A 71,298-nucleotide genomic window follows, 5' to 3' on the forward strand; every position below is an offset into this window, starting at 1 on the left:
AATATGTGGAAAACGAGCATTAAAATAGCATGAAATGTAGAAATCGAGGGCGAGCATCTTTGCGAAGGAAAATGAACGAGCCACAATCAACAATGATCAATAAATGTGGTCTATTGGCAATAAGGCACATCTATGGTTTTTTCAGGTGCTCTTCTTGTACCTTTCTGCAATTTTTTTCTCTTTTAGAAGATGTAGCACATGTATTGATCTTGTGATTCTTCATTGAATTTGTTCATTTTGTTAAGCAGAAGCTCATACTCTGCCCCGCTCGAAACACCTCCTGCCTACGGTTACGCTAGGATCTAACTTCAGAGGATCTCAGACTCTTTGCATGCCATGTGATGAGGCACTGCGGTGTTTTTTCAGCGACCGGCTGTGACCCAGAGGTAGGCTGCAGCAGCTCCATCAGATGACAGAAAACAAAAGTAAGAGAGGATGGTGTGAACGAAGAGAAGAGATGAGTAATAGCGTAGAGTAATACAGTTGTGCGATCAAGCAAATCACAGGAAATGCACCTCCACAGAGGGAGATGGTGCGTCGCAGAAAGATTAAAATTATCCCAGAGGAATCCTCCTCCAAAGCTACTGGCTGTATTAGCATGTTGCCAAAGCCTCTCCAAGTCCCCACAATGTATGTTAGGCTGAATAAAATGTAGAACAGTAGGTTAGCAGCCATGAAGTGGTAAATATTGTGAGCTTGAGATCCCAGGTTAGATCTCTTTAACAGCCAAGGTGTCCATCTCTGTGAAAGGCTTCATTCACACTGCAGGATTTCATGTTCATTTCCAAATTGCAGCTCCTATCTGATTTTTTTTGGATGACTGTTCATATCTGTTGTAGGATGCAAGTCATGTCTGTTACTAATCTGAACTGACTTGTGAAACAGAAATGCAGAGTAACATCGACAAAAGATGTCACATTGGTCTTTGCACCTACACTTCTGCCAATTGATTCAACACATTTTGGTTACACTATGTGCCTTTGAGTTTTGACTCAATTGAGGCGTCTCCCCAAATCAAGTCGACTTCTTTGCTTTCTTTCCATTGTTGTGTCCCGTTGTCCTCCATGCTAAGGTGCTAACATTATGGCAGTTGTCTCAGGTGAATGACGTAAAATGTACTTCTGACTTGAGTATTCAAATGCAAGGTTTCATTCCTCAGGATCTGATTTTGTACCACATATCCCTATGTGGTCCAGATGGGAATTGAAAGACTACGACTCCGTGCAGCTTTTCACTGTTTACACTGATTAGAAAACATCACATCTGTGTCACATGTGAGGGAAAAATCTGAATTGGGACACTTCGCTGACCCTGAGCTCTGACCCTTCTTTTACATGAATGTGGCATATAAGACGCACCTAATCATAAAGCTTGCAAAATGACTTGCATGCTAATAAACCTTTATCTTTTATCTGCAATACCGTGCTTCACACTGAGGTTGGAAAATATTGTGTGAGATGCTGTGGGCTAAGTGTGGGTGCAGTGTCAGTACAGGATAACTGTAGTGTAGGTAGGTCTGATCAGTATCATTGGTTTGGCAATGCTACGTTGTAGAATTTGTAGGGTGTCATGACCCTAACTCAACCTAGTTTAATAGTATAAAGGATAGTTGCGTCAGATTCTATAGCTATGTTTCCATCCAATGGTCAAGTTAGTTTCTATGCAAACTTTTGAAAAGTTTCAAAAAATAAAATGTAAAGTAGATGAGTTTCCATCAGCTGGGTTGAAATGAATGAATCAGGTAAAAACACCTTCAGAAAAATGGAAACAGCCTTTCAAGGATTGATTAGTGCTGGACAGTTGTTCTTAGTGTCAACTAATGTTGCTCATATTTCATGCTTTCATCTGAAGATGAACTGTAATATTTGAATGCACCAACTAATCACACAACCATGATGGAGACTCATACATGGGCAAAACAACCAAATCTACATCACTATTAATTTGACATAATGTGTTTCCTTCGCTACTTATAGCATAAATTATTTGACAAAAAAAAAAAAAATAGCTTCAAGCGAGCATACCTTTTTTTTTTTTTAGATTTTGAGGAAATTTCACAGAATTTTCCTATTTCTATTTAGCTTTTCTAATTCAGCACATCATATATTGATATAAAAAAAAACTCTTCTTATGCAAATCTTATGCACTGACACAGTAAATGCATATAAACAACATAATAAATTCAAAATACATATGCATATTCTGAATACTATCCATGCTGCGAAATGAATGAGCTTCTCTCTTTGTAAATGAAGACTCGGAAGATCACCATTTAGATCAACTTCAGTGTTTAATTATTCACAACCCAAAAACAAAAAAAAGAAAGAAAAAAAGGCTCTTTAACAATCTACAGTCATCATTATCATCATATAATTCATCACCATCAGAAGAACAGATAAATCCATCTTTATGTTATTTCCCTCTGGATAATATTAATGCTAGATACTATATTAGAACATCTCCCTTGTGCTTCTTCTAAAACACTGTAATACTACTAATATTACCGTCTTGACTTCCCGTTTCTGCGATAGGGAAAGTCAAGTCCTCAATGGCTTGCAACCAGGGTGAAGTTCAATTCACTCTCAATTCAATATGTAAATAGAAACAGCAATTTGCTAAATGACAGAGTATTCATCTGCATTTTTGGGATATGACAAGCTCCTCATGCTCAAAAAGTATTTAAATATTTTAATTTGAAGAAAAATCCCCTTGTTGGATTGACTGAGGGGGAATTGAAACCAGCCCTGCTAGCAGCACTGTTGTATGTGTGTGTGTGTGTGTGTGTGTGTGTGTGTGTGTGTTTGGGGGACAGAAGGCAAGGTTCCCATAATGAATCGATATGCAGTTAATGCAATAGTAAAGCAAACTATCTCAGCACCGTAACCATTGATCGAGGGCATGAAGGGCAGCAAAGGGATGTTAACCGATCATTCTGACAATTCTGGTTTCCCTTATGACTCTTTTTCCATCCTCGGCCTTTAAGGTTTCATGCACATATAGTCCTCTGAGTCTGAATCAAGTCCTGATAAATGTTCACTGAAAGGGCAAACAGAAAATACACACCATTTACATAAGGACTAGTTGAAAAAAGGTGGATACTTGTTAATGAAGAAAACCAATGGAACAAAGATGTTCTTAGTGCAAAGACGCTTCACTTGAACCAAAAGTGACCTTACTGCGTGTTCGCAAATTTGCATCGTTGACTAGTGTGGTTAAAGAACAACTCTGTTACTTCAGTGCAGTGCATTTTGCAGTGGATGTATTGTAAATGGAACCATCTTGTGTTTTCTTGTTGGTTCTTGACAGCATTGCACCTTTACAATATAGTAGTTTACTTTGGTTTTGAGTTTTCAGAGATGGAGATTTTTTTCTGACTTGCACAAGCAGCAGCATTTTTTTAAGCAAATGTTTGAATGAACCATTAAAGCCATTATACACAAGCAAAAATTTGAGGCAAAGGAGATGGCCAAAATTTCCAAGCAATATGTTTTGTTTTCCCCCAAACAATTTGTTATACACACTGATTTTATCCCATTTACAAATTCCCATCCAATCTGAGGGCAATACTGCCCATCAAAATTGCATCAAAATGTTGCCCATGTATCACAGCCTTTAATGCTATAACATTTTAGGGAAAACCAGACCAGGCCAGCAGTTTGGAGCATCTGGTGTGTTTTCTCGCTGCTTAAAGTAGTAATCCACAACATTTTCCAATAAACAAATATATTAGCTACATTTGCTGTTCTAAACAGCCGGTGTCTGGTAGCTCTTTCCTGGGAAAAATCCTCTGGTGTTAAATTGGAACTAAACTGGAAAAAGACGTCACAGTACTGGCTGCACCGTTTGACTGACAGGTGATCTCTGGGAAGTGCAGTGCAAAAACACCACGGCAATGAGCGCTTAGCACCAAAGATGGAGACAAAGTTTAAAAAAAGAAAAGAGGAATTCGAGAATTACCACTTTAACCAAACCAGCAAAGAGAACTGAAATTGCAACAACGCTGGCCTGCTTGGATTTCAGGAAGTCACAGTAACAGTTAGAGCAGAGCATGAGCTGTCATGAGATCACTGATCGGCCGCTGGTCTGCATAGAGTTAGCACATACTGCAGAGACGCTCCGCTGCAGGGCTACTGAGTAATAAACCAGTTGTTACAGGTAGGTGTCTTAGCAATAATGCAGGATTTAACTAGAGTCAATTCTAACTCACTTCAACCAATTCAGTAGGTACCAAATGTATTATTAAATAGGTATATTTAAAAAGACAAATAAAAAATCATAATTAAGAAACAAATAATTCAAAATTAAAATTTTGAGCGCAAGATTTTATGACATATAATTGTATTGTGGAATTCACTCCTCATTAAAACTTGTGTAAAACTTCCCTTCCCTCCAACCACACAACCCTAATGGCTACAGCACGTACTTCATTTAAATCCTTCCCTTTCATCTCACTGCAATTTTGTAACTGCAATTGAATGACTGAAGATTGAGCATTCATTCAAAATTAGTTTTCAAATTATTTGATTTTGATGCAGAATATATTTTTCTTCAATGAAACAGAAAGGAAGTAACCTCAGTCTGAGTTACTTTCTATGATTCCCTTGTTTGAAAAAAATAAAAATCGCCGTTAATAGTAGTACAGTATTTTTGAGGCCGTGATCAATTTAGATTCAATTCAATCATTTCAAGACATATCAGGTCTTACTGATTAAACGGATACCATGACACTTTGTCACACTTTGTTTTTTTGCCACAATGCAGAGAAAAGTGTTTGGACATAGGCGCTTCAGTTAACTGATAAACTGCTTGTTAGCTTTACTAGCATTCAATGAGAATTGCCAACAATACTAGCAAACCATTTTAAAGTAGCTGAGGGTAAAATATACAAAGTGGCAAAGAAATATAACATGATTGATGAAATTCAAAATGTCAAGGTAACCGTTTACAGTGATATTTCACTTTGGTGGGGCACTTTAACAGTCGGCCTCCAACATTAGCTACCCTGGAGATTCCGTCAGCAACAACATTCAGGCTTATTTCCCCAGCTCTCAATATCTATAACTGCAAACAGGCAAAATTGCTTCTTGAAAAATATGAACTGGGACACAGAATCAAATAATAGTATCTGACTCCAATTTTCTTTGTAAATGTTGGAAATGTAGGGATGGGACAATATATCGAAATTGAATATATCGCGATACAAAAATGTGACAATACGTATCGTGGGTCAGAAAAATGAATGGTGATATTAGCTCCATTATATTCTGCTGTAGTAATCACAAATGAGACGCTTGACCATCACAGTTTCACAAGCTCTCCATCCAAATTATATTTGCACTTTGTAATGCCATTTTTAAATTGTTGTTTAAATTCTTGCAAGCCATTACCATTGCTAAAAAAAAATTTGTCTCAGAAATAAACATAATTCTGCACAGTCTGACTTTGTTGTCACTGAATTTTTATTTATTACATCATATCGTGATTGTATTGAATTGTGAACCCCATATCGCGTATCGAATCGTATCGAGAGAGAAACATATCGTCCCATCCCTATAGAAATGTGATCTTTATACTATGGTTTCAAAATGAAAACAGTGCTGACTACTACAGGACCCCAGAGTGGCCAATTTAGCTGGTTGACCATTTAAGAACTTCTATAGACATACTGTATGTGCAGAATAAAATGAAAATGTATTACCAAAGTGTAATATCATTTTAAAGAGATGGTATCCTCTACCAAAACATTCAATAATTGAGAATGAATGGTCCTCGATCAATTATCTACGCTGCAATTTCAATCACATTGTTTGAATTGATTCGATTGACACAAACTGATCGCCAACCTTTATATTTTCACTCTTCAACTATACAAGCCACATGTATTCTCAATGATAGTGTGAACTTATAGAAATAAAACTATTTTCATCTGGTAATCATTGTCAAGCATCAGTTCATGTTCAACGAGCAAATGTGGAGAGAGAGAAAGAGTGACGGAGGAAGAGGGGGAGGCAGAGTTTGAGGAAATAAGAGAGGAAGTGATGGGGTTTAGGGGAAAGGTAGAGTCAGAGAGAGGCAGGACAGAGGAGTGTTGGTGGGGAGAAAACAAAGAAGCCAAGGAAAAAAAAAACAAGAAGCAAAACCAATGCTTGGTTCCGTTTTGATTCAAATCGGTCTTTGAAAAATAGACAGAGACTCCAACGGGTATCATTGTCTCAAGTCAGGATGTTACTATGTGACTACAGCACTCCTATCTCTCTCATTCTCCACTGGTCAATCTCCATTTCAAGGTCTTCATCTCTCAGTGCATTCTCCAGACTTAGGTTTCCTCAGAAAATCTACTTGGCAAGGCTGAGAATGCCTTTGCGACAGCATTTAGACTTTTTAAAAAAAAATGTGAATAGGACTATCTGGTTAAATAAAATAAGGACAATGTGACACTACAGCTCTCCACAGAAACCAATCCTTCTGAAATTGTTTTAGGCAGGTTCAAAGCGGCAACTCCTCTATGGGTGCGTAGAGGAGTGTTTCCTCTTTTAGTTTGGTTTGTTTGAGCAGTGAGGACAATGCAATTTAAACTCGGGTGACACCAAATAACCCCATCAAGATGCCTGAAAATACAAATCTCAGTCCTCTAACAAGAGAACTGAGGTGCGGTTTGTTAGGAGTCAGAACGTAATCCAAACCATCAACAGGAAACAACCCTAAAACACAAGGGTTTATGGGTATAAGGAGACGGATGTTGACATCTGATAGCTAGCAGTTCCTCATGCTTAGAAAGTCTAGCATAACAAAATGAAGTCTGGACTGATGCTCATATTCAGCTATTTCTTCATGTTTTCTTAACTGGTATGAACAGCAGAGAAGGGAAAATACAGAAAAGAGTGCAGACAAGTCCATCATGCATAGTTTAAGTTACAGGGACTGGAATCAGATTTGTTTTGACTCGGGATGACAGGTTACCAAAACTCTGTCCAATAAAGGAGCTGCTTCTGAGTCCGTGTGACTTTTGTTTACAAGTCCTACTTCACTTGTCATTGGGCAGTGTGAACCTAACCAAACCAAATACAAAGATGCAACAAAGTACACTTTACCAACATGGTTCAGACCAAAGAAAACAAAGTCTGTGATCGCACCCTAAGAAATAGTAATATTGCACCCGAAGAGTTGTGGCCCACCCTGACTATCCAACGGTAGAGAAAACAATACTTTAGACTATGGTTTCATTAACTATAGCCAGGACAAATTAGTGGGTCATGGCATTTCCTCTGGTGGCCACCCACATGGAAAGAGTAGCACTAGGTTTAGACTGACCTGGGTCCCAGAATGAGGAAATAACATTTCTGAAATAGACCTAGAACCCAAGCTTTGGGTTTTGATGTCAGTCTATCAAAAGAAATACCTCACAAGAGAATTCTTGTTATATATTCCTATGATTACATATGCATATTATCTGAACTCTTTGTCCTGAATGAGAATCATAAATGACTGTGACCGAGTTTGAACCACTACACCAAATTACTGTCCTTAAATATTTTCTTATAAGGGGAAAGCAAAACCATTGCACTTTGCTAAAGTCACAACATGAACCACCTATGTAAAACTGACTTAGGAGCCCACGGTGGAAAGCACATGGAGGCCATGAAACTGTGGAGTCGGGTCATTTCCCCAAACTGTTGCTGGGGCAGCTCAGTAGAGCTCTCGATTGGTTTTACTGTGCAATAGCTGTGTTGCGCCAGTGCAAGGGTGACGCGTGGGCTGACGAGAGCCATTTACCCCCATGTGAGTCAGTGCTGAATACAGTACAGTAGTTTGTTCACTCTGCTGTACAAAACTGTGGAACTGAACCAAGCTGTGCTGGCCTAGGACTGAAAACTGTTCACACTGCTAGCAACCACACTGCTGTGCTTTTGTCGAACAGCCGATTTGAGCTACGTGATAGCAAACTGTAATGCCAATGTGTGACAGCAATGGACAGGACATATAGTGAGGCTAGCACGATTGCTGACAAGTGACGTTGCCCAGAAGTTCAGTTACAGCCAACTTTTTTTTTCCTGCACCAACAAAACAAAAGAAATCGAAGCAACCACTGTCATTATTGTCACACTTTTCTTTGGTTGTAGAAAATAAATGGTGACTTACAGGTGGTGTCATTTTTTTTTACCCAGCCTCCATAGTGGATTATGCATTCTAAAATTCACTGGCCACATTTACCATTTTATTTTTGGAACAGTTATGTGTCTGGCAGAGCAGATAAACCAAGCAGCCACAGCTGAAAATCCACCAGTATTTGTTTGCTGATGACATCCATGAAAACCTTGCATCTCCAAACAGTGAACTTTGCAAGAACTGACAAAAACAGACATATTTTTTATCATATTATGAGAGCTACCCATGACTTTTCAAATTTAGAAAACTTGCTCAGGACGTAAAGGAAACTGTAAACCTTCAATTAAGGGAAAAAAAAAAAAATACATGCCAAATGTTGGTATTATGGGGTTTTGTCAAGACAGCAGTGGTATAGGAGACTGACAGTGCCTGTGCTCATGAATAACAATGTGAATCAGACAGATTCTGGCCAGGACAGGTACTGGACAGTGCTGTAGAGTGAAAAGGATATATACTTTTTTTTTTTTTTTTTTTTTTTTTTAAATCTGACTGACTACTTGTCATAAGGGGGAGTGCACTTGTGTGTTAGGACTTTCTGATTGCCAAATAGCATCACACACACACTAGAGATGGAAGGGAGGGAAGTAGGGAGTGATGGAGAGAGGGAGAGGAGTGAATGTGTGAAGGGTCAAATACAGGGAGGAGTGTTTTAACACTCAAACACAACGCAACAACCTGAGACTAGTGTGGGTAGTTGGGACAGCGGTAAGGAGAGAGCGGGAAAGAGGGGTAAAGGAAAGGGGGGTGAGGGAAAGGGCAATGAAGAGAGTGAGAGAGAGAGAGAGGGGGGAGAACGATGACAGAGATCAACAGAGACTGATATTGAGAGATAGAGAGAAATAGTGCAACGAAGAGATAAGTAAAGCAAGAGACCCTCTTGAATCAGACAAAGTGGGAGTGGGGGAGGAAGAAAGGAAGGAGGGTGGTGGGGCAGAAGGTAAAAAGACGAGTAGGAGGAGGAAGGGGTTCGATGGAGATTCGAGACGAGTGAACGAGGGAGGAGAGAAAGGGGGCGAGACAGACGAAGAGAAGAGAGGGATTAAGAAGATTTTAGGAGCAGTAGTGCTTTCAGGAATATGGCTGTGGAACTCCATATCCTGGTCTGTAGATGGGCCTCCCCGTTGGCGACTGGGAGTTGGGGTACGAGGGCCCGCTCGGATAGCTGTAGCCGCCGTAGGTGTAGGTGGCCGGGTAGGGCGCCGGGCCGCTCTGGGGGTGGCTGGGGGTGTACTGCCCGAACGCTGAGCCCGGGTGCGGGGTGGGGAAGGAGGGCTGGGCTGGGTAAGGGCAGGCGGTCGCAGCCGGAGGCCCGAAAGCGGGCCTGGGGCCGGAGTAGCCCGCCGCCGGGCTGAAAGGGGAGCCGGTGCTGGGGTAAGGAGGGAACTGGGATGGGGGGTTGGCCGGGCCGGGGCCTGCTGCCGCGGCGGAGGGGGCGGGGTTGGGAGGAGAGACGGGGTAGGGGGCGTAGGGAAGGCCGGAGGAGCCCCCTGCGGACGAGGAGGCGGGCTGGGAGGCGTTTTGGTAGGTGGCGGACTGATTCGGAGGTTTGGAGCTCGGCTGCGGCTGCTGATGATTCGTCGTCGTCGTCGTCGTCTGCTGACTCCACGGCGACGGTGCGGCGGCGGGGTCCTGGCCGGCGCACACCGACGACGTCATGCCGGAGGCGTCGGCGCCCTCGCTCCTCTGTCGTAGGATCTCCTGGAGTTTCTCTATTCGCACTCGTCTTTTGTGAGCGAGGGAGCGCAGGGAGAGGAAGCGCTCAAGGAAGGAGTCCAGAGGCAGGGAGCCCTCCAGGAACTCATCAGCTAGTGCCTAAAGACAGAGAGACATGCAAACCCACAAACAGAGAAATAACACTGATATTTTCTGCAATTATTAGAATTAATACAACTACTGCAACTCCCCTCCTACACCTCCACCACAGTCCAGTCCTACACCCCCATACCTCCAGACCACAGTCCAGTTCTACACCTCCAGACCACGGTCCAGTTCTATACCTCCAGACCATAGTGCAGTTCTACACCTCCAGACCTCCAGACAATGGTCCAGTCCTACACCTCCAGACCACGGTCCAGTTCTATACCTCCAGACCACAGTCCAGTCCTACACCTCCATACCTCCAGACAATGGTCCAGTCCTACACCTCCAGACCACGGTCCAGTTCTATACCTCCAGACCACAGTCCAGTTCTACACCTCCAGACCACAGTCCAGTTCTACACCTCCATACTTCCAGACCACGGTCCAGTTCCGCACCTCCATACCATGGCCCAGTTCTACACCTCCAGACCACGGTCTAGTTCTACACCTCCAGACCATGGTCCAGTTCGACACCTCCATGCCTCCAGACCATGGTCCAGTTGAACACCTCCATACCTCCAGACCACAGTCCAGTTCTACACCCCCATACCTGCAGATCAAGATCCATTCCTACATCCCCATACCTCCAGACATCCATCTTCTGCCGTAGGCTGGAAACTCATGTCTTCAAGAAGTACTTCAGGTCTCCTCCTCCCCACTCAATCATATCCCCTTGTCTTATCACTCTGAATACTATAAAACTACTATAAAAAATCCCTTTTATCTCTCTCCTTTGCTCTTATGCCATTTCTTTTTCTAGCACTCTTACATGATTGCTCTAGGGTCACAAGAATATTATCTGGGCACTGTTGCTCTGACCTCCTTACTTGTAATGTTGATGGTACAGGAATTGAAACACATGCTGCGGAGAGCGTCAGCTAGAAGTCTACGACATAAAATGTAAATACACTAATAAAAATTTGTGCTCAAAACCAAATGGGCCCCATTTTCATTCATACATTGTGACAACAGTTAAAGCACTGATGCCCACACTACAAACACCAACCTTTGCATACATAAGCATACATACCACTGTGTGTGTGTGTGCGTTTGGCAGTTAAGTACTGACCTCCGACTCTGCCTCTGTTTTGCCGCCCTCTGTCTGTAGCCTGGAGAACAACGCCTCTGGAGACACCTGACCCACCATCCCATCTGCAGAGGAGGTGGACAGAAGAGAAGAGAGCATCGGTGTGAACACAAATGAACACCTCCCACTCACACCAACCCTCCAGGCTCCGTGCTGCAAAAAAACATCCATCTTAACAAGTCACGTCATCTAGCATTTAGTCTGCAAACCTTATTGTTCTTAAAACAAGTGACAAAAGCAAATCAACTTGTTTCAAGAGTGTTTTGAATCATGTGTTTTCTTGATACTAGCAGAGGGATCTGCCTTGCTTCCAGATATTGACAAGAATTTCTAAAAAAAAAAAAATCCCTAGAACAAGTGAGACTGCATAGGAAATAAGTGGAATTATTACCCCATTTGTATAGTTTTTCACTTGTTTTGAGAAAAATAAGCTTGAATAACTGAAGATGACACTAAATGACTTAGTAAGATGGACTTTTTAGCAGTGCGTACTATATAACAAAAGTGAATAAATATCCATCCTCGATATATGATAATGATCATAATTAAATGCCCATCCTTACTTTGAGTCTGAAGTTGTATACGTGTTTTTTATTCATTTATTCATATGATATTATTTATAGATTTTCTCACTGGTATGAATTTATTTGTAGGCGCTCATCCTACAAGAATGCCACTTTAACAACTTCTGGAAGTGAAGAACATGATGTTACACACACACAACACAGGAAAATCTGGTTTGGTACACCTCCAAATAGCTCTGGGTGACTTGTTGAGAAGACAATAATGCCTGTGTGTTGAGTAGCTGGGACTGGAGAGTATGGAGACAAAGGAGCATGCAACCCACTGCCATTGTCTACACCAGGTCCAGGTGACATCATACCTTGGGACGCTGGCTTACAATGTTGCATGTGATGTGATGTTGATGTGATGAAGGGTTTGACTCATATGGGTTTTTGAAGGCCGATAACCGATATTTCTGTATTGAAGCTGCCTACAGCCAATATTCAGTATCTTTAAATTTGACTATTTCATGCCAAAATAAAATCCCAAATTCTACAAGTATTCAGTGTTTCCCCCTGAATTTTATTCTTGTCAGGGTGGAAAAGCCTCTGAAACAACATTTAGACCAGGGGTTCTCAACCTTTTCTATTTCAAGGCCCACCTATTCATACTTGTAACGGGCCAGGGCCCATTAAAAAAAAAGATCCCAAATTATTTTGGCTAATCTATTCTATTCTAATAATCTAATATAATAATCTATTCTAAGTGTATTACTGAACTACAACAACACCACTCCCTGTTATACAGGCGGGAGCCCTCGAATTAAATAAATACAATAAAAACAAACAGGTTCTTTAAAATTGTATGAGTGTGTCAGAAGCCAACATAAAACCATAAAAGCAGGGCATTCTCAGTCAAAAGGGATTTATTATACAAAAGTGGAGTCTGGCCTATTAACACAAAAATAACTAATGATTCAATAATTGCCACAGCAAACAAGGAAGTAACCTGTCTTTAGGCCTACTCAACAAGTTACTCAACCAAGCATAATTCAAAAGAGTCGGGACCCCCGACAACGGACGTCAGTGTTTACCACAGGCTGAAAATGTACTTTCTTTAGGGTTAATTACTTTAAATTGTCTTTACATTGTGTCCAACGGAACCAACTGGCTGAATATGCAATGAAGTCTCTGCACTGCACTCATGTTAACTTTCTGAGTGTTGAGCAGCGTTAGAATTGTCAGATTGAAAAGTATCAAGTTACTCTTTACCGTTACAACACATGCGAGTTCGGAGAAATCGTGGAATTTTACATTTTTTTACGAACGTTTTCATAACGGGAGAGGTTGAGTACAGAGCTACTGCATCGCCAAATGACAGACATGACATGATGCGCACATTAGACGCATTACAGAGCAATTTAAATCAATTTCTATACATTGATTAACTGTTTATGATGTGCCGGCCGTACCGATATTGTGGCGCTGCCACAGTTTATGTATCGGAAACAATGGCACGACAATCTACTGGTTTATTTAAGAATAAGAGCGTATCTACGTGGTCAGGGATGAGTCCGGTGCGCAGCCTGGTGACAGTCAGTCCATCCGCTGAAACACACGCAAAAAGTGAGCTTCAACTTGAAAACATTGGCCCAGTGGTTGAGAAACACCGATTTAGACCATGAGACACCAAAACTCAACATTGAAACCTAGGATAACAATAATAATAAACATATTCCTGCAAACTGGTTCCCATAGAGAACCAGTGTGGTATTGATCAATTCTACAATAAATATGTAATCAATCAAACTGCATCATATCCATCATATCAGAGGTGGACGACTGGCCATTATTTGATTACAGGGATAATTATAATTTTCACTCATGTGTACACACACACACACACACACACACAGAGTAATGTCATTATTATCCATCCGCTGTCATTATCATTGCTTTCTACATCCTGTATCTGTCTCTTCCATCTTTCTGTCGTTCATTCTCTCCCTGTTGTGTTTCTCCTCCTCTACAAACAAACTGAATCATCTTGGCCTTCTCTCTCATCCCATCCCTGTCACTCCTACCACGTTCATCTGTTCATCCATCCATCCTGACAGCGCTGCGTGCATTACTGTTGTCACGATACCACAACTTCCACTTCGATACCAATCCTAGATTTAGTGTCTAAAAATCGGAGACAGCAACAATACCAGAGCGAACAAAAAAACCCCATCAAGGAACATCACAGAACAATGGCCACCGTATGGAAAGAGAGCACACATTGTATTTGAATTGCATACATTTGTCATATAGTTAACAATTAAAATTAACAATAATCACATTCATTTTCAAATTGTGCGTAAATGTTGAACTGTCACATGTTGAATTTATTGATCCAACAAATTCATGCTTTTAAATTCAACGGTTCAATATGAGCATGACAAATTCAAATATGTGCAATTCAAATACAATCTCTGCTGGTACTAATCTCTTTCCATACAACTGAGATGCTTGCTAAGTTATTTGTGCGACCACAAATTTGTTGTGATGGGACTTAGCAAGCAGCGGATCAGTTTGTTTTTCCCTCCACTCAACACTACGGTTTTACTGGGTAACACTAGTATTTCTATGCAAATGATGATGTTTTCAATTAGAAATGCAGAATGGAAACAGCAAAATACAATACAATTTCCTCAGTCTCACAAAAGATTTTAAGCCCAATTGAGGCAGAAAGTTTATGATGCACTAACTAGCGATGGAAACACCGACCTCCCAGAAATGCCGTGACTGCTGTTGCTCCATGTATGAGTCTCCATCGTGATTGCATGGCCATTAGTTGGTACATTAGAATATTGCCAAATCCATGTCTTTGTTTTGGTCTTCGGATGAAAGCATGAAATATGGCCGGCATTGGCTGACACTGAAGAATAATATCAATTTCCCTAACACTGATCAATCAGCATGTAGGACTCTTTCCATTTTTCTGACCTTCAAGAAGTCTCTTTATTCTCTACATGATGGACACACACCTAATTCGCATTTTATTGTTTGAACTTTTAAAAGTTTGCTCAAAATTTGCTTGACAGTCGCATGGACACATAGCTTATATAGGAGTGTCTGGTTGGAAATCTCCCCACCCCTCCATCCCTCACTCCATTTGTTCATCCATCCCATCGTTTTTTCCCTCCCTCCCTCCCTCCCTCCCTCCCTCCTACCTCTCAGGGCAAAGTGTTGCCTGTAGGCGTCTCTGACGCTCTCTAGTTGGGAGTATCTCTCCACCAGGGTCTCCTTCTGTCTCTCCAGGCGAGGTTTCATGTCCAGGTTTTGCTCGGCCAGGCTGCGATTCGACGCCAACGCCATCTCTCTCTCCAGCTGGATGTTCTGGATCTTGGGAGAGAGAGGGAGAGGCATTACGACGATGATAAAGGGATGCACAGATTTACATTTTTACATTTAAACTTTAGACATTTTGCTGACGCTGTCAATACAGTAGAATAAGCTTCAATTCCTAGATCTCCAAAAATTACAAGCAACCAAAAATAAGGAGTGTGGCAATGGAACAATCATGTTAAAACTGAGTGCAGAGAGACAGCAGGGATTTTTATTTTCTGTAAAACAATTAGAGAGGTTATAATTCCATGGGGAGAGGATGATGGTGAGGTACTTCTTGAAATCGATAAATATAATAGGAAAAAAGAAATAATTCATGAATCATGGAGAAAAGCCGGATGTGACAGGGAACACAAAGAAGCACGAACAGAGCAGGAACCACACAGTAATATCCCATTAGAAATTAATGTGAGAAAACCTGGAATCCCAGTTAAAACAAATAAATAAATAAATAAAAAACGCCAACTAAAAATCACATCCCTTGGAGATGATGACAGAGGTAGATGATGAAGAGGAGGATGGAGAAAGGACAGATAGATAGATAGATATATAGATAGATAGATAGATAGATAGATAGACAGATAGATAGATAGATAGACAGATAGATAGATAGATAGATAGATAGATAGATAGATAGATAGATAGATAGATAGCATCATTAGATCTAGGAATTAAGAGACAAGGAAAGAAAGCGAGAGGGAGGGAGTTTGTCCCTTACTCGAATTCAGCAGTTAGATATCGATTGTATTCTATAACAAGGCATTTACAGGTTTTAGAAAGCCAAATGTAAGACTTTTTAAGACCTTTTTAAATGCTACCTTGAATTGAATCTAAGACCAATTTAACAGCCACAATAACCAAGCAAAAATCTGTCCAAATGCAGCCTATTTCAGGCTAATGAAACTTCTGAAACTAACTGGGTATAATAAGAAACAGACACTTGGAACTGAATAGTTTAGGGACACGATGCCCGACTGTGTTTAGCAAAGCAGATGCCATGTAAACAAGACCTGTTTGGTCGTATTGTATTCTGTAGCAGACAGGCATGTACTTCAAAGTGACTGTGACCAACTGGAAGTGCAAGTAAGGGAATCCAACACAGGACAATAAAACCTACACCACTGCGGGTCCCATTCACGTCTTTTGTCATTTGCCTTAAGTATAATAATAACTGTATTTAAGACAGAATCATTTCAGACTTTACAGACTTTTTCAGGACGCGCAGATACACTGTATGTGTCACACAGGTCACACATGGAGCACACACACACACACAGATAAACAGAGTGATTTTTAGAGCTGTGGGTCGCCCAGAGTCTGGTTTCCAAGAGGATATTACTGCTGCCTGTTTCCAATCAAATCTCTCCTGTGTACACATCATTACCCTCCAGTGCTAATGTGGTGTTTCTCAAGCTCAGCATTGTGGAGCGCTGTTGGTCGCTGGAATGCTGTCAGGGTGGCTGTGCTACAGAAATCAGCTATTCTCTACTGTTATTTTTATTATACATAGTGACTATAAAGAGTATTCACTTCATCCCCTTGATTTTTGGTTCCAAATGCATTTATCTGAGATTTTTCATACTCTTTTTCTAATCAAAGCGGAGAGAAATTAGTATGAAATTCCAATAACAGAAAAATCTAGTTTGTGAAAGTATTCTGTCCCTTCACTCACTTGGGCCAAATTGTCTCGTTGGCTAAAACAATTTCCTAATGTATTATTATTAATTCTTTAGCTTTAGGTAATAGTAAGACATTTTGAATATACTTTCTTTTCAGAATTGCTCCAAATTTTCCTTTGTTGCTAGAAAATCGTATACTAGGTCCCAAGAGCTACACTGCTTTCTTGGATCATGCCCAAATAATTTGCAGTTGTACCTTGATTGAAGCAGGTTGCAAACCGACACCACATAATGTACTGCATTATTTCACTGTCATAGAAAAAGACTCTTCTTCCACAGCCTACAGTAGTCAACTAGTCAACAATGAGGTTACAGATGAGCTCTATGTAAATGTAGTGTTTGCTTTCAGCATCATGTGAGAGGATGCTTTACAAAACAAAATCAAGCCAGCATGCCAAATTAAATAGAATAACAAAGGGCTTATATACCTCAGACAGTCGCCCTATTCCAAACTTAAATTCAAATTTTCAATTTTTAAGCAATAAACGCTTTACTCGATGCATTACAAGCAGATTTTAATTCAAATTTTTACAAAGTAATTGGACAAACAGGAGAAAATTACATTCAATTTAATGCTATGTTAAGTACACAGCTGCCCAATGAAGTATTCAACCCTCTAATATTTTGCATATCGTGTGTATTATATCATGCACTCACAATGTGTTTCTAATGTGCTTGTGATGCTTCATAATGTCTTATGAGCGTCTCTTCAAGTAAAGCGTTACCAACTATGGTATTCCTTGTAAGTCTAGCTAATTTTAGACTTTTTTTAATAAACCCTTTTACTGGGGGAACCATAGTTTAGAAATTAATTTTCTCACGTTGTCAGCTAGGTCTCAACCAAGCACCTTTAACCTTGTTTTAAGCTACAGGCCTGCCATAATTTACACTGCCCAGTTTACATTGAAGGAACCTGGGAAGGCAGTATCCTCACAATGGCCTAGCAGCCGATCCACAATGCTAAAGCTGATAGAGATTCCTGGGTGTGGTGACTTCTTTTTAGCAGGCAGTTTGACTGAGAACCCATTCTTCTCTTACAGTAAAGGGCCATGGGGAGTAGTTGAGGGGAGAGGACGGGTTTTACACACACACACTTAAACATGGAAGCTGCCCAGTACAATCAGAGTTTTGTACTGTTGGCCACTGTGTGTTGCTTCAGGGCACCTCAATGGTTGTTGAGTTAGAGGGAGAGCATTACTCATTCACTCCCCCCCACCCAGATATTTCCAGTCAGTTTGGGGATTCAAATCAGCGCCAGCACCCTTCAGGTCACTAGCTGGCTTCTCTAACCATTAGGATATTGCTGCACCTGGTGACAGTTTGGGCGGTTTCATGTGATGTCGTTTCACCTAGACTGAGAGGCTCAAACAAATCTTTGTATTAATTTTTGCAGCTTCTAAATGTGTCACTCACAGAGTTCTCAAATCCCTAACTTCTCACAAAGCCATTCAACTGAGGTCATTAACACCAAAGCCTCTCTAAAAGCCAGGGAACGATGTGAAAACCTCCCCTTTTGGAAATGGAAAGCATTTGCCTGCTCAGGGGGCATAAAATGGAAACTCATGCATAGACTTTACCTCATCAGATTCCAGAGCCATGGACTCCACCCTCTCTGTGTTGTCCAGGAGCTCCTGCAGCTCTGATTGGCTCAGGTCCTGGAGCTTCTCCATTTGATTTGCCAGGATGGCTGCCCATCACGGAGGAACCAGGAAATGAAAGTTAAAAACAATGTTCGGAGAGGGAAAGTGGATTGACTACCTTGGGAGGCCTAAACCTACCTACTGTATTAAAATGTCACCTGACCTTGAGTAGATAATTATTAGTCATTAACTTATCAGGCAATTGTTGACAACACAGTACAGCAACCAAGCCATGACAACTATGTTCCCTACATGGTTATTTTTTAAAGGAAATAGCTATTTCCTTTAAAAAATAACAACCATGTAGGGAACATATTACAAAAATGTGGGCCTATTTGATTACTAACTAGGCGTGAGAATAGTAAATACAGAACTGAATAGCTAATAGCTAGCTAGCATCTTGAATGCATACTGTTCGTCAGTGATCATTGTATGTAGCGTTAGGCCACAAAGCAGAACAAGTTGTCACGCCAAATTCTAATAACAGTGAAGCAAGAAAACAGGTAGAAGTCAGCTGGTACTTACACGATGCTAGCAAACCAAATTCAGCCTGACACTGACTAGTGGTGGCATCCAACACCACCTATTTATTTCCAGTGACAGCTGACGTGACACGTCCACAGGAGCCCTGACCTGCCCCGATATAATCCGGTTGAATGAAAATTAGCTGGCAAGCCGTTCTCGACGTACTTTGACCGGCAAGATAGCTAGCTAGTCGGCTGATTTATATCACACCTGGTAGTTCCGTGTTGTGTCGATGTGATGACAACAACAGTCGGTATGATCGCAATGTCAGGCACTTAGCTGCCGTCAACTTCGAGGGAAGCCCAGCGATTTGGCGACCAAAAACGGAGCACAAAACGACGCCACTCGGTCCTGACGGTCGTTGTCAGACGTAGCAGTGCTCCGAAAATGCTTACTTTGATATGCAGGCGATTGTAGTCTACAGAATATGTTCAAAAAATGATTTTTTTTCGCTAAAAATAGGAAAGTTTCACTTCACACTGGCAGGAACCGCCGCCATTTTAGGAACGACCCACATTCCGTGGATTGCGAGGGGTGTTTGGGCAAAACTAAAATATTTCATATGGCATCGTAAACTGTAATGAACCTCTAACTTGTCGTTATAAGCGTTTTGAATGCTCACACTAATTAGAATTCGCTGATATATTTAACAGGAATTCATATTGTGGGAATGCTTTTCCCGCAGTGTCCCCTATTTTGAGTGGTAGTGGTGGGGTCCTGCGCTCAGCTGATATAAGGGAAACCCCTACGTGACGGTAATGTTCCATCTACTGCTGCCAGTCTGCTTCCAACACTTGTGTCAATGGCAAATGTCTGTCATTCGAGTCTGGTGGAATAGCTGAAAATCAGTGTTTTCCTCACAAATTGGAACCCCACACTGAAAAACTGAAGATTAAAAACGTGTTTTTGTATAGAGACAAAGCAAGCTTCTCTTGAAAATAGAAAACCCATTGCACATATACAGCAGACATCCCACAGTCATGTCTATATTTGATTATGAAGGATCTGGATCCAGTCAGTGTGGTCCACCTCTGATGTGATAGATATGATGCAGTGTGACTGATTACATATTTATTGTAGAATAGATCAATACTACACTGGTTGTCTATGAGAAACCCTTAATCTGAGCTGATTCTGATGAGACATTTTGATCAGATTCCACAGAGTATGCATGAATATGTTGTTGTTGTTGTTGTTGCAGATGCTGCATCATCATCATCATCATCCTGGGTTTCAATGGAGAGTTTTAGTGTCTTATAATCTATGCTGTTTCAGATGCTTCTCCAAGAATAAAATTCTGGGTGACACACAATTAATATATACTGTATATATATATATTTTTTTTTTGTGAAAATGTAAAGGGTTGGAATATTGGCACAAAATATAACTATCATCAGCTTCAATCCAAAAATATAGGCATTGGTATCAGCCTTCAAAAGCCCATATTGGTCGAACCCTAATGGAGATATTTTCATATTCAGCAGTTTCCCACAGTGTCTTGTGTTTTATTACAATAAATACGTTTCAGAAACACCATTGTGACTGATATCAAAATGCTACTGCCTTTTAAATCCAGTTATTATGGAACCAGATCACAACACACACTAGGATTTCCTTGTCCCCCTCAATGATTTTTAAGCAATTATATCTCACATTTTCTATGATGTTTGTGATTGATATTATAGTGTATGTCCCTGTATATTCCTGACTGTTTGACCGACTTGTATTGGGCAATTTCTTTGTAATTTACCTCATGCAATTAAGGATAAATGGAAAAACGACCACAGATCACAGTATGGAAAAACACCACCAGAGTCTCAGAAACAGGTTCATTGCATTGTAGTACTTCACACCATCTGAATAAGACATATGTTGCAGCTAGGCCATATTTATCACTGACCTGATTTTATTTGCTATATATATGATAAAACGTACAAAATATTACAAAAACATACATGTGACTACAAAAATAAAGAGACGTGTATGGGTGTGTGCACAGGTGTGTATTCCATTTGTTAAATCCCCCATTTGTTTTTCTTTTTTTTTGTTAGTATATCAGTTATGGGTAAACAGGATATATATAAAAATTGTGATGGTCAAGCCATCTCATTTGTGATTACTACAGCAGAATAAAATGGAGCTAATATTGCGATTCATTTTTCCACCCCACGATACGTATCATCGCATTTCTGTATTGCGATATATTGAATTTCGATATATTGTCCCATCCCTAATACAAAGCAATCTCTGCAACTTTCAGAGTCCTCTGTAAATCAGCTCCATTTTGTTCCAAACAAATCAAAATACACTCAAAAGTCGTGTTCAGCTTTCACATATTATCGGCCCTCGTATGAAAAGCTCAGCAAATCATTTTGAGAGCGATGATATCCATGCAATGAGATGGCACATAAAAAGCCCTTTGGATTTGGATTGTCTTGGAACCGCTCCAATCCCGGATCGAGGGTTTAATGTTAGATTAAAAAAATAAAAAACAGCCATACGAGTGACTCTGTGTCACTCTTCTGTGTGTGTGTGTGTGTGTGTGTGTCAGTTGGTTTTGAGTGCTTTGAAAGCGGAGACGGACAGGAGGCAGTGCAGCACCACCGCCCCAATGTCATAGAGCAGCAGCAGCACTGTGACACACCAGCAGAGGTCCTGCAGGAGACAGGAGACCACATTACACACTGACTGTACTGACAGGACCTGCATCACTGTGAAACACAACAGAAACCTAACTGCTGACTCCCCCCCCCCATCTACACACACACACACTCATCGTCATCATCATCATCATCCCTCCATCTCTCTCCGTCTTTCCCTCATTCCCAAGCTCGATTCCTCAGCTTATCTCGCAATCCTAATGTCTTTCTTAATCTTTCCCCGTTTCTCTCGCTATGTTCCTCTCTTTGTCTTCAATCAGGAATATAACAGAATAGAGTAAAAGAAAAAAGAATAGAACAGAACAGAATAGAATATAGTAAAAGAAAAAAGAATAGAACAGAACAGAATAGAATATAGTAAAAGAAAAAAGAATAGAATAGAACAGAATAGAACAAAAAAGAATAGAATAGAAAAGAATATAGTAAAACAAAAGAGGATAGAATAGAATCAATGAAAATAGAATGGAATGGAACAGAACAGAATACAATTCAATACAGAATACAGAGTATATAGAGCATATAGAGTAGAGTACAATACAATATAATAGAACACAGTAGACTGGAATAGAATAGAACGGAACATATTAAAACAGAGGTTTATCAGCGGATGAAAGCCACACACACACACACATACACACACACACACACACACACACTGACCTTCAGGTATTCCCCAGGACATTTGTAACGGAAGCGGGAGTAGTGGTAGTCATACGTGTCTCGCTCTGGGGGACAGTCCATCTTCTCTTCATAGCTGAGGGAGACGCAGTAGAGGCAGACGGCCAGCAGCGCCCCCAGCAGGCCAGCCACATTACTGTAGGCACAGCTTCGAAGCTGGAGGGGGGATACAGAGAGAGAAGCCGGTCAAGTTTTAAAGGAGCGCATGTATTATTTTTAAGTTTGCCATTTCCAACTACTATGGTTATGCTAGGAGTGGGGTTGTGAGAGCCCTAGCCAGTAGGGATGGGACCATCTATCCAAATTCAATATATCGCAATACAAAAGTGTGACAATACCGTGGGGCAGAAAAATGAATCACGATATTAGCTGCATTTTATTCTGCTGTAGTAATCACAAATGAGACGCTTGACCATCACAATTTCACAAGCTCTCCATCCAAATTATATTATTGTCACTTTGTAATGACATTTTTAAATTGTTGTTTGCATTCTAGCAAGACAACGCCATCGCTAGAAAGATTTGTGGCTTTGTTGTCATTTAACTTTTATTTTTTATTACATCGTATCGTGGTTGTATTGAATTGTGAACCCCATATCGTGTATTGAATCGTATCGTGAGAGAAGCATATCGTCTCATCCCTACTAGTCAGCGTACTTTTGACCATGAGCCAGAAAAAAGTACGTCTTGAAAAAAGTAACTACTGGAACACGCAAGTTGTGGCTGTATCCATATCCTAACCCATGACAATTAGCCTCCTGTACAGCTAGCTATAGCTATTGCTTTATAGAGAATTGATTGAATAAATTGCATTACATTTTCCCCACGGATATTTAAGAGAATAGCCAGTATGAAAAGAAGCAGAGACATAGAGTTTCTTCATTAAAAACAAAAGAAAAGATACAGAGCCAGCCACAGCCACTGCCAGCAGTGAAAGAGCAGCCTAGGATTAGGCATTCAGACAGCAGTAGTGATGAGTAATCAGCTCCACCTGCACAGCATGGTATGGTACATTTTCCTGTGCTGTAGGCTCATTTTTGATTAAATTTAAAACCTTATAAAAAATGTATTTGTCTATGTATCAAGATGCCATATACTTATTTTGGTGAAATTTGAACAATGTAATGTAAGTAGAAAGAGTTGATTAGTTTTAGAGTTTACAAAAAAATCACAGTAATGGACTTACTAATTTCCACTAGGCAGCACTGATTCCTCTTACTTGGGTCTTACTTGGTCCTCAGAAAATTACACAGCTGTAGCATGTACGACTGATTTCAAACTTTGTACAGTTGCTATAGCACCACCATTAGGGCAATTGGTCCCAAACTGACATATACATAGACCATTCTGCAAAGTTTCATGCATTTCTGTTCATGGGAAGAAAGAAAGAAAGAAAGAAAGGAAAAAAAAAAACTACAATAATAATAGTCAGGCCATAGGCCCCGCTGTCTAAAGAATTCCAGCATTAAATAGTATTCTAGCACTACGTGCTTGGACCCCTAAATAAGTAAATAAGAGTGTATAAGGACTAGAAGATGATAATGGACATTTTGAGGAAAACAGCTCCTCCAGCAGAATAGCAACCTAAAAGTCAATTTCATTCTGGTTTAACTAAATCTAAGCAGATCGATCCCAGACCAAGGGCTACGGATTTTCCGGCCATCTCAGTGTTTTACCACCAAGAGACTTTCACTGTCTTTATGTTCTTCACTGCCTGATTTCTGTGTTTTGGTGACAAGAGTACAGCACACCAAATGACTCAGATCAAGAGACCATGACCAGATCTTCACAAATAATGTGTGTGGCTGTCCGGGTCCACATGCCTGGTGTCCGTCCAGGCTGCTGGTCTCCATGGTTCCACTGGGCTGCGAGAGCCAAGGCCAGAAAAACAACAAAGACGCCATTCTCCTCTCTCCTTATGCTTCAGTTCACCCTGGATTACCATGGGAGATATTCTGCAATTAGCTGAGAATCTAATTAAAGAGTATTTGGTCTCGCTGTTTGACAAGATGAGCTGCTGTATGGAGGGATGTTTGCCTCTTGATTTGCTTTGAGAAAGTTGCAGGGTGAGATAGAGTGCTTAACAGACTTTGGTCAAATACTATTGAACATTTCTTTGTGTGTTGAATGCTTATGAATGAGATAATTTTAAACGTTATTGATGAAATTGGGTTATTGCAGCAGGAAGTAGTTAAAGGATACAGCAAAGAAAAATGTAATATAAACATGAATAAGAATAGAGCAAAGAGTTATGTAAACATACTCAATTGACAACTCCATTTCACATTATATTGAGTAGCAAAATGTATAAATGTATGGTTGAGAGTAGGGAAAAAGTATGGATTACAGAATTAAGTGGGTGTGGAAAAACAGCAGCAGTAGTAGAACTTACTTAAGGGGTGGGACTAAGGCTGAAATTTAATTAACTTTATGCAAATGCACGGGTGCCAATGCATGGATTTTGATGAAACTTTGGGGCATGATGCGTGTCATTGCTCCATTCCGGCATTTTCAGAATGACAGCGATTGGCCTTAGGGGGGCGCTACAACCTTTGTTAATTTGTTACTGATTGGCCCAAGGGGTGCCTGCATCATTCGTGGGGGACGACATGTTTACTTGTATGTTTTGTGATATTTCCAAGTTTGCATAAAATTCGTGGTAACACTTTACAACGGCCTTATTCCAGCGCATTAACCTGTGTACTAACCTATGGAAAAGTACACAATATTACTGTGTAGGTACTTGATGAAAGTCACCCTAATGCATAATGTACTTACAATGGTGTAACAGCACAATGTAACTTCAAAGTGTACAAACATAATGTACTAAACTAAGTACTCACAAAGGTGTTCCAGCACCTGATATAAGTAGTGCTGAGTGATGTGCCGTTTCCCACTCTTTTCTGTAGTTAATGTTACTGTGTCATGCCCCACTGAGCACTAAGGTGATAGCTTATGATGTTTGATTATTTGCCAAAAGAAAATTAAGAAAACTGGACCATGTGTTGTTTCCCACGTTATTCTGGTATGTTGAAGTTGTGATAAAACTTTGGGCAGTGGCCAACTAGCTGCCAAAAGTTATTAATGGTTACATCACCAGATATCTGTTTTTGAAAGCAAGGTTATTCTTGAGTTTCAGTGGTGGAAGCTTACATCCTGCGTAACATTTTCATGGTCCTGTCTTTACAGTGATTTGATTTTGATTTGATTTGATTTGGATCTCTTTTAGCCTATTGGCTAATCTTCCAAGAGTCCACATTAAAAACATTTAAGCATACAATAATTCATATTATACAACACATAATTATTGACACACATATATCATATACATACATGCATGACACATATAACCTACATACATTGACACTTATCCCGTATGGACCTACATATATACACATATTAATCTACATGTGTTCACTCTACAAACCTACTGACAGTGCAATACAATAGTGTGATGATAACTACATTTAAATCTTGAAATCTTGCAATCAACAATCCAACCGCCGTACTGTTCTTGAGTGAGTTATTGTAATGAATTCTATAATTTAACAGTTCTGAAAATAAAAGTCCGTCTTCCCATTTCAGTTTTTATTTTTGGTAGTACATGATTTTTATCTCTTATTCTTATGTTAACTTGATGTTTATCACGTACTAATAGCAGTTTGTCCTTAATACTAACTGGCTTTTTAAACTTTTGAATTTTTGAAATTAGTACTATAGAATGTTGTCTCACATGCTCTACTACTGTGGGCCATCCCATTGTAATATGTAGTTCACTCACTCCTTTTTCAAACCCACACCTTAAGACCATTCTTGCTGCCTTGTTAAGTGTGATCTGCAGTCTCCTCATATCTCTCTGAGCTGCATTGCCCCACACTGCACAGCAATAATTAATGTGACTGTAGATTAGACTATGAGATATTACCTTTAGAATGTCTTTAGATAAAAACTTTGCAATTCGTCCAACCATTCCTGCCATTTTCATCACTCTTTTAGAAAGATCTGTAATATGAGCCATCCATGAGAGATTGTTTTGTATTTTAACTCCCAATAATTTGACTTCTGTAACCTCTTTAATTTGAACACCGCCATATGTTAAATACCATGGCTTCAATTTCTTCCTCTTTCTTGTAGTACATATAATCATATTTTTCGTTTTATTTACATTTAATGCCAATTTATTGTTTTCCACCCATTTGATGACACATTTAAAATCATTTGATAAATATTCATGCAACTGAGTTTGTGAATCTGCCACTGCAGTGATGGTTGTATCATCTGCAAACATATGTGCATTTGAGTTGGCTAACACTAAGGGAAGATCATTTGTGTATATAATAAATAACAATGGTCCGAGGCAACTCCCTTGTGGGATGCCACAGGTAATCATACGTGGAGAAGAAAAGGATCCATTAACATAAATAGATTGCTTTCTACCGTTTAAATAAGATTTCATCCAATTAATAGCATTCTTACTGAAGCCATAATGAATTAATTTTTTAAGTAGAATTGTGTGATCTATCAAATCGAACGCTGCAGTGAAATCAAGAAGAAGTAACGACACAAGTTTACCTTGATCCAGGGCACTTAGCCACTCATCCGTCATATGTAACAGAGCGGTTTCAGTAGAATGATTTTTACGATATGCATGTTGAGCATGGGTTAGAAGGTTATTAGTTTCCATATATTTCCAAATGTGATCACTTACTACTCTTTCCAAAATTTTGCTTAAGGAGGAGAGTAAGCTAATTGGGCGACTGTTGGGTGCAGTAAAAGCTATTTTAGCATCCTTAGGAATGGGGCAGATTTTTGCATGTTTCCATTCTGTGGGAAACTTTCCTTGTTGCAAAGAAAGATCAAATAGATACTTTACAGGTCTAGCAATATATGGGGCTGCAGATTTCAACAATTTGTTGTCAATAAGATCGTACCCTGGGGATTTATTATCAGGAAGTGAAATCAAGATTTTCTCAATGTCATCTAATGATATATCTGGTAATACAAAACTGCAATTTTTCCCCTTCATAATCTTTTTGTCTACTTCACCTACCAGTAATTCATTTGAGGCATTGTTATTCATATTGGACCTGAGATCATTTATCTTTGATTCAAAATAGTCAGCAAAGTAATTAGCAATGTCTACTGGTTTTGTTCTAATCTTTCCATCAACCTCCACACTAACAGGACTTGTACTATTTGACCTACCAAGCAAACCATTCACTGTATGCCATATCTGTTTTGAATTGTTTCTGCATCCCTCAAAAGCTGTTTTATAATATAGGGTCTTTTTCTGACGATTCAATTTTACAACAAAATTTCTGCATTTTCTATATAGCATAATATCTGAATCTAATCTTGACCTAGATGCTACAGTTTTTGCCTCATCCCTCTGAGATATTGCTTCTCTTAGTTGTTGGTCAATCCAGGGGGATGATTTGGCTTTAATTGTACTTTTCCTTATAGGAGCATGGTACTCAACAACATCAGTAAACAATTTCGTAAAACAATCAACAGCACAATCCAAATCATCCTCAAGATACACAAGGTCCCATGGAACAGCGGCCAAATCTGTCTGGTAGTCTTCTAAGTTAAAATTTGGTTGATGGTACATTGGTCTTGAAAAAGGTTGTTCAAAATATCCAGCACTCAACTTTATTATATAACTATACTGCACACATATAAGACAAATTCAATATGTCAATATGTTCACAGCACTGCAGCACTGGTTGTAGGATAATAAAACTTAATAGAACATTGGCAAATTTATCACAAAATAACACAAAAAAAGGGAATGGAAATATTTGATATTTTTAAGTAGTGTGTTTGTAGACTGAAATTACATTGTGTTGTTACACCATTGTAAGTACAATATGTATTAGGGTACCTAGACAGTAATATTGTGTACTTCCTTTCTGTAAGTTAGTACATACGTTAATACACTGGAATGAGGCCATTGTAAAGTAAAATGTTATGGGAGAAAAACATTTGGACAATCTACCCTTAATGACTTGTTAGACATTAGTTAGAGAGAGTTAGATAAGTCACAGCCTTACCAGCTGTCTGCTGGGGAACCGCTCACTGGCCATGGTGAATGATCCTGCTGCCACAATCTGCAAGACAGAATCAACACATAGTACTGGACTCTTACTGGGAGACTGATGTGACGAGTCCTACAGAAACCTTGCATTCCCAGTTTTGCCTTTTGGATTTTTTTTTTTTTAGAAAGCATTTAATGGCTCTTGTAATGTACTGTAAAATGTCAAAAGGACATGGATGGCAAAGGGAAGATCAGCTAGCTTTTCTCTATTCCTTTTTGGAGACAGGCTTCCGCAGGTATTAAACACATAATTTGAGGCATGTTTTAAATATTCTTTGCAAAGTCCTGGATCAGTTTATTACAGTTAGAGCCCTTATGCAGTACTGATGATTATGCCTTAGATGGCATTCATGATCATTCACTAAAAGAGATGGCATTATGGGACCCTGAGCATTTGGCCAATTATTACTATTACTAGCATCTACTACTACTGCTACTACTATTGCTACTACTACTGCCACTAGTGCTACTACTACCACTAATAATGATAATAATAATAATAAGGTGCATACTAGAACTCCTATGGTGAGTGGCAGCAGGAAGAGTTTTGGCAGGTTGCCATCTATGTAATAGAGGGGGACAGCCAGCAGCACCTGGACCAGCCCCAACAGGATGGACACCACCTAGATCAATAGATAGATAGATAGATAGATAGATAGATAGATAGATAGATAGATAGATATCTGTAAGGCCATTGAAAATGTCCAGTTTTATGGTTATGCAGTGCATATATCACAGGCCCTGACCACATGCTACTGTGAGCATAGTGATCAGATCAATACCTGATAGACAAAATGACTAATCAATTGGTTTAATGACTGAATGACTGGCTTGTTGATCTCACCGCAGCAGCCTCAATGTTAAACCGAGTGAAGAGGCGATGTAACCTGGGTGAGTGTGCCCCCTCTGAAGACATGCTGCTGCAATACAGGAAACTGAAGTCAATCACAAGAACACATGTAATACAATACAAGACAAGACAAGATAACACAATACAATACGACTGGAATAGAACTGAACTGAACTGAATTGATGAACTGAATTGAAGTGAACTGAAGTGAACTGAACTGAAGTGAACTGAATTGACCTGACCTGACCTGAACTGAACTGAACTGAATTGAATTGAGCAGACCTGACCTGACCTGAACTGAATTGAACTGAATTGAACTGAAGTGAACTGACCTGAACTGAATTTAACTGAACTGAACTGAATTGAACTGATAAACTGAACTGAACTGAATTGAACTGATGAACTGAACTGAACTGACCTGACTTGAACTTAAGTGACCTTAAGTGAATTGAACTGACCTGAACTGAACTGAACTGAATTGAATTGAGCAGACCTGACCTGACCTGAACTGAATTGAACGGTGCGATTTGCCCCGTTTTGCCTCGTTTCGCAGCTGCCGGCTGAAGCGATCTCACTCAATACTGGACCAATTTCAAAAATTGTTGTCCCCTTTACTCAGACACAAAAAGATGGGAAAATAGGGTCCAGGTTGAAAAATACCGAAGTTACCCTTTAAGGACAGTTAAGTTCAATTCAATTGAGTTCTGTTTATCAGTTCAATTGAGTTCAATTGAGTTCAGTGTGCAGTGTGAGTTTAAAAGAATATATATATATAACTACATACAGTATTTCTTCCATGGAGTCAGAGAATGGACAAGGCAACACCACCAATGCAACAGGACCAATGCTGGGTCGCAGCAAGATTAAAATGGGTCACAAGTTGTTTACTGCCTACACTATGTAACCATTGCCTTCTCAAGATCCTGGCTGAATAAAATATGGTGTTTTTAGTAAATTAACAGCCCAAATAAACAGCGTGTATGTGGTTACACTGATGAAACATAATAGCTCACAGAACGAGTTTGGATTGCAAGAAAACCTTTTAAACTATTTTTCCTAGGAAAAAATGTTTGCAAACCAGTAAATGATATTCATTAGTAGATAATGTTTGAAAAGCACAAACCATGATCAGAGAGACAGAGAGACAGATGGGCTGGAAGACAAGAAAAGGACAGACATGAATAGACAGAAAGAACAGCAAGGAGGCAGACCACATGATGTTGAAGCACAAGACTTCAGAGGGCAAAGAACAGTGGGAAGCCACATTAAACTAAGTGCTGTGCGTGTGTAGTATTTGTTTAAGTGTGTTCATGTGTGTGTTTTCATTGTGTGTGTCTGTGTGTGTGCGTGTGAGAGAGTGAGTGAATGAGTGAGTGAGTGAGTGGGAGAAAGATTGAGAAATAGAGAACAGAATGAGAAAGCAAGAGAGAGAGAGAAATAAACCAAACAGAGAGAGACTGTGTGTGTGTGTGTGTGTGTGTGTGTGTGCGTGTGTGTGTCAGTTCATGAAAACCACATGTCAGAATCCCCCCAGGAAAGACAGGAATGCTGCTGGATGAGAAGCAGATGTGGTGGGAGGAGGACAAGAAGAGAAGGAGGAGGAGGGGAGAGTGTGGGGAATGGGGGGTGTGGGGGGGGGGGGGGGTCAGGTTGATGATGAAATGAACTGACAAGGGCCGGAGGAAGTGAAGGGAACATTTAGTCCTACGGTATTCTGAGGAACAATCAGTGTCACCGATTTTTCACCAAGTGTGTTACATCAGTGCACTGTTGTTTTCCAGTTGAACCAGGTTTGGTCGTGGCGCCGGTGTTTTCCGTCACATTTTCACTACAGTCTGCTGTTATCAAGGAGGATGAATCACGCTACATATTTGGCACTTACAAGCGAAATGCCATTTCCCCTCAGTGTTGCAATTAAAAGGGCTACGCATAGCATTTTAACATCAATAAATCACTGCCACATTCATTTTGAAACATTAGTATAATTACTGTAAACAACCCAGATTAGCAGATTAGAAGATCAGCAGCCTCTACCGGCCTCTACACTGTATATTACATTGTGTGCTACCGGGTTGACAGGAAATCTGCTGAATTGCTTTATGGCACAACAGTATTGCTTTACGGCACAGAGCAGGAAGAGGGCGCTGTTCTTCCAGCATAAATGGAGCTAAGATTTCAGAGTTTTTTACAGTGGCAAATGAAGGAAGGAAGGAATGAAAGGCCGATGGAAAAATCACTTCCAACATGTTCATCCTCCTCAGTAAAGACAAAGACGCCAGCGAGGAGGAGGGAAAGTAACATCTTCTTTGCGACAGGAAGCAATGAGGTTTATGAGAAATGCGATATTCATTTTGATAAACACTAGCACTAACGTAGCCTGATATTCAGACTCAATAGCCATTTTGTTTCCACTCCATTACTCAGTCTAACATTGCCTTCATGTACATTGCCACTCTGACATTATTTCCATATACACTGATGCTGTGCGTATTTACTAACTTTACCAAAAATGTTGGTAATTTTAGACAAAAATATCGTCTTTGCAAAGACAATGTATTGGTTAAGGAATGATTTCAACAAATATTATTATGCTGAAACGCCAATGAAAAACCGTTGCACGAACGGTTCAAACATTAGTCCCGCCCACAAAGGCGCCGATTGGCCCGATCGTTTTTCCGATTGAGAAATCGCCTTTGAATAGAGCAACACCAGACTCTCTGAATCGCTTGACCAAATCTGAAGAGTGGGCGGGACGCGATTCAGGAGTCTGGAACCAGGCTAGCACTAACAATACCACTGGTGTGAGATAGAGGCTACCAAACGTCTCCACCATGGTCACATTTGTTTACGAATTATACCAATGTATTGCAATTAACTTGACAATGATATATTGACAGTGCTTTAAAAGTGCCATGGATGTGCCTACAGTAATGTGGTTGGCCTGCTGGGGGCGCTGTTGGCCTTCTGCCTGATGTGTAAAATGCCTGCCTGATGAATTAATACATGCAGCACCTTTATGTTACACTTTGCTCAATCACGCACATGCTAGCCTAAAAAACACATACAAGACTTCACATTCCTAGTGCAAGAAGAAGACAGGGTGCATACAGACTAGGCCTGAGCTGATATGAAAATGTCATAGTACCATTACCTTGACCAAAATTATCTCGATATACGATATTATCTCGATAATTATAAAAAAGATGAAAACTTTAAAAACGGTACTGTAATATGCCCCAATCACTTAGAAAGTAATTCATCATATAAAATGCTGGTTTAGCTTCTAGAAACTGTAAGGATAGTTTTAAACAACACAAATAAAATAGAAATAACAGTAAATGCGTCTTAAATAAAATGCTATGCTTTGTATCTCCTTTAACTCAGTTAGCAACATCAATATAACAATTAGAGGGCTCCCTCTTTTGGGGAAAATAAAACATCAATGATGACAGATGAGAGTCACAGTTGTGGTCATCATGGTAACAAAAAGCCACAAGTTATTGTTTTTTACCGCAATATACCTATAGTTATACCGGTTATTGTCCCATCCCTAATACAGACATGGTGCATAACCAACAGTCTGGAACAAAACAGTTTGTGTGCCTGGTCCTTGTCTTGGAGTGTTCACATAAACAGAGCACTCGTTCATTTTCACTAGACCGGGTCGCAGGGCAAGACTATCAAATATGGGATGCAGTGGCTGAATGAAGAGTTAATTTTTTACAGTACACACTCAGGAAACAGGACATCTCTGTCCAAAGTGGAGGAAGTGAGTAGAAGATAAGACAGGTTGGGTTGCAATAGGCCAAAAAGAAAAAAAAGCAGCTGAAGCCATTGTGCTCCATATAAACACACATTAGGCCACACACCCCCATTTGAGAAGATGTCACTCCATAAGGGATTCTTGGTTGTTGTTGATTTAGTATTGAATGGTAGTCTACTGTCTACACTGTGGATGAGGAGATGATACTGGTGAGAGTGAAACCCATGATTACAATAGTCATTCTCATACATTCTATAATTGGGAAATCAAACAATTCCTAATTTTGCTGGGGCACCCTCAACTCAAGGACCCCTGCAGGTCCGTGGACCCCAGTTTGAGAACCACTGCTAGGCTATAGGCTCCCACTTTCTCAATGAAAATTCCACACTCCTTCTGAAACCTATTCTCGAAACACTCATTTTTTCAACTTTTCTCACATCAAAACAGCTTCAAGTAAAGCACGGTGGTACTTACCTCGACTGAAACTTCTGCAAGTGAGCGCAGAGATGTCTTTAGATGTCGGTGACTGCGTCTGTCCGATAAAACAACGTGTTGCTTTGTTTTTCTGTAAAAAAAATCCCAACCAAAAACTGATTCCTGGAATTCAGAGAAACAAGGGAGGAAGCGAGGGAGGTGCTCTGCGGGGATCAATCCGGGCCAGAAAGCGCACAATGTCCAGAAAACAAACGCACCCTATGCATCATTTCTGGCATCCCAAATTTCTCTCTCTCTCTCCCCCTGATCCACACACGCACGCACACACACACACACACACACAAAAGGGCAGGCAGTTGCATCAACACTCAAGAGGAACAAGGGGCTGGCGGTTGCGAAATTAAATCTACTTTTTCTCCTAAATTCTAAATTTTAAGGAGTGGTCTATAGGAAACAAGCCTATGAACGAGGACTTTCTACTGTTCATCTTCCAGTTGCTTCACTTCAATAGACTTGTCTCAAGGAAAAAAAGGTAGGATTAAGAAATTTTAACATTTTTAAACTCGACAACAGCCTAAATGTGTCTCTAAAGATCACACACTATTGCATCCTCTTTTAACTGCCAGGGCATCTATCTGAAAGGGCGGTGGCTACGGCGTTTAGATCGTGCGTAAAGTCTATGATAGTAAATGGATTGAACATGGTAACTTAATAGGCGACTACCAAGTCCTGAAAACAGTGCAAGCCCCTCAGAACCTCGTTTACCCAAACTTCAGGCTTCCAAAACTGACCAGTCGTACGAGCAAGAAAAAAAGCAGTCAATGCAGAATACGTTATTTTGAATATTTGGCATAACGTGCGTGATTTCGCGCAGTTAACATGCAGCTAAAATGGTCAAACTATCCAACTATTAGACTGGTCGCAGTACTTCAGAAAGTGTGTGCGTCTGCACGTGTTGTATTCCGAACGTGTGTTGGTTTCGAATTTTATCAGAAGCAAGCAACATTTTGGTGTAAACACATTTCATTTTCCCAAAAGGGCCTTCGTTTCCGTCAAAGAGTTTGAATAAACGGGGTTCGGTTGTAGGGACACACTGGTTGATGCTCTGTCTGGTTTCATGCCAAGGTGGAATATTGTGCCACCTACAGTATGGAGCCAGTCCTAGTGAGAGGCTGTTCTGTGCTTCTGTCAAAAATGTAAAATTAAAGTTGAAACCTCCTGCCAGTGATCGCCTTTAGACTATATTGTACTGCAGCCTACAGTACTGCGTTGCATTGGATTACCGTACATTGGATTGCATTGTATTGTAATGTACGGAAGAGTATTAGGGCCATTGTAGGTGAATGTTGTTGTTTTTTTTACTGCAGCTGGCGGGAGGGGGGTAGGCCTAATAGAAAAAAACTCTGAAATTCTGAGATGAAAGTCTGACATTTGTGAGATAAAAATCAGAAATTTGCAAGAAACAAATAAAAAATTTATGAGAAAAAACACAGAAATTCTGAGATTAAAGTCAGGTAGGCTATTTGCAAGAAAAAAAACCGTAGGGTTACCAGTCTCGCTTTGCCATATTTTTCTCCTGCTGAAGGTCACATGTCCCACAATGACAAGTGAAGAGGCAGGTAGCAAGTTTACTAGTGTAACAAGTTTACTCACTTGCTTCATCGATTCCGCCATTACGAGAATTTATTTCAGGGACGGGAGGGGGAGAGTGCCCCTTTTAAACATGGGAGGAGACAAGCTAGTTTTTTTTTAAAAATGAAAAGCTACTAAATGGGTCGGGAGGAGCTTCGATTCGGTCCGAGTTTGACAAGTTTTAGAAAAGACCCGCGTGTGTGGCTATTTGTTTATATCATTATCATTACGTCTCAAAAAATTCTTCACGTAGCACACTTAGCTTCAGGATTGGTTATAGGGTCTGAAAGTTTTTTCTTGCATATTTCTGACTATTACCCCCCTCCCCCCCGGCTGCGGTAAAAAAAACAAAAAACAACCTATAATGGCCCTAATACTCTTCCGTAGTAATGTGCTGCCCCATCAGCAACCCATACTAAAAATTGCTCACTGTACAGCTATAGAAGAAAGCCAAGTATGTAAATAGTTTGAGAAGGCAAAATTCCACATGACATTTTGATCAGATCTCACAAGTATGCACAATTATTATTATGATTGTTATTGCATCATTATTATTATTATTATTATTAGTAGTAGTAGTAATAGTAGTAGTAGTATTATGCTGCAGAGGTCTTTCCACCCTGACATGAATAAAATTCTACTTTGAATCCTTGTAATTTTTTGTAATGTATGGCATGAAAACGGTCAAATGTAAAGATACAGAATATCGCCACAAAATATTGGTAGCATCAGTCCAAAAATATTGATATCAGCCTTCATACCACCATATTGGTTGAACCCTACATTCTATTATGTACTGTAGAGTAGACTAATACGTTACCCTACAGCATGTAAACTGACTGGTGCCATTCTCTAAAGGTGATGGCGGTGTCCGTCTCCAGGGATTTGTCGGTGCACGTGCTGGAGGATGTGAACGCTGGCAAGCTGACCGACAGACACCAGGCTCTGCGCGCCAGTGTCCAGAAAGGACAGCCCAAAAGTCTGGGGGTGAGTGTGTATGTAGGTATATTACTGTGCATATGAGGAGACCAGTCTGAGCTGTGGACTCGACTCAAGTGTGGATGTTTTAGATAAGGATAGACTATCGGTTTGCTGATAAATTGCGCCAATATTGGCCTTTTATTAAAAATCTGATATTTTCCAGTCATGTCGTCCACCTCTGATATGATGGAGGTTCCTCCCTGACCACAGCTACATAAAAACAGTCTGAAAAACCTGCAATGCAATCTTTGCCCGTTTTATTCATATCAAGCTCCAATACTTATCTCCTTGAGGCAGGAAGTGTACTGTTAGTCCCACCCTCCTCCCCCTCAGCTGGTCAAGTTCCTGCCCCAATAATTGTCGCTCATCTTGACGTCATCTAGCCTGAGGTAACTGGAACTCATTCACTTTTCCCAGACCATATTTTCCCAGCTGGTGTGGGGAAATCGAACTGCAACCTTCTGGTCATAAACGCGGTTCTCTAACCTCTGGGGCACCAGTGGTAATAGAGGTCGACTTAGTGAAAATTATGTGTTACCCTTCTGAAGTATAGTCTACATGTAAGGAAACCATAAAGGAAAATAACAATTTTCCTGCCCACCATCATCCTTGCTAAATAGGAACAGATCACCCACCCATGAATTGTCAGGATTGTTCACTGACAGCATGAAAATATTGCATTTTAATAATAATACAGAAGACCTCACCTCAGCGACATGGGAATACCAACATTCCTCTCTTCTCTTGCTATAGGCTGCTGTTATTTGCACTGTTTTTAAGGTGCAATAAGTACGATTTTTGTCCCATAGCATAGTAGGCTGATAGGGTTGCTGATCCATACCAATGACTCAACGATTGGTCAGGTACTGAGGTTTTCTGGTATTCAGAACTCACTTTCCAGTCTGGATTCTGTTTATCTTCACTAGATATATCTGCTGTTGTTGTTGATGTTATGTTGCTATTTGGACTATGTGTATCTCTCAGTCTAAATACCATTGAAATACATGGGATGGCAAGATCACACCACCTACATCACTGGTCTGCACCAAGCACCTTGCGCATGTAAATGTACTTGGTTAAGCAGTTCTTGATTCTTATTGTGTGTGTGTGTGCCAGGTCTCTCAGGTGATGCTGGGGCTGATGGTAATGTCATACTCCATTCCTCTCCACTTCACTAAACTCACTGAGGTGGTCACCCTGGGAGTTCCTTGGTGGAGCGGCCTGTCGGTGAGTGTGTGTGTGTGTGTGTGTGTGTGAGAGAGAGAGAGAGAGAGACAGAGAGAGAGACAGATAGATAGACATAGATTTGGATTTCTATCAAAATTGTGTCTGCTCTTAAAAAGAATTAAGGTCAAATGTTAACCTAAGAAATATTAATATTAAGAAATATTGTAATCTAAATGGGAGAACTGCTGCCCTCCCACAAATGTTTTCCCACTGTGTTGACACTGTGTTGTTTTCCTGTCTCTTCTACCTGTGTGTCCTCAGTTCATCACAGCAGGAGTGGTCGCTATTCTCATAGAGAAACACTGCAGCATGAAGACTGTAAGTCTGAACACACACGCACATACACACACAGGCACACACGTCACACAAATTCATGCACATACACAAAAGTATACACACATAGTAGCAGTACTACTACTACTATTACTACTACTACTACTACTACTACCACTACTACTACCACTACTACCACTACTACTCCAATACTATTTGTACTGCTACTACAACAATGAAATGTTGTGTTCTTATTTCTAGTTGGGGGTGTGTATGATGGTGAGTGTGGTGTCTATTGCACTGTCAGTTGTGGCTTTAATCGTCTATTCTGTGGACTTGGAGAAGAATCCAGAGTCACCGTGTGTCCCCATGACCCACAACTCCAACAGCTGTGACGAGAAATACTACGCCACGGTACGTATCCATTTGAATTCATTTCAACAAGCTTTTTTGGCAAGAAAGTCACATAAACAATCTTCACGTTTTTCATACAATGGGAATCCAAGCACAGAAAAAAAGAAATATTAACAAAATATGTATGAAATGAAAATATACCAAAAGGTGAAGTATATGCAAAATGAAACAAGCAAATTATAACAACATCAAGATAGAGAGAATATGGAAATATGAAGATGTGAAGTATGTGAATTCACAGCTTATGTACATGACTGTGTGCTGTATGCTGTATTCACATTAACTATAACACAATATACCAAAAATATGCATAAACATAAAATAAAAATATAATTCAAAAAATACAAATCTAAAAAATATAAACATGTATACATATTGAAATAGCTGGAACCATTATAAAAGTATCAATATGCAGTATATAACAATGAGAGGGACATGAGAATCTGAAGAAAGCAGATATGTGAAATGACAGCATAAACGCATGATGTGCGAAATGTGCATCATGTTCACATTAGCAGGGCTAAGGTCATACTGTATGTACACAAAATTGTCTAAGCATGCTGACATACATTGTACGAAACTATTCACGTTATTGAATATATTTACAGCTGTAGATAAAAGAACATTTGCATATGTGCATTACTGGCTGTGCACATCATCAAAACTCCAGATAGAGTTTCTGTACTATATCAGAAAAATGACAACGTACACATGTGCATTGCTGTCTGATCTCTCTGTCAAATGATATTTATAGATGGAGGTGCAGATGTTGTGTCCAAAGATATCTATCAACACATGTGCAGATGTGCTTTTGCATGTGTGTGTTGCAGTGTCTCTTTAATGAAGGATGTGGGTTGTGTTTGTGTATAGAAAGTGATCTTAGTGCTCTCTCCCCACCGACAGAGGCTGAGCAGAGGAGTGAAATCGTCCCTCCTCCTCTTCACCTTGGCCCAGACGGTCATCTCCTCCACACTCTGCTTCCTTCTCTACAAGGAGAGGCGTAACTTCGGACAGTACACTGTAAGACTCAAATACTGCAAGACTCTTCCTCTCACTTAGCAAAGGATTATACTTGTTTATACTTCTCAAAGTGCATCCAGCTCCAACAATTTGACCTTTAGATCTGACATTTTCAACATGTATGCCTGGTTAGGGACGACACATTTACTGTCATTTTTCAAGGCAACACAACTCAACATGTTTTGCTGTAAGCGCATCTGAGTAGTAGTACAAATATTGAAAATAGGGTTAGACTGATATAATGAAACAAGGTGTCTTCCAGCTCTGATATGATAGAGGTTCCTCCCTGACTACAGATAGTCAATATGTTTTTATTAGTATTATTTCTATATCAGATGTCTAACCAGAGAAATCATTCCAGTGTGGTGTGGGAGGATTTTACTCAACAGTCTGTAAAACCTGCAGTGAAACCTGCCTCACTCTGCCTTAAGGAGCTGCTAACCCACGTGAAACAATTTCATTAGTATGCCTTTCAGTGGAGAGTTTTAGTGTCCCATGATGGTCTGAATGCTGTTTGAGAGGCTTTTCTTGACAAGAATAAGACTCTGGGGGAAACACTGAATATACAAAATATTAGCTATCCGTAGCTTAAAACCAGAAATGTCAATATTCTGGTATTGGTCTTCAAAAACCCATATTGGTCGAACCCTAGTTGAAAAGTAACACTAAATGCTTGTCTTCCCTAACTGAAATAGTTTTTTTTTTACAGTTGCTTTGGCCCAGTTTTCAAAATTTGCACACTTTCAATGTACAGAACTCAGTGCAAAGAGTTGTTGAAATCTTGCTGCTTAGATACAAAGTGCACTTCTCAGAATACACTCAAATGCTTATTACTCAACATGCAGTATGTATGTCTAGTAATAAGTATATAGTGAACTCTATGTCTAGTAATAAGTCTATAGTGAACTGCATGTCTAGTAATAAGTCTATAGTGAACTGTATGTCTAGTAATAAGTATGACACATGATTGAAAGCACATGTTGAACTGATTATTCAACATGTGTTTTCAGCCATGTCTCATTACTTCCAATGGCACTGCCAAGGTTAGTAGCACTGCACCATAATAGCTAATTACTTCACCACTTCAAGAAAGCTGTTTGGTTACTACACTGCTTTCTTTACAAATATCTACTGGTTTGGTGTTTGGTGTCTTAAGGGTGATGCATAAAGAATAGTACAGTAAATTGACACCATACAGTACAATCACTGAATGTGTTCCATCTCTTTTTGCATCTATTTTGTGTTTTGGACACATGGAATCCTTGTGTCTTTCTTGCATCATGATGGACACATTGTATTCAGTTTGCCTTGTACAGTCGCTCTCTCTCTCCTTCTTATGCTAGGATAACCATTTTGCATGATGTACTATCTCATTTGACACAGTTATGTTTATTTTGTATGCTATATGGGATTTTAAGCCCCAAAATTAGGAGTATTGAATTGTGCATTATGCGTTTTGCATTTTCCAACTCTGTTGTGAAAACTGAGTCAAAGCAATCGTAAAAAAAAAAATGTAAAAGTGTGGTAACGCAGTCTAAAACATTACCAGGTTTTCTGGAGTGAGAGCCGGTGTCGTGACTTGCCTCAATATCTTCAGAAGTCTGCAATCCTGAGCCCTTAGTCATAACAATGTCCACATTGTTTTAATAGGCAGAAAGATCATTTCCTTTGTTTACTACTTTCTTCCTGCACTGATATTAGCCTGCTGCTGCTAATTTAGCACAACTCTTATGCGAGTGTTTTCAGAGTAAAAATTTTCCATGGTATCATCCTATAGCATCTTTTTGGGTGTCTTGCACTACACCAATATTTATTTCTGTGACAACATTTTTAAATATTGTGTCAAAGCCAAATGAGCCCTCTAGAATGTTTATTTGTGCTCACATGAAACAGCTGCCATATTAAAATACCAACAGCCAGAGGCCCTGAGCAATCTTCCCTCCCACACAACATCTAAACAGGAAAGAGGGGGAAACTCAGACCAAGAGGATTAAAAACAGAAAACAGTGTTGCTTTCTGTAAAGGAAAGTTACAAATCAGTTGTACAAAACTCCACCAGATGGAGATGGAAAAAAATATTTCATTTACTAATTGATCCATTTAATTCCCAGACTGTAATCAATCAATCAAGGGCTTCTTTCTAAACCCACCATTCTGCACCGACATTCAACAATCATACAGGGATCGTAGAAGAGGCAGCGATACCATGGCTTGTTATTTATATTCCCATACGTAACAAGTTCACGCCCACTCTCTGGGGGTTGTCGAAAGGCATTCTGAGAAACATCGGAAGTCGCTAACTAAAAAGTAGGCAAGGCAGGTTGAGCGAAAGTGGGTACAACAAAAGGTAAGAGCGTCAGTGGGTGGATTTTTCTTAAAGTAGGGGTTGGCACCCTGAAGGGCCTCAGGCCAACTTGTGGTAGACTTCCCCCTGAGGAGAGGTTTAGATCCTGGATCCCATGGTCAGATTAACTTTCTCATTCTGGTTGGAAAATTGACAAATCCCTGTCGGAAGGCAAGTGTACTAGGGTTTTTCAAGGCCAATACCAATACTGGCCCACTGTTCCATGAACAGGACAAAATCTGCATTGTCCCTCCTGAATCTGAGGTTCAACAATCGGCCGGATTGAAGAGACGGGTCAACCACGACAGTCCAACAATATCCAGAGCCTTCAGAATTTCGCCTTGCCACTTTCTAGCTTCCCTAGTGACTTCTGCAAGGAGATAGGCTCTGACCCCCCCGAAACTTCCAGCACTGTCTCCTGCACAGAGGGTGGGTCTGTCAGGTTTAGGAGTTCCTCAAAGTGCTCCTTCCGCCTTCCAACAATGTCCCCAGTTGAGGTCAGTGTTTCCCTGCCCCTGTTTATAACAGCCTGGGCAATGTCCTGCCTTCCCCTCCTGATTCACTGAATGGTTTTCTAGTCATTCTCCATGGCCTCTCCGCTCAAGTCAGCACTCCCAAGTCTCAGGCCATGGCTCTCTCCCAGAAAAAGGGGGCTTGTCCCATCCAGGTCAGGGGTAAGCAGCTGCCCCAAGTGGAGGAGTTTAGGTATCTCAGGGTCTTATTCACAAGTGAGGGTAAGAAGGATCGTGAGATTGACTGCCGGTTAGGTGCATCGGCTGCAGTAATGCAGGTGTTGTATCAGACTGTGGTGGTGGAGAGAGCTGAGCCACAAAGCAAAGCTCTTGATTTACCCATTGATCTTCGTTCCTATGGTCACAAGCTCTGGGTAGTGATTGAAAGAATGAGATTGCGGATTCAAGTGGACGAAATGAGATTTTCTCCACCGGGTGGCTGGCCTTGCCCTGCCGCTGCTCCTCCACATGAGATGTGGCAATTGAGGTGTTTTGGACACCTGGTAAGGATGCCTCCCTTTGGAGGTGTTTCGGGCATGACCGACTGGGTGGAGACCTTGGGGTAGACCCAGGACACACTGGAGGGACTACATCTCCCAGCTGGCCTGGGAGCGCTTGGGGATAGGGAGGAGCTGGAAAAAGTTGCTAGGCTATGTGGCTAGAAAATGGTGTATGGTGTACTGATGTTTTCCCTGTTGAAACAGGATGTTGAGGTGGGACATAACACAGTGAGAGATCATTCAAAAGTGTAAACCAATGAATATCAGTCAGGGAGAGAAAGGTAGTTTTATTTGATGGGAGTGGCGGAGGGGTGGGATTGTTCAAAAATCTGTGATGTTTTATTGGTTGGAATTTATATTTACGCCTACTGGTGCAGCATGATGTCACCATTAAACATACTCTGTTTTCCAGGAAGTAAAAGTAACTTCATGGGGACTAAACTCAGACGCAAAACAGTTCCCAGTTACATTTTAAGGGTGCCAATGACATCCTTTGTTCTTGTTAAATGTTTGAATATTGAAATCTTATGATGTGAGGTGTATCACTTCAGTAACTGTCTCTCTGTCTGTCTCTTTCTTTCTCTCTCTCATTTGCAGGCTCTCACTCAAGGTGCTCCAGCAACCCCCACATCAGTCACGCCCCCTGACATGAACTGATCAGTTATTGGACCAGGCAGTCATCTGTCATTGAGCTGATTGATCACCTATCAGCAATGTGTTGGATCACCTGTCACTGAGGTGACTGATCACCTGTCATCAAGATGATTGATTATCTTTCATTGAGGTGACTGATCACCTGCCGTCAAGTTTTTGTTTGTCTATTTACATGTCTGTCAGTTTCCAGTTTGAACTCTAAAATTCGAATTCGATTCTCATGAATGCCTGTCAAATCCCTGAATATTGGATTATGGGTGCAGTTTGGCCAGATGATTGAAAACATCAATGAACAATGGATGTACAATAAAAGGAAGGAAGGAAGGAAGGAAAGAAGGAGGAAAGTTAGAAGGGAAGGAATGATAAGAAAGGAGAACAAAGAGGAAAAGGGGAAAGGAAGGAAGGAAGGACAGACGGAAGGAAGGAACAACAAAAATATTGAGACAACAAATATAGAGACAAGTTCTCTCCCTTTGGTAAAGCCATTCCACACCTAAGACACTTTCTTATTTCATGGCCATGAAATAAAAATATTCATGTATTCTGGATAGCTTCCTTGCACACTGGCAGCAAATTTTCATGCAGTGAAAAAGTTGAGAACCCATGCAGCGAAAAGTTGAGGCATCTTCTGACTATTCTTCTATCTTTTTATTTGAACATTATTTTATATTTTTTGGGGCATTTATTGCCTTTATTTGACAGTTGAAAGTAGAGACAGACAGGAAAGATTGAGAGAAAGAGGGGGATGACGTGACAAAGGTCTCGGGACATTGCCTTTACATGGTATGTGCCTTAGACCACTGAGCCACCAGGATGCCCCCGATTTTTTACGCCATATTTGCATCGCATTTGTGTAAAATGGCTTTTCCTCTTGCAATCCTGGGAGAGATGTGTTTATGACACCAAGTATATTATGTGCACAGTTTTATAATTCAGTATGTTTACACAGTGTTACCCACAAAAGATATGCTCATCAATTTTGTACTAAATCTTTGATATAGTTTTGTATATTTTTTACTAAATAAAATCATATATATATGTATGTATATATGTATATGCAAATCATATATATGTTTGTAAAACCATGGTCAAGTGAAACACATTTTGTCAAAACACATTCATGTGACATGATATGAGGTACAGACAGATCATTTTTAAGCAGGACCAAAGTGGCTGCTGCAGTGTGTGTGTGTGTGCGCCATGGGGTTATTAGGACAGCTGATGGGCCTCTATATACACATAGAAAACATAAGAGAGAAAAAAAAAACAGAATAAAACACACTTGTAAAATCCCATCCAAATCATGTTTTGCACTGTTGAACAAATCTAATCATCTATTCTGTATTTTCATCAGGCTATCAAGATGTTAGCCATGTCAACTTTTACATAGTTGGCTGCAATCTGCAACATTTTTATATAAGTTAATGTCTGTTTTGCTCCTCTCTATCACCGATTGATATAATGCAATAGTGATTCAACTTATATCCAGTTCATGAAAGCTTTTACATTGTCTGTTCTAAACAGCCGGTGTCTGGTAGGTTCTGGCTGAACAGACAAAGAAAAGAGCGCCACAGCGCCACATACATAAACTCAAACCTCATCAACAGAAACTACAAGGAAAAAGACATCACCATATTGGACACACCGTTTCATTGACAGGTGATCTCTGGGAAGTGCAGTGCAGAAACACCACAGCAATTAGCTCTTAGCACCTGTGGGAGAAAAACCTTCAGTTGGGCCAGATGTCTTGAGGTCCTATACCACACTTCTTACTTATCATTAATTAAATAATCCAGACAAATCCAGTAGAGTTCAATATGATATAGGTTTACTGCAAAATCACACAAGGTACATGTAAACCGAGCTGGTCCATGGAGCAACTAACTTTAATTCCTCAACGCATCTCTTTTTATGCAATTCTGCACACTCCTCCTATTGTGGGTCTTAGTGGTAAGTTACCTCCTACCGGTTTTCCCCTAAACTTTCCTTCTTCTTGATACACCATTGTTTACCTGTCCCAAGGTCTTTCTTCCATTCCCGTAATAATGGTGTCTACTCCCTCATCCATTGCCCGTCTACTCCCTTACAGACATGCTTTTGATCAAAACTAATGGTGTCAACATGACCTCACATTCATGCTTGGAGCAGACCACATTTTTTAATTGGGACACCATTATTTCCTACAGTGCTACTATGTTGATAAAAAAAATAATAACTTTAATAAATGAATATGTGCTTAACGTAGATACTAACAAATTCACATGTTGGATATTATACTGATTATTCATTCACTTAACAATTTCAGGTGAATCAAAATTTCCCACATACCAAAGATAAATTAAAACAAAAAACAAAAAATACCGCAGTACCACAGCCACCTGACAATGGCTGGTTTTGATGGAAACATTGCTGAATAAACTACAAAGGTAGTATCAATCCAATTGCCCCTCTATTTATATCACAAACCTGTCCGGGTGTTTAAATGTGCAGACTGTGTCTTTGCCCTTGATTTGACTTATCAGATGGTATACAGTGGAGGGATAAATGTTGTGGGATACACGCAACATACTGTAGGTGGCATACCAGACTCACCCGCAACAACAAGAGTTGTCAACCCACCTTTTAAATCAGAGCCTTCCTCTGAGTATAATTGCAATCAAACACTTCTGGCAGTGGCCATTTTGAACTTGAAACTATACTTGGAAGATTGTCATATAAATGTCATATAAAACTAGCGTTACTTCAGTGCATAAGTGAGGACTTCAGATAGATCTTACAGTTCTCAACTGAGCTACCAAACCCGGGAACAACAACTACTGAACAACAACTACTTCTAGGTAGTTAGCTACTAGCTAGTTACCTATGCCAGATTCCGGTAGCTAGCTATAGTGGACCAAATATATTACCTTAAAATGTGAACCTATATCCATCTTGGTCAACAGTAGGACATAGCTGGGCTGTACTTACTCTTGTGGGTAGAGTTTGGAGTATGACGTAAGCTCAAATGGCCACCGTAGGACTAAGTTCTATGGGGGTGTTAGACTGCTAAATCATTGTTTCTCCTCACTTGTGAGTCAAAATCTACATTGATCAAGTATTAGAGATCCTATATATCTATCTCATGCCATCCCCTTTCAATTCACTCAACAGCCAGTGAGTGCTCATCAATAGCTCATCAATTGGTATTTCCTTCACATTTTCCTAAAATCTAGTGTGAATGGGGGGAACTAAAGGAAACAAGAGGCTTCTTTATTATATAGACTAATTACAGTTCCAGGTATCAGGAAAAAATTACTCCTCAGTGATCATTATTGCACTACACTTATGTCAAAGGAGATTGGACCATATATAAGTAACAACTGGTTATACAGTTGTATTTGGCAGAAAAAGCTCTGCTCTTGAGAATGCTCCCCAAATGAATCCAAGCAGCATGCGAGAGAGACTGTGGGGAGGGCAATAAAACTCCCCAAGGCTATACAGAACAGAACCCAACAGACACATATCACTGAGATATGGAATATACATAATGCACAAGGCAAGAGACGCCATCACAAATGTGATTAATAAGAAACCAGAACAGGAGCAGGCTGGGATGGTGGAGAGAGTAAGCAGCACGACCAGTAACTGCAGCGGTGGCATGAATGATCAGCAAATGATCAGAGTGTACAAGTTTTAACATTATAATGTAACAAATTTGGACTCACTTAGGTAAAGTCATGGCAACTGCCACACCTTGCCATACCCAGTTGATGCCCATCAGCTTTTCTTACCATCTAATTAATTAATATCTAATTCTTACTAATATATTTTAAGGAGCCAGGGTGGGAAAAGTTCGTCATTTAGGTCCAACACTGCTGTACAATAGGCCTATAGTGCAGTGCTCTCTCTCTTTCTCTCTCTCTCACTCTTTCTAAACCTGATCAGTTGAGAGAGCTACTGGTCTCGTCCAACTGATGAACTCCTCGTCCTCCTCCTCCTTTTCCTCCTCTTCCTGTCTTTCCACAGAGGTTTCTTTATCTCTCTCTAGCTAGGGAGGGGAGTTGCGGTATCCGCCTGGCTGTCCCAGTACTGTATTCTCTTTCATTTCCAGAATGAAATGTGCTCAACTTCGTCAAAAAACAAAAATAAAATCCCCATGTCCATGTCCTTTTCCAGAACTCAAACTAGTCTTCATAAGCCTAGACAAAAGGGGAGTTCTTTCCAATACTCTGTGCTGAGTTCTCAAAAAGAATACATTCAGAGGACAAATACTCTTTCTATCTTGTTTCTTCTAATGAAAAACTAGATAAGGAGGAGTGGCGGACTTGCTCTCAGTTCACTCCTTTCAACCACATAAATTGTGGATGCTATAGCTGAAGTTGTGAGTGTATTGAATCTTTGTTTTGGAACTGCATGTCATCTATTGTGGAACTGGTATATATTAGAGATTGATGATTATGCACTATTGTATAGTAGGCCTACATGATTTCAAGAGAGAGAGAGAGAGAGAGAGAGAGAAGTGAAAGACAAAGATAAAGATACATCTCAGATAGTGAAGAATTCTGCGCTGTCTATTCTCTTGGGGAGTTTAAACTCTCACATTGCATCATATTTTATGAGCTTATGTTTTGCATGTAAAACTTCATTCTGCAAAGTAACCAGTAACTACAGCTATAGTGGAGTATAAAGTACAATAGCCTATTTCCCTCTGAAATAGTGGGGTAAAAGTATAAAGTCTCACGAAATGATAATACTCAAGTAAAGTGCCAGTACCTCAAAATTGTACAGTGCTTGAGTAAATGTAGCCTACTTTCCACCTCTGCAGGTAGGTAATTTCAGCTAAAGCAAGTAATGTAATTTAGCTTGCTAGCTAATATTAACTGCTAGTGCAACTGTGGCCAATTCCTGACAGCAGTTTAGTGAGTTTTGCACTCCTCCCACATAGGCTACAGTTGTGTTGTTAAAGTGCAGGGAAATCCCTCACGGCCAAGCTTCCCCGCCCTACTGTAGCTAACTAGCTGGAAGAATGGCCGCTGACGATGACAGCGTCTTCTCCAGGAGAACACCATCGACCGTCCAGTGATCAGAGACCGGAAGTTCCTCCAGCTGCTGGGATCTGTGCTGGAGCTGCACTGGCTACACAACAAAAACCTGGAGGTGGGACAGTCGGAGAAGAGGGCTCCAGTCTCCCTCCTAAAACACAACCATGTGGTAGTCTTAAACCCCATAGTAGTAGCAGTAGTAGTAGTAGGCTAATACCGACCAGATCGACGATTGAAATGACGCACTTTAGCCAGACTTTCTACTAACATCATGTAAAAGTGCACAGCAAGCATGAATAGTAAAATTAAAATACAGGACTGTGTTTAACAGATTGTTCTTCTGGCTGCCTATCCATGTGTAAATAAATCCTAGGATTTATTTACATTCTAGGATGTATAGTAATATACATTACTATGATTGAATAAAACCTAGGTTTTATTCAGTCATAGTAATGTATATTACATAGTGTGTGCTTGATGACTGCTTACTCACTGCTGTGATCAGCTGTGATCAGAACTGTCACTGCCAGATGGACTGCAAGCCATTACACACACATACAGACATGCCTTTGGGAATGGGAATAAGCATGTTGGAAGTTGTTTTTCCATCGGCCTTTCACTCTTCCACCATCTGCTGCCAGAAACTCTGAAAGCTTTAGCTCTGTTTGCTCCGGAAGAACAGCGCCTTCTTCCTGTTATATATAAATCAACCCAGCAGATTTCCTGCCAAATCTGACCCAGTGACACACAATGGAAAATGCAGCGTAGAGGCTGACAAGCTTCTCAGCCATGGTCTCACTTGTTTAAGGTAGTTATACTAATGTCTCAAAATTAATGTGGTAATGATTTATTAATGTTAAAATGCTACACATTGACCCTTTAATTGAGCAATAATTGAATAAACAGAAATTAATAGATAATGTATAAATGCTATAAATGATGGTGAAAAACTGTGATCAAGGTTATTATTTTTCTTAGGATTTAGGGTTTTCTGGTTACGTAACTCATTCATTTCTAATGTAGATTCCCTCTTTACTGTTATTTCCAAGTAACGTCACTGTGGCCAAATCTGGAGAGTGCTCCACCAAAAATTCAATATATATAAAAAAAGAATATACTGTAGAAGTGGCAGGAAGGTTGAGACGGACAACTTCTATCGTTGACTACACCAACTCGTGTGTCATTTATTTTAACCACAGAGCAAGACAATTCACTTCGCGCTCAAAAACACAACATATGTCGAGCTGACGTCAGACTCAGAAAACCAGACTTTCTTAAAGGGGCCGTGTCTCCTTAACCCTGAGAAGCACACAATATAACTGTGTGTGTTAAACATACCCAAACCACAGATTATGGTGAATAATGTCTATAGAGTCCGCCACAATACCGTAATTCATCCTACTGTTTTCATTGAAGTTTCTCATAAATGAATCGTGCTCTGTCTTCTTTAAGCTGAATATATATTGAGGTATTTTTCTCCAATGTCCAGCAAATTAATTATAGTGCTGATCGTTTTGCGTGAAATCCGGACAATTCAGTTCACGTCAGCCTCAATTTGATCCATTCCTGTACCTTCACAGTATGACGAGTATAGGAACTGCAAACTGTGCAGTCAAGGCTTTTCAGTTTCATTCATGAGCCAATATTGCCACCCACTGGATCTGGACCAGATTTACAACAAAAACAAACCCCTTATACTGCATTGGCCAACAATGTCTGCATGGCCCCACTGCCACTTCAGATCAGCCTTGCAGAGCCTCAACTAGCCAACGGAAAGATAAAAACAATAGGTTCAGTCAGCAGTAGTTAGGATGTAGAAAGGCAGAGAAATGCAAAAAAGAGAAAAAATGGTATTGCTCAAACCATGGCTGTTGTCTGCTTGAATTAAAGTGATGCACATTATCCACCTCTTTCACTGGTCCACACAACCTACTTGCTCCACCAAATTTTTTACTGTGTACACCTGACGAAGACCAACTAGCTCCAAGCATCGTTTGTTTCTTCCTTGGGTGCAAGTTCACAACTGATCATCTTTAGATGTCTAAACTAGGGATGGGACGATACGCTTATCTCACGATACGATTTGATACATGATATGAGGTTTACAATTCAATACAACCACGATACGATGTAATAAATAAAAGTTTGATGATGACAAAGTTTGACTGCAGAATTATGTTTATTTCTGAGACACAAATCTTTCTAGCGATAGCATTGTCTTGCTAGAATGTAAACAACAATTTCAAAATGTCATTACAAAGTGCAAATAATATAATTTGGATGGAAAGCTTGTGAAATTGTGATGGTCAAGCGTCTCATTTGTGATTACTACAGCAGAATAAAATGGAACTAATATTGTGATTCATTTTTCTGCCGCAAGATATGTACTGTCTCATTTTTGTATCACGATATATTGAATTTGGATATATCATCCCATCACTAGTCAGTAGTAGTGATGTGACCCGTGTGTAAATGATGTCAATTTAACACCGCTCATTGTTTGAAATTGGCCGGTGAGAGCTGTTTTACCAGAGACTGCCATGCCCAAACTGTGCATAGGGCTGGGGACACACTAGAGGATTATCGGGCCAATTTACACCAGATGTGTCCACACTGAGAATTAGAGGGGACATCTGAGGCTTGGTCGGGACAGATGGTCGGCACAGATAATCTGGTAGTGTGAGGAGTTTACAGATTCAATCTGAAACACACCGATCGACTTGCAGACTGATCAGAGCCGCACTTTGTTTTTGTTATTTAGCACTTTGTAAACTGTTTTAAAAAGTGCCATACAAATAAAGTTTATTATTATTATAATTAGTAATAGTAGTATTATTTATTTTGTTAGCCTATTATTTTGTTGGTGTTTTGTTGTTGTGTTTACCTGTTGTGTATTTTTGGGTTATGGTTTGTTGTTTTAACAAGGCTCTAATGGAGGGGAAAATGAAACCTTAACAGAAACCCTAACTAGAAGGCACTCAGTAGAGCACAAACCTCTGCCACACAATTCTCCACCTTGCAAAGCTGCAGCCTCGAGGTTCTGACGGCTTATGTTTGTTTGTCCTTTGTCTTCCGGGTTTGATTTTCTGACAAAATAGCACGTGAATGCAACGCCGCTTGGCGACTTAGAAGCGGCGGATGTCGGACTTTCCCACCAGTACATGAACGCAGCATACAAGTTGTGGCTATGAAACGAAACCACCAAAATATAACCAACTCCTTTGGCAAAGGCAATTTGTCGTTGTCCACCACATTTCAACCAAATATGTTCGTAACTTTGAGATATCTTGCTAACAAACAGACGGACTAACTTCGTTGGCGGAGGTAAAACACACACAAAAAAGGAAAGGATTCGTGGAAACTTGTTGCATATTCTACACAGTAGGTGGCAGACGTTTCTTTTCATTGACACTACAAGTTTTCCTAACAGGATGTGGAAAAACTTACTAGCGGAGCCTGCCGAGGTCGCCTACCTGTAGACTGAGCACTTTCTACCTCATACTAAAGTGTGTTTTCGCGGTAGAGTCGTGTTATTTTACTGAGTTTTAGCATGTTTCCCCATTCAAAAGACAGAAGCTTCCGTTGGCTGTGTTTGCTGTGCGGACTGGGCGCCTTGCTGCTGTCTGTTTCGGCGGAGAAAGTGTTCGAGAGGCGCTCCGGGATGATCCAGGAGCTCCGGACTGCCCTGGCTGACCTGGCCGGGGAAGGGAGGGCTTACCTGGGCAAGCTGGCCGGGGAGCAGACGGTGGTGTCGGTGCAAAAGGTGAGAGGTGGGAATACGAGGTTTAACGTGATTATGTGGCCAGAAATGAAGTTTTCCAGACTGTGGCCTACTTGAATTATAAGCTCCCTACGCAAAATATGTATTTGCATACATTTTAACAACACAAGTTATGTATTGATATGGAAACCACAAATATATTCCATAAATGGCCACTTTGTTCAACATATGCTTATCTTTTCCCAGAATATATTATCAAACAGTATATTTTGAAATGTAAATGTATTGCAGGATACATTTTTCATAAAGCTATTGCAGTTGGAAATAGCTTGCCAGCATATTCATAGATGTATTTACTCATATTTTTAAATATATGGCAGACATACATAGTAGTTACATATTTGCTTTTGGGTAAAGTTGGTCTGTTTCATGTTTTCTGCTGTAATGTTATCAGTCTAAATGAAAGCGAAATGTGTGCAACAGTAAAAAAAAGCTACTTCCTGGTGCGACCTGTTTCAGGTTCATTGTGAGCTGAAGGTAAATTAAGGTGAAGGTAGCTGAACCCAGAGTCATTCAACCTTTCATCTGTCATGTGGTTAACCCAAGTCATCCAACCATCAATCATTGATTTATCTCTCTCTCTTTCTCTCTCTCTCTCCCTCAGGCTTTCTCTCAGGTTCTGGGTGTTTTGGCAGGAGGTTTGGCCAGCGGTCTTAACGTCCTCTCCGACTATCTCACACATTTCATGCAGGCTGCTGGGATCGACGGTAAAGATCACAAACAAAACCCTATAGAAAATACAAAGAGACACAACTTTATCAGTCCCGGTCGTGGAGTCTGGAACCCCCCGAGGGGTCCCCAGCAAAATGAGGAATCAAATTTTATTTTACTACAATTTCTTTCACTAGAAGTTATCCCAATTCGAGAACGTGTAATAATGACTATTGTAATCCTAGGTTTCACTCTCACCACTGTTATCTGCCCACATACACATTCTATAATTCAATACTAAATCAACAACAATTAAGGTGTTTCCTTATGGGTCCTTCTGCCAAAACGTGTTCAAATGCAAGTTTGTGGTCTTACAATATAATAATAATGATAATAATAATGTCTATTTGGGGTGCCATTCTGTGCCATGAAAACATTTGAGTGCAGTAGCTAGTGATATAAAGTCTTTCTAGCTGTGATTGTTTGAACAGGACAGTCCAATCAGGGTATAGTTTTTAGCAAGGGATGGTGGAGAGATTTTTAATCATATTTCATTTGAAATCTATACAGAGGGAAAGTGTCAACTTACGGCATCTGCTGGTTGTGTTCAAAGAGTTAGGGTTAGGCTTTCCCTCCCCATAGCTATCCCCTAGTCTAAGATGCATATCATCTACTCACAGTGTTGAGTGTTTGAATCTAGCTCATGAGGTGGAAAGGTACTAATCATAACTTCTCTAGTCAGCAGAAGTAACATTACTTTTTTGAGTTCCCTTTTTTTTTTACTTTAATTTTTTTTTATAGTATTTACTCCTTTGACTGAAAATTCAGTCATTATCCACTCACCCCCATGTCAATTGAAACTCCATTAGAAGTTCTTTGGACCATCAAACACACAGCAAGTTTGCCCCCGTAGTTCAATCTCTGCCTTGAGCCTTCTTCACTAAGAGAAATCTGATGGTCATTTTCGGAACTATAAACAACCAGACCCCATTCACTTTTTGGAGAAGGCATGACTGGAGTCTTGACTGACATGGGGGTGAGTAGATGATGACAGAGTTTTCAATTTGGGGTTGACTGTTCCTCAAATTTTCAGTCACAAAAGCAGTGATACATGCTACGATATATACATATCTCGTACATAGAGATCTTAATTTACAGTAAAACATATTAATTGTCAACTTAACCTTGCATATTTGATCCTGGCTTTGATTAAATGATTAAGAAGGATCATCCCTAAACCTTGGGAATCAGCATACATAGGTAGTTTGAGAGGGAAGGTGCACAGAATCATAATTACTTTCATTCAAAACTAACTACGCTTTTAGTGTTACTTTTTTAAGTGATTTTCATCTACTTCCTCTGACTCCGAAGAACACTCAGTAACAGTACGGGTAGAATCACTACAAGAAAAGTGGTTGGTTCACAAGCATACTAATTGGTTATGTTCCACCTCTGTGTGTATGTGATGAAGGAAAAACAATGGCATACTTTGAGGTTGACATGTCATCAGTCTTCGTGGACTTTGGAAACTGGAATTCCTATGTTATTTTCACAGTTACTGTTAAACACTTGTTTGATACTTGGATTTGGTGTTTAGTTAACTAAGGATAAAAGCCTTGGCAAAATGAAAAAAGTACAATGCTAAATTAATAACAATTCTGTCAAAATTGTCTTTCCTTTCTTAATTAGTGCAAACTTAAAGGGAATACTGATATTCAATAAAAACAAAATTATTTTAAATAAATGAAACAGAAGCACACATTTCTGTCTAGTGCAATATTAAAGGGGAATACCAGAAATGAACTTTCCTCCTTCCTCTCTTTTTTCCTCTCTATCCTTGTCTCCCTGTTTTCCACAGTTGCCTTCCCCATCAGCAGTGTTACCCCAGACGGGGTGATCTTCGTCGCCCAGTGGGTTCTTTTGGCTCTCATCGGCTATTGGCTGATCTCCCTGGCCTTTCGATTGGTCGCCTCCACTCTGAGGCGGGCCCTGTGGCTGCTGAAACTGGGCGTGGCTTTGGCCTGTTTTGGACTAATCCTGAGCGACCGCAGCGTCGGCCCGGACACCATCGCCATCCGATTGGCCGCCCTGGTGTGCGTCTGCGTCCTATTGGGTATCGGGCCTTCGAAGGGCGGGACCGCGCCCGATAAAACCGCCCACCTGGAGGAGCAAGTGAAGATCCTAGAGAGACGACTGAGAGAGATGGAGAGATGGAGGAGGATAGAGGAGTGAAAGAGGGATGTAGATGTAGAGAAATGGGGGAGGGTGAGGGAGGGACTACATGGGGGTGATGGAGGCCAGAAGAGGAAAATGGATGGATATTTTTTTTGTTGTTGTATGATTCATGTTTGTCTTTTTTGTTCAACCTAAAATCTGATTTTTAACTCTCCACCTAAACAGGGAGAAATCATATGATTTCTCAGTTTAAACAGCCTGAAAAGATAAAAGTCAGATTTTCTCATCTGATGTAAGTCCACCCTGCTGTTAGTAACAGTGTTTTTTCTGACAAATACCATGCTGTGTTAGAATATTTTGGGAGAGCTCAGCTGGTTAACTACTACTATGAAACACCACCTCCACCCCAGACCTGGGTCGGAGTTTCAATGTCAGTATCTGAAACACTGTACACAGTGAGGTGTATTTGATTCTATGCAGCTTGCTAGACAAAGCTAAACCAAGTGCACCTCCAGGATTTCAAATACCTGAAACATGTCAAGCACTCAGCCCAGATTCACTTCCCCATCTGTTACCCTTCAAGTTACGCCTACAAGGCAGGTTGGGCTCATGGACGGCTAAAAATCCTTCGAAAATACACCAAAGTATCTGGAACACGTTCTATTCATATTTCCAAGTCACATATGAGCACATTGTTTCCAGAAGAGGAAAATGGATGGATATTTTTTTTGTTGTTGTATGATTCATGTTTGTCTTTTTTGTTCTGTGTCTTGTTTTGTCTTGAAGAAAGGCCTTCAGACCTTAGAGGGGTTTGGGGACCTCAGGGATGAAATGTTGTAATTCCGTAATTGTTGAGTCGTTTGTAGAGTTGGGTTCAAAAAAAGTAATGCATTACTCATTACATGGGATACACCCATTCAGAGAAAGTCCACTTTTGTACCATTTCTATCAAAGTAATGGGAATTCTTCCACCCAGAGAAAGTCCACTTTTGTACCATTTCTCATCAAAGTAGTGGGAATACTTCACCCAGAGAAAGTGAACTTTTCTACCATTTCTTTTTTTTTACTATTTTCTTTGGGCGGTTGTCGACATAAAAAAATGAAAATCCCTGTTCCTGAGATCCCTTGGTCTGTTTGGATGTGACACAGCTTTCCCTCCATCCTCTCTTGGTGAAAACACTGATCTGATACATGACTGGATTGGTGTCAGCTGTACAGAGGAACAGATGAAGGGTTTGATTCCAAAAATGTTTTGGATCCATATTGAGAGAAAAAAAATGCTTACTTGAAATTCACCACTTCGTAAAAATATTGCCGATTCCGTCTTCAAAAATTTTGAAGGCAAACATCTTGAGATGGCTGATAGCTTGAATGTTTTTGTACATACAGTATATGTCAATAGGCGTTTTATTATAGTAGGCGTCTTTTTTCTCAAGGGGTTTTGGAATCACACTTTTCACCTGTCTGGTCGATTTAAAGAGAGAAATTATTCTCAACTGCTGTTTCTTAACATGTTGCTCGGATGGTACTAAAATCAATGTTGAACAAAAATATTACCTGCATCAAAATTCATTCTAACACTTGGAAGGTCGGACTTTAGTGTTAGTTAATGGAATTTGTGCCATGGTCGGCAGCTCATTGTCTTTGCTGGGATGTATGATCATACTAGTCCTCTGTAAGCCATCGCTAATTTGGTGTGCCTTGGATATAGTTTGTATCTCACTCAAATGTGCCACAGCAGCATAAAGGTTGAGAACTTGATTTCCAGATATAGGCGAGGGGAGATGAATAAATGAGGGGTCAAACATATAAAAGTCTTGTACAGAAAGCTTTTTTTTGTTTTTTGGTTGGCAATCTTTTTATAAACCTTTTATAAGCATGCAAACAACAAAGCCAAAAACGCATCGATTTTATCCCTTTATGTTTTTTTTATTGAGGTGGATATGTGCACCTATAAATGCTGTTTTGATATCGTAATAAAACCAAAATGTAACATTCCACAGGTGTGAAGATACGGTGTTGGTTAGAAAAGCTGTTTTTTCTTCTTCTTCTTCTCGTTCACCTGGAGGGTGTGGCAGTAGCGGAGTCGAGGATGTGGGCAGGCATACAGAGTATCTCTACCTACCTCTTTAGTTTCAGGGCAGAATGTAGAAAACCCACCCATCGGCCTAATTACTGTTACAACTCATCACTGTCGTTACGTGAAAAGCCTTGTTACACCAATTTTGATGAATTTTAAGCGTTTTTTCTTTAAGCCGTGGGTGTCATTCTGAAATAAAGGCAGTTTTTTCAGCATTATACTGGCTATGGTTACGCTTGTTATTTCAATGGGGCTTTTATTATCTGATCACATCGGGATGCAGCAAGGGACAGGTCTGGAATCAGAATCGGATCCCAAAAACCACATCAAAATGATAAGTATAAGCACAGCTGTTGATGGTGGGTCACACAGTATGCCGACCTCCTCAATTACCACTACCTGGTGGTGGGGTGTTACATAGTCGCAGGTTACCCAGTTATCCAGAAAATGTGGGAGTCCTCCCTTACCAATGTCAGGAAAGCTTCTGTATAAGGTGTTGTTTACGATGTCTACATGTAATAATGTAGAAAATGGCAACTTCAGATTTTTTCCCCTAAATTTTATTTGTCGAGAGCCTATTCGTTTTAGCAATTAAAAAAAACAACCTAAAATCTGATTTTTAACTCTCCACCTAAACAGGGAGAAATCACATGATTTCTCAGTTTAAACAGCCTGAAAAGATAAAAGTCAGATTTTCTCATCTGATGTAAGTCCACCCTGCTGTTAGTAACAGTGTTTTTTCTGACAAATACCATGCTGTGTTAGAATATTTTGGGAGAGCTCAGCTGGTTAACTACTACTATGAAACACCACCTCCACCCCAGACCTGGGTCGGAGTTTCAATGTCAGTATCTGAAACACTGTACACAGTGAGGTGTATTTGATTCTATGCAGCTTGCTAGACAAAGCTAAACCAAGTGCACCTCCAGGATTTCAAATACCTGAAACATGTCAAGCACTCAGCCCAGATTCACTTCCCCATCTGTTACCCTTCAAGTTACGCCTACAAGGCAGGTTGGGCTCATGGACGGCTAAAAATCCTTCGAAAATACACCAAAGTATCTGGAACACGTTCTATTCATATTTCCAAGTCACATATGAGCACATTGTTTCTCAAGTACAATTAAAACAATACATACAGTACTTCCTACAACCTACTTTGCATTTTTACATTGCTTTAAAAAGCATTAACAATGGAGAAAAAAAACCTGAAGATTCACCGTTTTACAAATAGAGAGAACATGGTTCTGCATCTGCAATCCAATGAGTACTTCAGCAAGTGAATGTAACAGGCTTTGAAGTGAGGCAACAGAAGGGAAATTAAACAACATGTAACAGGGTTGACAAGTGTAGCTAAGAGAGAATCACTGAGAGACCATTTGAAGTGGTTTTTATCAGACCTGGGTCAAGCTACAGTTGCTTTTCCAAGTTCTGATTCTTCTTGGCTGGTGCAACACAATTGGATTGCCTCAAATGTGCAAATCCCGCCCATCTTATACTCAAGGCAGGCAAATGCAAAAACGTTGAAGGAAAATTCCACCCTTTGTCTTAGACCGTTAGATATTGTCAATCTGTGATGTTCAACGCTTTCCAGCAGTTATTTTGAAATTCAATTTTGTAATTTACTTTTTTGTTGTACCCACTTTCCTTCAACCTGCCTCGTCTACTTCTACTTCAGTTAGAGACTTCCTACATTTCCCAAAATGCCTTTCAACAAGAGACTGGGTGAGGAGACTGGGCGTGAACCTGTTCAATTTAGCTAGGGGTTGTATGAGTAAAGTTAGCTTAATATTGGATATTGGCTAGAATGGAGTCACCAGAATGGAGTTTAAACCTGTGGTTGTAAACAGTTCTTACTCTTCCAGTAATCACAAATATGTTCATCAATGTGGGTTTTACTTGTTTGCTTATATCCGAATATCCACCCAATAGCCAAGATCCAATATCAAGCTAACTACACTCTGGTTTTTAGTGTAGGTGGAGAGAGCACGAGCACTAGCTGTTGTTGTTAGTCAAGAAAAAGTGAGTCACCCCTTACTCAAAACACAACAAGTCTTGTGACTGCATTGCATTCTGGTCTACTGTGGCTACTGTCCGTGGAGAAATCGGTCTCTCTGCCTCTTCTACGATGGATTTCTCCCTGTATGATTGTTGGAACGTCTCTTGGTGAAAAATGGCGGCTCTAGAAAGAAGCCCTCGCTCTTTGATTCTGAGGGACTGACACCAAAACCTGACATTTACCGCTAATGTTTTACATCCTGAAACATTTTCTGATATTAAACTCCATTGTAGCTGCTGGAAATATTGTGATGTCATGTCATGTCTACATTTGTGTATTACACCACCAAACAAAATGGACCTAGAAATTCAGTATATCACCATAAGTATATCACCTATAGCATTTATTTTTTTTAACAGTGTTCATGTGTTTTAAGGTGGATTTTTCCCTCAATGGATCAGGTGCATAAAGCCTACTGGTTGCAGTGTGGGATAAGCCTGGAGAACTCAATGATATCAAACCAGAAGGCTGCTTTCTTTATGCGCCCGGTCTTTTACGCTAAGTTTTTGCTTTAGTACCAAGAATGGATTTCAACAAATAACTGACCCAGGACTGTGCAAGTAAACAGCAGACAACAAAAAATACACATAAAAAAATTACACATCAACAGTTTCCTACGATAATATCAGGATTGGGCTTGATTCATTTTCATTCAGAGCGAATTTTCCCTTAAAATGTTGCCAATAAAATAATAAAGAAGTTCATTTCTGGATGTCAACTTCAGCTCTGAGTTGAAAAAGAATGGAACCCCAGCAGTACAGTGTAGCTCCATATAAACTAATTTCATTTGTAGTTGTACATATTGTATGAAGAGGTATAAAATGAGAGGTAGGATGCCAACTTCAACACCTATGGTCACTGATTGGCATAAAATCCAGAGGTGAACTTTGAATTGGAGAGATTGGGTTTTTTTTCTAACCAAGTGACCAAAAATGTTGGTCAAAGGTTAATTAACAAAGTTGGTCATCTGGCCGTCTTTCCAATGTTTCCACATCCTCTCCAACTCCACCCTAGCCATCAACAGTAATTCACTCATTGAATGTCATTGGCTATATTTACACAGAAACAATTCATCTTTTCACTGCTGGCAAAACATGTAAGGAACATCAGATCTAGCACACAAAGGCTAAAAAAAAAAAGAAAATCAGATCTTATTTCGCTGTTCATGTGAAAATCTACCCAAAGAGACAAAGATCGATGAGGACAGAGGCCGAAGTCATCTTGACATTGAGAGATGAAAAGGCACTGTCTTCAGAACGTCTGAATAGCTTCGGTTAACAAATCTGTTGTATGAGCGACGACTAGGATTTGATAGCATTTGGCTGGATTCACCAAACTCAAACAGAACTTCCCTTTAGTGGAGCAGACTGTGTTTTTGATGTGAACAGACGACAACAGAGCAGTCCAAAGCTTGTTTGTCCCCTGTGAAGATGTGACTTGAACAACAGAGTTGCCTGTACAGCATACCCAGGGCATAAATTGAATCCCACCTACCTCTGACAATAAAACACTGACTGGTCAGCAACATCTAGAAAGACCTCAGACACTGAGGTTTGACACAAGGCTGCTGAGGAATTTCCCCAATTTGGCATATTATGCTCATTTTTTGTATTGTTTCTAAGTAACAAATGCTATAATGCAGATGTCTGCCTACTCCAGTGACAATCCTTATTTTATTGTACTTTAGCACCCACCTATATAACCTTATTTCAAGCTGCCAAAACAGTTATTGCCCTCAGAAGAGAGTCTGCATACCCTGTGGAGATGACAGTATGGAGGCTCGTTATGCGTACTCACCTCAACATGCAAAAGAAAAAACCAAAATAGATAAAAGACAGACTTTGGTAGAGAAAGGCATTTGTGATGCTATTTACAGGCTTGTTATTGGTTTAAGGGGTACATTCCAGATAACTGGGAGGGTTTCTGACCTCCGCTCTCCACGTCAATAAGAGGAGATGACAGCGTCGTCACCACATCCTGCCCAGTGGCAGTACTCTCTAGTTCAACCTCTTATGACAATATTGTCCTCCTCAGATCAGACACATCCAACCAGTTGTCATGAATGCACTATTATGTACGGAGCCCAGGAGTGGTAAAAATGATGTGCTGAGGTCATGATTTGCTACATTGAGGGTACCAGATGCTATCGCATGTGTGTGAGAACAATCTTGTTCCCTCGTTCTGGTGAATTTGTACACTCATTTTCATTATATTGTGCGCACGATTGCATAATTCACGTGAGCAAATTACCTAACGTGCTACCAAATTGTGTACCGTTTTAAAGTGTGCTCGACTGAGCTTATCAGCAGGTTTCAAACTGATTTCGCCCATTTGTCATAAATAGTTGAATTACTTGATTGAGTTATTTAGCCTGATATTTAGTTCAGTTGAGGTTGTTTAATTGAATTGATTTTAAGAGCAATTGGGCATCAATTGGTCCTCAATATGCAGGCTGGAGGGATGTTGTAGATTTTAAAAAGGATTTGTATCACTCAACACTTAGAACTCAAGCGCACACTTAGCATCTTGTGCACATGAGTTAATACTGTGTTACCATAAAATATATTTTTTCCCTACAGGATGGTCATTCCCGGGCTCCATAATTACGGACAAACATGAAGTAGCTATCTGACTGGCTGACGGGCTGTACATGGTTTGTCCTAGGGTGGATACTGGTCCTTCCTGGTACATTGTGATTGGCTGATAAATGGGTGGGACAAAGGTTCTAGAGGCTCTGTCTGGAAGATGAGTGATAGGATTTTTTGCTTTAATGGTCAGGAGGCATGAGGCCACCCTGAAAGGCAGTCGAAGTGTTTCTTTTGATACCATTCTGACGGTTTGGTTGTTAGAAAGACACTGTGAAAACACTGTAAAGCTCCACACTTGTCGGCTACACTTTTCTTTGCTAAGGCTTTTGTCAACCCTTCCTATGGAGTGATTTTCATTTTAGTTTCTCTGTGGCCTTGTTTGTTTCCTTCTGTTGCCCCCGGACTCTGAAGTTTGAGTAAATCTCAAGAATCTTTTCTTGACTTCTTGGGTTTCCCTGCACATTACATCCCGTCCTCACATCTCCAACTTAACATTAAAAGGCAGACAGGTTCCAGAGGAAATCAACCCTCATTGACTATCTGTGTTGGGAGAAGAGGATGAGGGAGGAGGGTAGGGTGAAAGGAATCGAAGAAAAGACACGTGCAGGGCTGGAGTCAGTTCAGTTTCCAGTAAAAATGTAGACCCAGAATTCAATAGGTTGGACATGACAATCTCCTGAACTGCTGGTAAACGGAACCCAGCTCTGCTTTTAAGATTCACCCAACAAATCGGATTTTGACATTAATAGCAAGATGCCCATTCCCAGCTTCTGTTCCACATTCTAACACTTCCTCCTTTCCTTGTCTCATTGCCTAGAGGTGGAAATTCAACCCCCAGAAAGTCGACTCCTACATGCTGACTCTTCCTTCTCTGCCCACAATTCTTTAGTTTCACTGCCAATCCATAGCTGGTTGACCCAGCAAAAATAGTTGTTATTTTGCCAGATAACACATTAACAAGGAGTCATTTATCGTGAGTCATCTGAGGGTTGAAACAAAGAGCAAGGTGAGGAGGCGAGGAAAGGAGGCTACTATCCAAAAGATACTGATTGTTTGCGACATTTTGCATTCCGGTGTGAATAAAACTCTCGAGCGCTTACTAGAAGGAATGCAAAATGGCCACAGAGGGGCGTCGCGACATCAAGTTAAAGTGAGGAAGGAACTGGGTAGGAAGCTGTTAGACCCTAGAGGAAGTTGGTGGAGGGGTTTTTTCCTGCGTCGATCTGGAACTGGTAGGCAGCGTCGGAGGAGGAGGGGGGGACAGGGGCCACAGGAGACGATGCGCTGTCCGCCTGGGGAGGAAGGGGGAGGAAAATGTAGTCAATGTGTGTCCAATGCCGGGGTCACACCTAAAGGCTGAAACGACTGGCCACATCGGCACCACCTGAAGTTTGAAGCAACCCAAACTTGCACCGTAGTTGTACATACTCCTCCATCGAGGATTGGCTGAACAAAGAGGAACCAGAACGACCAGCCTATTCCTATCGTTGGGTAAGAACCAGGCTTTACAGTCATTCTTCACTAAACGCATTGTGATGCATCAGCGTGGTGTCAGTGCATTGTTCTAGCCGCTCCACAGAGTGCTTTTATTTTGAAAGAGGAGCCTAGGATAAAAGATGAACCAGGTTCATCAATATGCAGAAGTATACCTTGGGTATTTTTTCACTATGTACACAAATGCAAAGAAGAGCTGAAGTGAAACAAACAACAATCTAGCCACAATTAGAGTCATCACATCAGAAATCAATCAATACGAACTTTATTTCCAGCTTTCTGGTTATTTCAACTATGTTTATGAGGATGAAGGCACGTATCAGACTTGACGATTTTTGAGCTTGGACGCTTTCATCAAATGCGACGCAATGTGAATGCAACACAGCAGTGGGGCAGCTTTCACTGATTTCAAAGGAAGCATTCCCCCCATGGCTGATGGCTGTAGTGGAGCTTGGAGGTTAATCCGTAATGCATTTATGTTACGACAGTCTGTGTGCAGAGTTCCACACAAGGATCCTATGACCCAAACATATTGATTGATTCATAGCAATTCACAAAACGTTCCTGGAGAGCGTGTGTGTGTGTGTGTGTGTATGTGTGTGTGTATCTACCTGTGGTGGGGTAGTCAGCAGGGGCTCAGCAGGTGAGGAAGCCATATTCTCCATCTTGAGCTCCTCCTTGACCGGTTCACTGGCTGCTGTTGGTGGGGCGGCGCTGTACATCACTGGAGCTGGAGCATAGCCCTGCACACACACACACACATATTTAGATTAGTTTCTTATTATATTGGGGAGAGCAACAACTAAATCCTATCCTGCTAAACCCAAAATTGGTGGAATCTTTCTGTCCTTGTGAGGAGATTTGGACCTTACAAAGATAGAAGAACATGAACACATTGAATAATTAAAATAAGATGTTTAAGCAGAATAGTACCTCTGATTTAACTGTAATCACAAAGGGTCATGTATTACTACTATTATTACTGTTTAGTACTACTATTTGTACTGCTAATACAACCTGTGGTGCTGGTCGAGAAATCTCTCGCCCTGCATAAAATATCCATCTAAAAAAAGAGATAATTTCACTTGTTTCCAATGCACATCAACTTGTTCTCAGATTGTTCTTGAATCAAGTGTCATTTTCTTGATTTCTGCCGTGTCTCAAGATACTGACACTGGTTTCTAGAAGGTTCCTGGAAGAAGTGAAACTGCACTGGACACGAGTGCAATTATCACACCCAACTGGCAGAGTTATTCTATACTTGTTTTAAGAAAAACAAGTGAACAAGAAACAAGAGGACTGACTATGAGACGAGATGACTGTTACTGTGCGTTCACACCAAACGCGAAGCGAATCTTCGCCTCGCATTACTCGCGGAGTTTGACCGCGGGATCATTTGTGTTTACTTGCGTTACTCGCGCGTTACTCGTGAGTACACAACCCGCGAATATTCAAGCCAGCTGTGTTGTGCTACTGGGGTTAATGCTTGTGCTAACTTGGTTCATAGTAAAGTACAACCAATAGCTGGAATAAAGTAACAGACACATATTTTCAGAACTTACCAGGTAGTCCAACTTCCTTGCTGACTTTTCTCCAAGCCCTCTTTTTGTTACGGTCTCTGTATGCCAGGAGACTTGTGACATACAGCTCCGGGAGCTCACAGACGGCTACTATTAGCGTATCCTCCATTTTGTCACGCGAATTTTCTGCTCAAGTTGAAAAATTTCAACTCTCGCGAATACACGGCTGAGGCGAATTTCGCGAATTTCGCGTCTTTTGCGTCGTGTCATATGCGTCGCCCGGCGAGAAATCGTGTCTGTTCGCGTCTTTGCATTGACTTTGTATGTAATCACGCCGCGCAAAAAATTCGCTTCACGTTTGGTGTGAACACACCTTTAGGATGGACATTGTTGCAGTGTACACTCTCTTACACACTCGAGCCAACGTTCAAATGTTTGCACAAGCACACGTGCACACATCAAACTAAACAAACACAGCATGGGTCAGAACATAATTGTATTCTGAATAGTCCAAGGCTGGATCCTTTTTAATCAGTGGAAACCTCCATTGAAAAGTCACTTTAACTTAAGTCAGACAGAGGCACATAACAGACAAACACAAAGTCCCAATTGTCCCGATATTGGTCTCTTATGAAGAATCAGATACCAGCCAGACAGTTTGATAATTTTTATGCCAAAACAATTACAAAAAATGACAAGTATTCAGTGGTTCCACCTGAATTGTACTCTTGTCAGGGTGGAAAAGCCTCTGAAACAGCATTTAGACCATGAGACACTAAAACTAGCCAGACTAATGAAATAGTTTTAGGTGGGTTAGCATCTCCTTAAGGCAGAGGCAGGTTTCACTGCAGGTTTTACAGTCTGACATTGTTGAGGATGGCCGTATCGTATCAGCACACTGATATATGGATCTAAACCTTGTTGAGGCTTAAAGCTCTCAGAGCAGAGCGGCTGACAGTGGAAAGATCAGTGTGGATCTCAGCTGTTTTATCTAAAGGCACCGCTAACTATCTTGGATCCAGCCTCAGAAATCATTTGTGTTTCCATTTGTACAACTGCTTGTTAAACACGTGACCATTTGGATTTTGGGAGGACGCAGTTTGAGCCTTGAGGTATCAACCACTCGGACTGGATTCACCAGTTTGTGGGCTGGACGCTGTTCACCCGTGTTTAGACGCACCCATGTAAGGAAAACAACTCTTTGCAATTGCGATTGGTCAGGAAGGGTCGAGGCTGAGGACTGAAATATCATTAATCCAGGTGACTAATGATAGTGAATTCAGGAAAGCTGCCCCAAACACAGCCCTGCCAGTCCAAATGACTGCAAAATCCAAATGGTCACATGGTTTTCTGTAAGCACGTATGGGTGTATGGGGGTGTGTATATAAGAGAGAAAGTGAGAAGTGAGAGCCAAAGACAGACAGAGACCGCTAGGGAAGACAGACGACAGGAGACTAAAATACTACAACACTACAATCTTGTAGCCTACACGTGTGCATGACTCTATATGCAACAGTAAAAGACGTGGACAATGTGCCAGAACAGACCACAGTAAACTATACAACAGAGTAGAGTCCGCTAGAGTAGAAACGTACCATAGGTGCTCCAGGGTAGTACTGGTTGCATGGGAAGGATAGAGTGGAGCTGGGTGTTAGCAAAAGTGCTGTCTGTGTAAAGGAGCTGTAACTCTGCTGTTGTTACTACGAGGTCTAGGCATTGTAATACACTGTATATATTTTAGTTATATGACTTTAACATATCAATATATCCTTTTACATCAATTTTCTTCACCAGCTATTCATCACTTTCTAAGTCTGCCTGAAAACAACTTGTCACTGTTGCTAATGGCAAGCTAGAGAGTTACTGCTAGCTTGCTAGCTTGCGGTTAGCAGTAAACACAAGTTGGACTGAGGCATGATAAACGCCTTTTTCAAACATTTTTGCCAATACAGAACATTTTATCTCCAGCATGTGACTAATGGTGAAGAAAATAACAAAAATTCAACAAGGGCAAAAAATCAAAATGTATCAAAATATTCCTTTCAGTATTTGACGAAAGACTGGTAAGATTGGTCAGATTGTCACATTATGGAACCCATTAAAACCCATTGTGAATCCCATTATATATCCTACTTAAAACCCATTATAAGTAAAGTACATACCCTATTATTAATTAACTTTATTAGTTAACTCGTACTTTTTACTTATCAATTGACTTTATTCATTACTTAATTATATGCATAAATACTTTGTTATATGCTTAATTATATATTTAAAACCCTTTACTGTACTTATAAGATTACTTACAGCTTCCCCATTGTATAATTTAACAACATCAGTACATGAGGTTGTCTTTCTTTCTTAATTCCTACAAAGTTACAGTGCAAGCCTTTCATCTGTCAGCAGCTATGTGAGTCAGTCAGCACTTTAAGTCAGTCAGCCAGTTGGGTCGTACCATAGGAGCTCCTGGCCCAGGGGGGTACTGGCCAGGTGGCGGACCATTCCACTGCGGAGGCTGGCCGGGGGGGACCATGGCTGGACCAACAGGGGGGTAGATGGGGTTCTGCGGGGGGTAGCCTGGGTTAAAACCCTAAAAGGCAAACAATCAAGGAGTACACCAGTAAATAATGGGCAAGGAGGCAGGAAAAGAGGAAATCTGGTGAGTAGAAGAAAACAACTCAAAATCCTAGACAAACAAATCCCTGAGAAATCACACTGGGAAACCTTGAATGAAAACAAGGATGGGTTATTTAAACAAACAGCTTTTCATCCTGTGTTGTAAGAACCTGTTAGGCCTGTTAGTCCTGGTTTAGTTAAGTCTACCTTGGCCCTGTTTTAGAAACTAGGCTAGTGTGATACTGACCGGTACAGGTGCAGGGCCGTTCCACTGTCCTGGGACAGCTGGGTTAGGGGGAGGGTGGACCACAGGACCCTATATGAAAACAAACACACACACACAAGTAAAATAATTTGTTGTCTTGGCATTACACGCACAATTATTCACCAGTTGCAAGCTGCAAAATGACATAATTGTTGTGAATGCAACTGCATAATTATCATGTAGTAAGTATATAATACGTGTGTGATGTGTACTGTACCATGTTAGGGTCGTGGTAGTACATCTGCAACACAGAAAAACACAACAACATTCATTCTTTCATGAATTCATTTAACATTAATAAATCATTACCACATTCATTTTGAGACATTAGTATAATTACTGTAAACAGATTTGGAGGGAAATTTGCTGGATAGCTTCATGGCACTGTTTCTTGCCTTGCGTTTATGTTTCTTACTTTGCTTTTATTTCTTTTGCTGATTTTATCTGTTTTTTTACTGCTTTGTAAAATAACAATAACTGTATAAATGAAGTTATTATTAATATGTTTTATGATCGTCTCACCGCCCCCGGATCTCCAGGAGTGTGGTAGGCAGGAGGAGGTCCAGCAGGGCCGCTGGGAGGGAGGTGGACCGTCTCTGGGGAGTTCTGGAGAGACAGAGAGGGATCAGGGTGATTTTTGATTTTTTTGACAGGATGATAAACAGTATTTTTATTTTTTTTTAAATCACACCGCACAATACCAAAATATACACTACCAGTCAAAAGTTTGGACCCACCTGATTGAATCTTCTATGTGTTTCATTCTCTTAAAGCCATTTTGATCTAAAGGCTTCTGCTTAAATGCTTGAAATTAGTTTCTTAGACAAATATAAATAGTGAAGTCGATGCCTATGTATAATGTGTAATTTTTTTCCAAAGCCTTTGCCTTTCCATCAAGGCAAAGGCTACTTGTAAGATAGTAAAAATAAATTAAAATGTGGTGTGTCAAAACTTTTGACTGCATCTGTGCATTTGTCTATAAAAAGAAAAAAAGGAGATTAAACAAAAATGTGCCAAACCAATATACAAAAAACTCTACAGCTAAAAAAAACAAAGGTTTAAAGCTTTAATGTGATGTAATGCACCCTTAGGCGGCCATATTGGAGGTCCTCAGCTTTTGTCTCGTACGACTTGTCCGTCTCAACAGAATTGATTAGACATGGCTAATTTCTGTGCTGATTTTAACTGGGAACTGATCATTTCACCACTGTATTTAGATGTCAGCTTGTTAGCTAGCTACCCATATATGGTTACAAATGGTTAGCTAACCAGATACTATAGTATCTGGCTAGCTAAGCATCTGAGGTGGTCAGAGACGCATTTAGCCATATTAACAATAAATACATGTTAATGCCAGGTGTAATGAGAGCCAAACTGTCCATCATTATATCAAAAGTTCAAAGTGAGAAAAGTTCCTTCAAATGAATAAATCCCTACATAAAAAACACTGTTTCAACAGATGGAGTCACACAGTTTTTGAGGCTTTTCTGTATCTATATGGGTGAGCACCTGTAGAGTTGCAGTAGTGGAGGCTTTCTGCCTGAAGATCTTCTTCCGACAGCAGCAGCAAATACCAGCCGGGATCCCCAGGAGCAAGAGGAGAGCCATGAGAGGGTTACCTCCATATTCATGATGGTCTGTAGTGGAAAAAGAGGAGGGAGGAAGTGAAATACACAGGAGAGCCAGCGGCGGGTCGCACCCAACATCGTCATGGTGGTCAGGAGGGATGGATGGATAGAGAACGGAGACAGAGAGAGAGAGAGAGATAGAGAGAGAGAGACATAGAGAGAAAGAGGCGGTAGATGGTCAACCCTTGTATGTTCATGGTGGTTCTTGTTGCTAACGTTAGCTTTCAGATGAGTTTTGACAGTTTGCTAAGCACTCGTGCAACAGACTCATCTGCACAGTTCTCAAGCAAGTGTGACACACTTTACGACCTGAATGCCCGTACTTGCGTTGTCACCATAGCAACTAACCCTTAAAAGTCACCATTTTATGGTGTACTAGACAAATTACCATAGCAAACAGTGGAAGGACCGTTCTAGCCATTCAAGTTCTGTGGTTTAACATGAAAAGTTGCAAATGTTAACCGGGAAAACTGTATGTATGTAAGGCTATACATGTCTCTCTCTCCAGCTATGTCTGGTCTCCACACCCATGTGCCTCTGTCAGTTAATGACCAAACTATTATCAGAGTGCAGTGGAGAGAGGGAAGGAAAGGGGGGGGTCGAGGGAGAGAGAGGAGGAGAGGAAAAAGAGAGAAAGAAGGGGCTAGAGGACAGGAGGAAAGGGGGGAATGGAAGGAGTATAGGGGAGATAAGGGAGGGAGGAGACAGAGTGGGTGGGGCTACGAAAAACAGGAGGAGGAGGAGGAGGAGGGTTTGTTGTTAAAAATAGGTCCAGTTTGTAAGCCCCTGTGTAGTACACCCACACACATGTCAGCTGTCAATCAACCTGGGTCCCTTCACTCTGGAAAGCACTGCTGCTAGGTGATTACTGAGAAGACTAGTGCTAGACTATTGCTTCAAGCAAGGTGCACCACAGGTCCTTTCATCCTATCACAATGAAATTGTATTATGTTGAATGTGGACACAAACACTTTTTGTATCATGACTTTTATATATTTTGTTGTTAACATATTCAAATTAGCTAATATTTCCTAAAAGTTAGAATACTTTCTTCTCAGTGGATAGAAGTCAGAGTGCATTTTCCTGTTTCATTCTGATGGAAAACGAAATAGTTGGTAGTTTACACAGTGATTTGTAACAAATTAGAAAACCAATTTGTTACTTTGTAACTATTCCGAAACAATCTCTGAAAAAAACATTTTTTTTGTATTTTATTTCTTCTAAATTACATCAAATTTCTAGGTTATTAATAAAAATGATCATTATTATTATTAATTACCACTAGATTATGTAATTTTAAAAAGCAATATTCGGGGCATATTTGATACCACGGAAAATATCACAATATTATCAGACCAAGCCTAGTACATACATACATACATATACACACACACACACAAACATCTATAGACATAGTAAAGAGGAGGACGGGGACCCACCGGTCAGGTCCATCCTGGTAATAGACACCACTCGGTTCCTGCGGTCCATCAGGGTGTAGCGTCCCACATCGCTGGTGTTCATGTCTTTGATCTCAATGTTCATGGAGTGAGTCTTGACCCGGTCCCAGTATTCTGGGAGGTCCTGGGACACCGGAGCACCGTCATGCACCTGGGGGGGAGGGAGATATTCCTTTTAACAAAATCCCATCCAGGAACCGGTGATGGAAATTCTAGCTTTATAGCGTAAGTTCGACTCGCTACGTTTCCATCAGACTGTCACGAAAAATACAATGCCAATAGTTTTCCTGAAGATAATTAGACGTGTTAGAAACAACATGTATGATATTCTAATGAACCAACTAATGGTCATACAACCAAGATGGAGACTTAAACATGTTGGAAACGTGTGACATTCTAATGTTCCAACTAATAGTCATATAACCATGATGGAGACTAATACATGTTAGAAACAGCAGGACATTTCATATTATGATTTTTTTTCGAAAAACAAAATTCCACCTGAAGCTATATTGAGTAAATTGTCATTTCTATTCAGCCTTTTGACTTCAAAATACCTAAATGACTTGGACGGAAACCCTTCGATTGTGATGCACTTCATTCATCAAACCATGACTCTCTGCCTTCATCAATCCAAGCTCAGTCCCTAACCCCCCTCCATCCCTCTGCTCATGTCTCCCATCCGTCCACCTCACCAGTGTAACATTAGCAGCCTCCCCAGAGAAGAAGAGGTGAGCGTCGGCCAGGTCGAGGCCCTCTAGCGAGATGTAGAGCGTCTCTCCTGGTATATGCTTCACATAGTTACGCCTGGCTGGAATAGAGGAGAGCAGAGGGGAGAAACAGACAGATGGATTGGTTTCATTGTCATTCACCGATAACGGTTTTCTTCATATATCAGCATGGCTGCAGGAAGGAAAAAGAGAAAGCCAGGGAAAGATGGAGAGAACTGAGGAGAGAGTTTTACGACAAAGTCTAGAACTGTCATGATTAGTAAAAAGTTAAAGTTGTGGATTTCTCGCAAAGTAAGAGCGGTTTCTATCTATATAACAATCTTGCTTTGTGCCGTAAAGCAAT

At 40.4% G+C, this 71,298-nt stretch overlaps 5 protein-coding genes across 8 annotated transcripts in view; 2 read left to right on the plus strand and 3 right to left on the minus strand.

Moving 5' to 3' along the window:
• Window positions 1-6,391: 6,391 nt before the first annotated feature.
• On the minus strand, window positions 6,392-19,314 carry vps37c (VPS37C subunit of ESCRT-I). The gene is made up of 5 exons (XM_071899037.2): window positions 18,850-19,314; window positions 18,262-18,371; window positions 14,831-15,002; window positions 11,095-11,177; window positions 6,392-9,978 (listed from the first exon to the last, which is right to left on the minus strand). The coding sequence occupies exons 2-5, from the start codon at window positions 18,352-18,354 to the stop codon at window positions 9,235-9,237; spliced, it is 1,092 nt and encodes a 363-aa protein (XP_071755138.2). The 5' UTR covers window positions 18,355-18,371; window positions 18,850-19,314; the 3' UTR covers window positions 6,392-9,234.
• Window positions 19,315-20,664: 1,350 nt separating this feature from the next.
• On the minus strand, window positions 20,665-33,674 carry LOC139911494 (uncharacterized). Of its 2 annotated transcripts, none has more exons than XM_078282743.1 (6): window positions 33,372-33,674; window positions 29,129-29,201; window positions 28,797-28,907; window positions 28,241-28,297; window positions 22,170-22,343; window positions 20,665-21,504 (listed from the first exon to the last, which is right to left on the minus strand). In XM_078282743.1, exons 2-6 carry the CDS (start codon window positions 29,198-29,200, stop codon window positions 21,397-21,399), a joined length of 522 nt encoding a protein of 173 aa, XP_078138869.1. In that variant the 5' UTR covers window position 29,201; window positions 33,372-33,674; the 3' UTR covers window positions 20,665-21,396. The 2 variants fall into 2 exon arrangements, with proteins under 2 accessions (XP_078138869.1, XP_071755143.1); XM_071899042.2 differs by having other exon boundaries at window positions 29,129-29,204.
• A 47-nt stretch (window positions 33,675-33,721) lies between these two features.
• tmem176 (transmembrane protein 176) lies at window positions 33,722-44,184 on the plus strand. Its single transcript, XM_071899034.2, has 7 exons — window positions 33,722-33,864; window positions 35,823-35,951; window positions 37,062-37,172; window positions 37,434-37,490; window positions 37,707-37,859; window positions 38,763-38,879; window positions 42,833-44,184. Exons 2-7 carry the CDS (start codon window positions 35,826-35,828, stop codon window positions 42,890-42,892), a joined length of 624 nt encoding a protein of 207 aa, XP_071755135.1. The 5' UTR covers window positions 33,722-33,864; window positions 35,823-35,825; the 3' UTR covers window positions 42,893-44,184.
• Window positions 44,185-51,153: 6,969 nt separating this feature from the next.
• On the plus strand, window positions 51,154-54,589 carry tmem109 (transmembrane protein 109). Of its 3 annotated transcripts, none has more exons than XM_071899039.2 (4): window positions 51,154-51,291; window positions 51,480-51,673; window positions 52,296-52,398; window positions 54,201-54,589. In XM_071899039.2, exons 2-4 carry the CDS (start codon window positions 51,572-51,574, stop codon window positions 54,572-54,574), a joined length of 579 nt encoding a protein of 192 aa, XP_071755140.2. In that variant the 5' UTR covers window positions 51,154-51,291; window positions 51,480-51,571; the 3' UTR covers window positions 54,575-54,589. The 3 variants fall into 3 exon arrangements, with proteins under 3 accessions (XP_071755140.2, XP_071755141.2, XP_071755139.2); XM_071899040.2 differs by having other exon boundaries at window positions 51,160-51,234; XM_071899038.2 differs by lacking the exon at window positions 51,154-51,291 and having other exon boundaries at window positions 51,335-51,673.
• A 1,973-nt stretch (window positions 54,590-56,562) lies between these two features.
• The window catches only part of LOC139911490 (uncharacterized), a 26,509-nt gene continuing 11,773 nt past the window's right edge, over window positions 56,563-71,298 (minus strand). The window contains exons 6-14 of the mRNA XM_071899035.2: window positions 70,920-71,035; window positions 70,207-70,375; window positions 68,649-68,776; window positions 67,662-67,745; window positions 67,357-67,380; window positions 67,122-67,190; window positions 66,714-66,848; window positions 63,350-63,481; window positions 56,563-62,536 (exon numbers count right to left, since the gene is read on the minus strand). Coding sequence (XP_071755136.1) covers window positions 62,429-62,536; window positions 63,350-63,481; window positions 66,714-66,848; window positions 67,122-67,190; window positions 67,357-67,380; window positions 67,662-67,745; window positions 68,649-68,776; window positions 70,207-70,375; window positions 70,920-71,035 — 965 coding nt within the window. The 3' untranslated portion in view covers window positions 56,563-62,428. The remainder of the gene's footprint in view (window positions 62,537-63,349; window positions 63,482-66,713; window positions 66,849-67,121; window positions 67,191-67,356; window positions 67,381-67,661; window positions 67,746-68,648; window positions 68,777-70,206; window positions 70,376-70,919; window positions 71,036-71,298) is intronic.

Source organism: Centroberyx gerrardi, chromosome 3 (assembly GCF_048128805.1).
Source record: "Centroberyx gerrardi isolate f3 chromosome 3, fCenGer3.hap1.cur.20231027, whole genome shotgun sequence".
Lineage (NCBI taxonomy): Eukaryota > Metazoa > Chordata > Actinopteri > Beryciformes > Berycidae > Centroberyx > Centroberyx gerrardi.

Bases quoted from the DNA above. Each gene is read 5' to 3' on its own strand.
- vps37c (XM_071899037.2), bottom strand. From the start codon at position 18,354: ATGGAGAAGCTCCAGGACCTGAGCCAATCAGAGCTGCAGGAGCTCCTG. The intron at 15,003-18,261 runs GTAAAGTCTATG...CTCTCTCCCAAG, and splicing joins TGGCTCTGGAATCTGATGAG to ATCCAGAACATCCAGCTGGA. The intron at 9,979-11,094 runs GTCAGTACTTAA...CTCTGTCTTTAG, and splicing joins AAACAGAGGCAGAGTCGGAG to GCACTAGCTGATGAGTTCCT.
- tmem109 (XM_071899038.2), top strand. From the start codon at position 51,461: ATGTTTCCCCATTCAAAAGACAGAAGCTTCCGTTGGCTGTGTTTGCTG. The intron at 51,674-52,295 runs GTGAGAGGTGGG...TCTCTCCCTCAG, and splicing joins CGGTGGTGTCGGTGCAAAAG to GCTTTCTCTCAGGTTCTGGG. The intron at 52,399-54,200 runs GTAAAGATCACA...TGTTTTCCACAG, and splicing joins GCAGGCTGCTGGGATCGACG to TTGCCTTCCCCATCAGCAGT.
- tmem176 (XM_071899034.2), top strand. From the start codon at position 35,826: ATGGCGGTGTCCGTCTCCAGGGATTTGTCGGTGCACGTGCTGGAGGAT. The intron at 37,491-37,706 runs GTAAGTCTGAAC...TCTTATTTCTAG, and splicing joins AACACTGCAGCATGAAGACT to TTGGGGGTGTGTATGATGGT. The intron at 38,880-42,832 runs GTAAGACTCAAA...TCTCATTTGCAG, and splicing joins GTAACTTCGGACAGTACACT to GCTCTCACTCAAGGTGCTCC.
- LOC139911494 (XM_078282743.1), bottom strand. From the start codon at position 29,200: ATGTCTTCAGAGGGGGCACACTCACCCAGGTTACATCGCCTCTTCACT. The intron at 28,908-29,128 runs GTGAGATCAACA...CTATTGATCTAG, and splicing joins TTAACATTGAGGCTGCTGCG to GTGGTGTCCATCCTGTTGGG. The intron at 28,298-28,796 runs GTATGCACCTTA...TCTGTCTTGCAG, and splicing joins CACTCACCATAGGAGTTCTA to ATTGTGGCAGCAGGATCATT.